This window comes from Tauraco erythrolophus, chromosome 17, assembly GCF_009769465.1.
Source record: "Tauraco erythrolophus isolate bTauEry1 chromosome 17, bTauEry1.pri, whole genome shotgun sequence".
Taxonomy (NCBI): Eukaryota; Metazoa; Chordata; class Aves; order Musophagiformes; family Musophagidae; genus Tauraco; species Tauraco erythrolophus.
The window spans coordinates 10,324,925-10,381,851 of NC_141481.1; the positions used below are offsets into that span (position 1 = coordinate 10,324,925).

Sequence of the window (56,927 nt, forward strand, 5' to 3'; positions counted from 1 at the left end):
TCATGCTGATTATTACAGCTCAGTAAAGTAAAAGAATGGGATCTTCATTATATTTGCTCTTCAGGTATTTCCTGCAGGATAACAGCTAGGTAGCTATTGCATATCAGTCTTGCTCCTGACACACTATATACTCTCCCCTTAATGTGCCAGAGTGCTCAGCTCTAGTTCCTCTCTCTGGAGGTATCCATGACATCCAAGCCACACTCACAGACTGGAAATATTATACATAAGCAACTCAGTATAGCTCTGCTTCTGTTTAGCACAAGGACTCTTTTATTCTTTTATTTTATATAGTGGGGTTTTTTTTCTCCTTTCTGCAGATGACAGTCATGTGACCAAATAACCAGCAGGAAAAAATTTACCCATTGGGAGCGCAAATGACATTCTTCAGACTGCTTCGAGTATGGAGAGCTCCCAAAACTGCCTTTGGAAATAGCACAGGCAGCATTTCCACTGATGGGATTAAATGAAATCAGCTGCATTGTGCTGCAGCCATCCAGTTTCCTCTTTGGCTGCAAGAACTGGCATGAACCATGATAAGCCTCAGATAGTGCTTCATTGAAATCAAAGAACTGAGACAGCTCTGACTTATTAGTATTCTCCAAAACAGTGGTGACTGATTTTTAATTTAAAAAAAGAAGAGGGAAAAGGCGATAAAAATCTTATATTTAAAAGTGTGCTTTCTGTTGACAGGAGGCTTTATTACTCCTTGATGACAAAGAAACCATTAGGGTCTTCACAAAAACTTCTCTGTGTGCTTGTAAAATGAAATTCTCCTTCCACTAAACATCACATAATTTATCTAGTTCACCTTAAAAAAAAAAAAAAAACAACACACACATTTTAATCCTTATGAAGGATGTTGGCATAATAGTAGAAACTGTAAGGTACCTCCTTCCAGTCAAGAAGTACAGTCCACATAAAAGACCTGGAAAGACCCCTCTGACCATATTCTTGACAACCCGTTATGTCTTCGGCCCTTCCGTGGTCAACAATATTGTCAAACAGTGTTATTTCTGGATGCAGTCTTCATTTCCAGTATAATCCAGCCTACCAGTTCTGGTCCTAAACCAAACTGCCTGGGTTAGGTTTTGCATATTATGCTCATCCTAATCCATACCCTACAGCAGAGTAGGTGGTGCCCGTGCTTCCCAGCAATCAGCCTTGTAGCTTCACCTGATGACAGAAGACGGCTGTATGTTGTGTTCCCTCTCCCAGCCTGTGACCAGGCTTACTGGGCGCTCACGGGATGTACGTGTGCACTTGCCAATGCAGTACTGAAGAGAGATCAACAACAGCAAAGCAACGTTAGACTTCAAACCCCGTAGCGCTCGGAGTATGAGCAACCTAGTCAGGTGAAAAGTTTCAGACAGTCAAGTGATGTAAGCTAAAACAGGACATAAAGCACCACATCTCCTACGTCAAATGTTTTCACATATTAGAGATGATCCTGCATAATCCACTCATGTTTGTGATACATAAGCAGGAAAAGCAGTCACAAGGGTACGCTTCAGAGAATGCTCCCGCTATTATGCACCTTCTCTGACAAATACCAAAAATTGGTTATGTGATTGGACATTTCAAATACAAAACAGTATTATAGCTATCCTAGCAAGCACACTTGAAGAAAGCAATAAATAAGAAAATCCTGCTGATACAGTAGGCCTAGAATAGCCCTATGGCAAAGAAATGGCTTTCTAAAAGCCTTTACAAGGTCTGCATAGACTGTAAATGCTCAGTATAAAAATAAACAAAAGAGATTATTAAAATATGACACAGTAAAATTTTTAAATAGAGAGGACATGGTAACAAATACAAGCTGTTCCCCTTCATGTACACAGGCTGAAAATTGGAAGCATGTCATTAACCACTTCCCGATTAATGAATTATTTTAGTAGACCTGAAACAAAATTTAGTTTGACGTGAAATAGCTGAAGGCTTTATTGCTTTCATTTCTATTTGGCAATTGAATTTATAATCCTCATTGTGAAACAAAACATTCAAGTGTTTTGGTTTTAGTTTTTAAATGAAACCTCTGTGTACCAGGAGGGTAAGTTTAACCATCGATTAGTGCCTTTTAGACATAAAGTCTGCAGAGACGACAGATAAAACAGTTACTCGTTTATGGCTGAAATAATGATAACTGTCATTAAACAGGGGCTGATACTCCCCTTTTTTTCATCTTGAATGTGACTTATCTTGGTACAAATAGTTTTGTTTGTGAATTGAATAACTAAAGATCACCAGAGCCTGTGGCAAAACTTAAAAGTGGGTGTAGTTTTTCTTCATCTGCAACAATGGGGAGACAATAACAACATCATCTGAATCATCCGAGTGAGCTTCATCCACGGAGAGAGGGGGAGTCGGCTGCAACTGCTTCTCAGAGGACCTGGCTGAAATAATTACAAAGGAAACAAGGTCATCAATAAACAACATTGACAAAAACAAGCCCTCGTGGGAAGTGTAATATTCTCCGAGCCATTAAGTTCCCAGTATTACCTACAGTTATGAATAACTCTGATCTATCTTTTTCTGGATATAACTATTCCCGTTTCTCTTTAATGAAACAGCAGGTATGGCAAGTTGACATACTGACCATGTATGATTTGTCTTACTGTTTTTAAATCTTTGCAAGTGGTTACACACACCGCAAAGTAAAACAATCCAATACTGAAGCCATCTCAGGTCATAAAAATAAATATTTATTAGATGGACAGAAAAGGAAAAATTGACACAAGCACGCTTAGGCTAAGCAGAAAGGTCAGAATGAGAACTTCAGTTGGATATAGACAGAGCAAAGGGAAACAGATGGGAAAAAAAATGGAACCTCTCAGTGACTGTCTTTCATCCTTGTATCTGTAAGATACCAAAAACATTACTCGCATGCTGGACTACATTAATGACAACAAAAAAGGTGACAACACCACAGTTTTTTGTTTGGTTTGGGTTTATTTCTCTTTTGCTTCTTTACTATTTTTCTGGATGTGTGGTTCTATGCACCTCATCAATTTCAATGTTTGAAGAAATGTTCATGAACAGATAGACCCCTAACGATTCCAGTAAATACTGAAAAATCAGAGGGATAAAATGGATACCTAGGAGGCCCCTAACATCTGATGAGCAGAATATATATCTTATATCTCCTTATATCTCCTTCTCCTTATATCTCCTCTGCAAGAGATCTATGAACTAAATGATGACAGCTATTAATACCTTCTAGCACAATATCCTCTCCTCAGCTATTAATACCTCCTAGCACAATATTCTCCCCTCAGCTCCACTTATTTTTCAGTTTCAAGTATAAATTCTCTGAAAAGACTATCTCCCAGGGAAGAAAACAAATCAAGATGACCTGCAGTAGAAAGAGGAAGCAGATGAGTAAGAAGCCATATGCTGAGATTTTGACACTGAAACAGAAGAGAAAACAGAGGGCATACAAAGACTGTTATTTGGGGAGAAGAATAGACACACCATGGGTCTCATAGTGAAATAGGAGGTTCCTGACAGAAAAAAAAAAACTCCTGGTATGGAAGAGGAGTCTTACACAGCAACTGGAACGTGAAATAAAGAAAGGAGATCGAGATCCAACCAGCCCAGAAATAGAAAAAGAGTGACAGACAGAAAGCCTGTGAATGGAAAGGAGGAATGCAAGGAGGCCATTACATTGACCTCCACCTACAGAAGCAAACACATGACTGTCTCATTAAGTGAAATTCTTCTCCGCATCAGTCAACAAATAATGCAAGAGTTTTTCAGGAAGATTTATAAGCCAGTAGTACTGGTGATAAAGATGAGCAAAGAGAATTTCCAAAAACAGGCATGATAGCTAGAAGATTAAACTTCAACAATAAACAGGTATTACACATGAAATAGCTTAATATTGTCCAAATCACTCTTGGTTATATCCTGCTCTTGATGTCTGAGAGTTTCCTGTCCTCATCTTCAGCTTAATATACTTCAGAGTGACAACGTTATCTTCGTGCTTGCGAAGGGGTAGGCACTGATTAGAGTTAAGGGTTGTATGTAAATTCATTATGATTTCAAAAAAGCCTCAAATTAGGTTAAAGTCGTATCCAGCGTGGCTAGTGATATGCAGAGAGAAACGCTGCCCTTATTCAAGATTGCTGTGCGTGTACAGAACATATTCTTCCTTCCTGTCCCTCCTCTGACAGAAAGAAACAAAACGCTAAGTTGCACAAACTGGATTATTGTCATCCGTTCCATTTCACGGGAAGCAGCAGAAGTGGCTTTACAAATCTCCAAGTACTGTCCACATTCTGAAGACAAGCGAAGCAGCATTGAATGCCACACCACTTTTGCTATTTATATATTTTTTTTCCACCATCTAACCTTATGCAAACAATGAATTAAAAATCTGCAATGCCAGACCAGGATTATATACATTTATTCTAGCAGTTACCTAAGGTTCTTTAAAAAGTTTTAATCCTTTCCATTCCTCTCAAAATAATGCTGAAAGGCTAGTGGAATTAAATGACTTACTGCAATATATACTTTTACTGAAAGTTTAAGATCGTTGCAAGATCTAGAGGTCACAAAATGCAAGTTTGGACTTGGGACAAACGAAGCAAGAGCTTTTTCAACAGCTGCATGATTTAAAACTAAAGGAATTTGATTGCTTTAAATCACTCAGCTGTTAAACAAGCTCCTGTCTCATGTACTTTCCAAGCTGCAGGATGACCAGTGAAATACATTCCACTAGCAACATTGGTTTTTGATGTATTTTTACATCAGTCACGCAATAGAAATGACAGATGTTGGACTTTTAGTTAACTGTAACCTGTTTCAGCTACATGAATTCGAACAGTGAAGAGCCTGCTGTAACCAAACAGATTGCCAAGGGGTCACAATTCTTCACAGAGATAGCACTTAGGCCAGAATGCTCTTTCCTTTAGTAGGTTTTTCCTCAGTTTGTCTTTTGGGAGAGTTTGGTTAAACCCTCCAATGCACCAAGAGCTAATACTTCACAGAGCTACAGTCTTTTGGGCAGTTGTGCAGTTACAGAAGCACATATCCAGTATGCCTCCTCACAAACTACCTAGATACATTCTATCCTCGCCCCAGATTTTGAAAACGTCTCCTGTATTTGTAAGATCAGCAGAAAACGTACCCTGTTTTGCTCCCAATCTCTCCTTTTTGATATTCACCAGAAAAGGACTGCAAGGAAGAAAGTTTGAATACTTGTGGTCTACTCTCTATGCCTTCCAGTATAAATTCTTCCAGAACTTCTTCATTCATCACTTTGTCATCATCATCTGCAATAAAATTAGCTTTGGAGACTTCATAGCTAGACAGTGACCGTGCTCTATTAATATTCATACTATTGCATTTACCAGACTAGCTTAATCTTACACCCTTTGGGTCTTAGAAGCCCTTCTTCAGAAGCACAAAGCATTTTTTTTTTTTAAGTGATTCTTTCTCTTTGGGTGGAATTTCACAACTGATTTACTCTGGGTTTAGAGTTAGCATACCAATAATTACTACTGCAGTAGAGCCCTGACAAAACAGGATGCTGCAGCATTTTTTCTTCTGGATACTGTCACTAGATGTAACTAAAAATCACTCAAACATCTTCAGAAGCAAGCAGTACCTACTCCTTCCCAAAGTAGAATACACTCCTGAATATGGAATGCAGTGAAGTTTCTTAAACACATTTTCCTTCACTGAAGCGTAACCTCTGTATTCACAACCCCTGCAAATCTGGCTTATTTCCCATCCCGTGTCTTAAGAGAAATGGCCTCAGCTGCTTACAGCATGCTCTGTTTCTGAGCAAGTCTGCAGGGACTGTCAGCTTTTCATTGACAAAAAACAAGTCAATGTTTCTCAGGTCACCCTCAAAGTTGCTCTTTTTTCTCCAACTGGTCCATAAAAGCCTAAAATATCCCACTCCGGATAGAACCAATCTTCTTCAATTTGTTTTTAACTCCTTTGAAGCTGCATATCTAAAGCTGTTTTATCTGCATCATTGTTTTGCCTTTCCTACTCAGTACTTCTAACATCCTCTTAAAAGCCTCTTTGGCTTTAACTCCATCTTCCCACAAACAGCAATGAAGAATTCCAAAAGGAAACCAAATGGCATATGAGCCATATAGACAGACGTTTTCCCAGTTTGTATTATAGTAGCACTAGTTGGCAAGGTTAACCAGGACTTCACTTTTCTCCTTACGGCAGCAACTGAAGACTGCTGACAAAAACGTGACTAAATACACATGGCTGACTTGGATGGTTCCTTTCACCAGATGTCTGTCCCCTTCAGAAGCTAAGTGTGGCTGGTGCAAACGTTCTCAGGCTATGGGCCCAAAATGCAGTGGAAAGTACCACACTCCAGCTATAGGGCTGGGGAGACAGAAAAGGAAGCAAAGAGGCAATAAGAGGAACACAATGTTCCTTGAATAATTACCACTCACACCACAGAGAGACCTTGCAAACCACTGCTGTGACAAAAAGGCAAAGCACTGTCAGGAAGCTGGTACTGATACTGTCAAAGCTTTTTATTCTTTATCTAAGTGACTGCACTTGCCAGTGTAAGCAACACATCATCAAACTGAAAGACGACACACACCGAGTACAAGCATGCATTTGCACATGTGTGCATGTGCAGATGTTCTCTAAAAAAATCGTGTGTGCACCCACTCAAAACACACATACTTTTGAACCCAGAGGGGAATGAGGTTACCAGGAGGAGATGGCATGAAGACTGAAGGAGGTCTCTGGAGTGTTGCTGAGAGCGGTTTCTTCTCTGTAATGTGAACTGCACAATCTCCTTTCTCACTTGGTGCACTGGACACAGAGGGTCTGCAAAAAGACATATTGCACAGTGCAAGGCACAGAACAGTAACTGCAGTCTGCCTTCAGAGAGCTTGCTGAAAAGTTTCTCGTGTTGCTAGCCTCCGAGAGACAAAAGCTTATCACCTGCAGAAGTGAACTCAGACACTAAAGTGAGGTGACAGCTATGTAACTCTCCTTGTAACCATGGCAGCCAACATTAAAAACTTTCAGAGCAGTAAACCCTGGAAAGAAAGGAAGTATTTTTCAAGACAGAGCCCCAGTAAACGTAAGCAGTAAGCAAATCACTGTGTTCTTCCTGAGCTAAGTCACTACATGTATGCAAGATGGCATTCCAGCTCTTCCCTGCTCTCCCTCCACATAACCCTTAACATTTACATGTCAAGGCTTCAGATTCACTTACATTAAGCGAGTGTACTAGCAACCAGTTTGATAGCAACTGTAATTTTAACATTTTTTTTGTTTTTATTTTCCAAAGAATAATTATTTTACTTCACTTTTCCTCGTTGCTATGGAAGAGAACATGCAACAGGATATGGGAAGACTACTGCTGCAACAAGAAGCCCTTTTAGTTGCATACCCTTTGAATTTTCTCACGAGCAAGCCCTCCCTTGTCTCTTTTGGAACCATGGCCTTGTTCTCCTTCTCTGCCAAGGAATCTACACTAAAATTCTATAAAAAAGTGACTCCTCTCCTGTAAGGAAAACGATTTTGCTACCGCATGTTGCGGAAATATTTATTCCTCACTTACCTCTCCTCAAGCAGTACTGTACGTGCCAAGTGAGCCCTGAAAATGGACTGGATGAATGTCACAATCTCATCTTTCTCCTTGCAATCAGAAGACAAGCTCAAGGAGTTCGTCATGGAAGATGTGCAGGACTTCTGCAAAGCAATCAGATTAAAGAAAACTGGCCTTTTACAGATTGCACAGAAGCTTTCACAATCTTACTCCTGATTGTGAAAGTGGTAGTAGAGCAAATATTCCCGTCTTTTAGTCTGCAGTCTTTCAGATTCTATAAGACTAAATCAGCAGGAAATGCAAATCTGATCATCATACAAGCTTTGAAGCATCTGGATTCAATTAGTGAAAAAGTAGACACCTGCAAGGAAAGTTCATTTATTCTTCAGGAAGGAAACCTTTTGAAGTCCAATGAGGTAAGGCAACCTTCATGATGGATATATCTTCTGCTTGTATCAAGCAGAACTATTCAGTCCTACTACGTTGGGCCAGTTTATTGAAATAAAAGTGCATGTAAAATGCAACCAGATGGACAACCTGGGTGGAGAATTACAAATTAACTTTAGCCTGCTAAAGGTCCAAACGATGTTCATGTAAGCTGGCAAACGATTTACAGAAACTAAACGTTTAATTGGTAAGGAGATTTCTTCGCATTCAGAACTGAGCAATCTGGAGTGAGTCTGACGTGACAGAGGACAATACAAGTCTTTGGTTGAGCAAGACTCCTTTACTTTTCAATCCCATCAAAGATGCTTTCCAAATTCTTATTTCTGAACTTCAGTGACAAAGGTTTATCTATCACTACGATGATTCAGTATTGAACACCTGAAAGCAAGTACAGTTTTCCATAGCACTCCGAATTAAAGAGTTAAAGGGTACATTATTAGCTGATGGGAGAACGAGAAAAAAGACCTAGTTACAGTCCATAATGCAGGAAATTTGTAGCTTTATTTCTAAGAACTGTAAACTAAAGAAGATGGAAAGGGAGGCTAGGGAATGAGCTCGATATCTTTCCGGAATGACAGTGGTGCTGCCAACCAGTGCATTAAAACAACATCAGCGAGTGATTCAGAGAATTAAGTCTAGAAGTACTGTGCTTTACACTGTAAACTAAACACAATGAGACGCCTGGATACCCATTTGCCCCCGCAGTTACCTTGTTGTGAGGTTTTGCATCACGCATCCTGTGATTCAGTAACAGTTTCTGTCGAGCTAAATGTCCTCTGAAAGCTGCCTGAAGCGTAACAACTGCCTAGCATGGAAAGAAATGAGTAGATGTTAGCTCCTTGGAAAGGCAGCAGTTAGAAATTAAAACAAGAGTCCAGAGGGAAGAGTATCATGGGGAAAATAACTTTTCCCTGTGCAGTGGAAACTTTTATGTCTTCACATTTTCTTACGTTTAAGGGACACACACACATCCCCAGCACTTCACAGATACTCTGCTGCAATCCAGAGAATCCTCAGCCTGTGACAACACACAGACACGCACCTCCATGGTTTAAATTCAGGCTGGGAGGTGTTCATGATCGATCCTACCTAACGCAGGTCAGTTCTAGCTGCCCACACTAGCCTGTATTTCACAAACAGAGGAACATGCCCCCATTCCCGTGTTAGATTCTGGGTACCCAGCAGGTTCTGTGATGCTCTGGTACAATCAGAAACCAACCCAAGTCTGGCAGACCATTGTGGTGATTATGTTGAACACAAGTTTTTCCTCTCTACTGAGACATTTTACTGGATCCTAATCAATAAAAAGTGTCTAGATGTAAACCAGCATGTTTGCATCACATGGTTTGAATTTGTTCTAATTTCTGAAAGTACAATTTTTAATATTCTGGAAGAAAAAAAATGTAGGATGCTATGTTGTGCTATTTGAAACAACAGTTTAATCAAAACCTTTGTACAAAATATTTATCAAAAAGTGACTTGGTTTGATAAACTTGTCAATTTCTTCATAACTACTCAGAGACATTTCTCCTTAGCAAAGGCTTCAAATTCCTACTTTAAATCTTTCTGGAGATTCATCACAGTGAAAATGAAAGCATTATTAAAATCATCTAATTTAGAAAAACTTTCCCATCTGTTGGTATCATATTTTGTTTAAAATTTTCAGAAGTGTTGATCTTGCAGAAGGTATCAAGTCGGAAAATTTGTGACAAAAAGGAGTACACTTTGACAAGATATATCAAACAAAATCAGGATGTCAGAAGGAAGATCATGAGCCACTCTGAAGAATAAACATGATCTTGGTACAACAGTTCGTATTACAGTAAAACTTCCTTCAAAATAAAAAAGCTATTTGTTTGTGCAAATTAAACCTGTTTTACTGTTTTGTTGGGAATCATAAACACTCTCACCTCATCCAGAGCAATTTCTTCTTTCTGAAATGAAGAATGTAAATGTTAATGCAATAAATATATACAAGTTTTATCTAATAAAGATTCTCCAAATTTTCCCTAACAATTAAAACACACAGGAAATACCTGTCCCACCTCCCCCTGAAAACTCAAAAAACAAACTTAAGGAAAAAAAAACCCTTTTCATCTTTGAAAGATGCGTCGATTGTTCTTTTGTCTTTAGTTTCCCAAGAAGCAATTACAAGACCCACCTCACATCATATGTCCTATATGTGGAAAAAGCAGCATTATGTTGTTGCCCAAAGAACAAAATTTAAGGTTAATGCATTTTCTCTTGGTCGTTTTGTCTTAGTTGAGTGTAACTCAATACATGAAATTTCCTGTATTGTTTGGAGGATTTCTGCAAGGGGAATTTAACTTCTCAGTCATATCTCCAGGGAGGCAACAGCAGCAATGCTGCTACAAGCTCTGCGATCCTTCCTTCATTTTTCTGCTCACCCAGACTCCCCTGTTCAGAAACTGGCTATCTTGCAAAAGAAACACAGGGTTCTAGGGAGGAAAGGCAAAAGAAGCAGCAGGGAGGAGTTGAAAAAAGCATTGGAAGAGAACATAGTGGTAAGGAATCATACTAGGAAGCACTGCTGCAGTTCCTGGAGGCCAGCAGCAGCTTACTGTCGATGCTAAAACAAGAGTAAGATTCAGAGGGGGATGTCCTCATTGTTCCCCGATAGGGGAATCTCACCTTGTTTTGGTGCATCTTCCAGTGTCTCTGGATGATTTTGGCTGCTTGTTCCTTCCTGTGATCTTCTTTGCCTTGAACCATGCAGACTGGTGACGACTGTGAAGGAGAATTCTTAAGTTAGTATAGGAAAGACAGAAGCTGGTATTCTATGAGGGAAACGGGTTACAAATGACTCAGAAATCAGCACCTGAGTTAAGTGTTCATCCTGCCTGCAGGGCGGAAGGAAGTTAAAGAGGAAACTCTTAGTTCTGAATACTGCACATGTTCAAACTCATCACCTAGATGACTTTTACAGTGAAACACATTCTTGTTCCCATTTTAGCTGTTAGCAGAGCATGGGAATGGAAAGGTTTTCCTTTACACATACTCTTATTTTTCCATGCATTGCTAAAGCCATAAGAACTCCAACAGTGGAACTCACTGCTTTGTTGATCAGAAACAGTTTGTATGTTATCGACAGACTGAGAACAAATGTCATGACACCTAATTTTGCAATTTTTCTCCAGGAAAGACTAGTAACCATGGAACTATCTAATGTCTCATCCTGGCAGCTGTGGACCCATAATCATCTGTTTAAGCTTACTGATGAGTTGGCCATCATATGACACAGACAGGACGGAGAGCTTGTGTAAATTGGCATAACTACTCTTCTATCTTGAAGAAATTAATTAGAAGAAAAAGAAAGGAACCAAGAACAAAACAAGATTTTGTTCCAGTTATTTCCTCTGAGGTGTTGTTGCGTATTCCACCTCTCACCATCTGATCTTTTTGATCCCTAATTAACCCATACTAATTGTCATACTTCACTTGCCAAACAAAAGTTGACTGCAATTTTAAAAGACTAATTTAATTTGTTGTAAAATTTTAAGTAGAGGAACAAGAGATTTTATAGACTCTGAAAAAACCCTCTCGATTCTGTGAAAAGGATTTATTTATAACCTAAAAATGCTGAGTTACAGGCTTAAGTTTAGCAAATGGATCGTGTTATATTAAAAATGACAACCTACTATTAAAATGAAAAATTGGTAGGAACTTAGCGATAATTACAAATAATGGGAACATTTCAATAAATGGATGGTAACTGGCCAAGAATATATATAGTCTGCAGAGCAAAAAAGGAGCTGTTTATTGGCTGTTTTTAAAGACTCAAGTTATTTGGTATTCAAAAGATCATCTAGCATCCATCAGCCTATAACACACAGAAAAGAATCCAAGGAATTGCACAGTATATCAAAAACCAGCACCCTCTTAAGCTAGTGGACATTTTTATTCATATTTTTTACTGCCTGTATTTCAGGGTCTATTTATTTTTAATTACAAATGATCAAAATCCCCAGCAATGATTTTCAACTAGTTTTTAGTGAAATGAGACCAAAATGACCACACTGCATCTGAAAAAGCATGTCTGTCGGTGCCCATTCATCTCTACTGGCCAGTTACAACATTTGGCAGAAGGAAGGAAGATTGCAAAGATACCAAATTCAGCTGTATTTCACAAAAAACTCCTAACTGATTACAGAGTCCCATTTAAGACTGTCCAGGATTAACAGACGCACAAATATATTTATTTGTGCACCAGAAAATCGAGAAAGACGAGGTTATGAATACCTCAACTCTAGAAAAACTTCAGTTCCAAGGGGACAAGGGTTTATTTTATTGCATTGACATCTTCCCTAATTCTTTACTCAAATACAGTGGAATTAAAAACCTCTCAATTGTCACAATGACGAGTGCTCTACGTCCTGTAAACCCTCCTATGAAAGGGTACCCCACTTCCATCCAAACAGAAAGGCTAAGGAATGTTTTCTGACTGGACAGCACATGTGCTCTGATAACCTGACCAGCATAAAAATCATTGAAAAGGTTTTTTGTGTTTTGCCAGTCTGCCAGCGAACACATTTACCTATGTCTCTATCTTTTAACTGTCAAATCCTACAAGACCTCCCTCCCTCTACAAAACTGGACTGCAATTAGCTAATGGATCGAGATGTTATAAGAAGATATAAGCAAAGCCACAAATGTCTGTCTTATTTTTAAAAAAAGGAAAAAATCCCAAACACTTAAAAGGGTAAGCTTTTTGCAACATTCCACTGAATAAGAAAAAAGCAATGGTGAGGCAGATAATCACTAAAGTAACAGCTCCAAAAAAACCCCAAGATGCAGTGGTAATTATTGAAACAACTTATCAACAAACGCTGAGAATTAATCATCATTCGGAATCTCTCTGAACAGACACAACTAGCAGCTATTTAGACTTTCAGCTCAATTTGCAATATATTAGTTAGACACAAGTGGGGGAAAAAAATAATCAAACAAAAACATGTGCCTGTACCTTATTAAGATTTTCCATTGTATCTTCTGCCATTTGTCTCTTCCCTTCCTCCAATTTTGACTCCAATTTCCTTGCTTTCTGTGTCAGGTCCTGGATTTCCTCACTATAGTTGGGAAAGCAAAGATAGCTAGAAATTTTCTGTTGTTCCAGCTTTGAAAATACCAAACTCATTTCATAAAGTTTGGTTGCTTTATTTTTTTTAAGGCCGAAGTGGGAAGCTGCTCAGGATAACACAATACATATTCTCACAGTAACAGACATGTAACATCAATTTTCCAATTGTGATAGCATAGTCTTACGTTAAAATTAACAAGCACCAAGGTTACAATGGCACCCCCTTAATACTATTAATAATGCATCTAGATCTGCCACGGTTTCATACCTGTCAAAGTCCTTTCTTACAAAGCAATAATGAAATCAATTTTTCTTGACACCCTTGCACAGGATTATCATCAACAGTTACACAGAAAACACGAAGTAAGCGTAATGACATCTTGGCAATGGTCAAAAAGCACAAACTAAGGTGAGGTAAAGATACAACAGTTTTTTCTTAGAGAAAAACATGTCTCTGAGCCCAACATGGCAGCTTTCTTTTTCCATTTATCTTATTAATTTTTATTATAATTTAATTCTTATTTTTACTACACTTCTTAGACTTCCACTTCCTCTAAAACCACTCTGTAAAATTCTTCTCCTAGTAACTTACTCCATTGCTCCAAAACAGTTCTACTTAAATGAATTCCCAGCTTCCCACAGTTCAGATGAAATCCTATTCTTCTGAGCCACTTCGAAAGAGAATTACACTTTAACAGATTTTTTTTTTGGTTCTGAAAGGACCTACTAATACAAAATGTGATACCTTAAAGTCTGCTCTTCTGTACTCTTTTCTTCCATCTTACTCTGCCACTTCTGCAGCTTCAGCTCCACTTCAGCCTTAGCCTGCATTAACTGCTTGATATCTAATCTACAAAGGTATAAGGAAACGTAAGTAATACTTAAGACATTCATACTTCAACAAAGTAATTATTTTTTGTTTAAGCTTCTAAATAAAATAGGGTTTCTCAGATTTGTAAAGTAACTAAATGTTGAATTTTTCCTTTTAAACAAAACAAAATACAAGCATACGTAGCTCAGAAGCAAAAAGCCTCTTCCCGTGCCCTCACTACACGTTTTTCATCAGAGGTGAGCTGGCAGAGGAGGCAGAGCATCTGACCAACACCACCCACCTGTGGGCACATCTCTGCGCACGATCAGATTAACCTGCCTACCCTTATGCACTGACAGCAAACGAGCCCAGGCAAGACAATCTGCAATTCAATTGCTTACTGGGAGAAAAGGAGTCACAGTGCATCTTATGGCAGAAGGCAGGCTTGTATTATGGAGAAAGCAGCAGATCAGCACAAAACATGTTGAACAAACACGACTAATTTTTACAGCTAAATACTTACAAGAAGTGCTGCCTAAAGTGACATATTCACAGGCTTTTAGGTGTGGTTGGAAAAAAAAATGTCTTGAAAAATGTGATAGAAACAAGTAGAAATTCTCATTTTCCATCCTCTCACTGACTTTTTTTTTCTGCAATGTAATTTTACCACACCAGTAGGACTAGAAGATGCTTTTGAAATCAAAGTTGAAGGGACCCTCAAAATCTGTTTTCTTGCTGAAAACGTGAAGGAGTTATTACATCGTTTCATAACATGACAGGAGATAACTAAATAATTCACACCTAAAAAAGAACATAATCTCAGACAAGACTTGTGCTTACTCTTTGCTGAGTAGGAGATTTTGAAGTGCCTTCCTATCACTCTTCAGTTTCTTCACCAGCCCTTGGAGGCGACGACACTCCTCAACATGGTCTACCTGTTGAGAGCCTGGATGATCCAGGTCTATAGAATGTGAAGATGACACAGCGAGTAACTGTGATGACTCACTATCTGCTGATGACACCCTGGTGTTCTCCATGGCATATACTTTCTAAAGAGGATAAATTTATAAAAAAAACACAAAAGAAAAGAAGAAAATTAAATTTAGCATAAAATTATTCTATTTAGGCTATGAGAAAAGATCAAATGGAAGTTAATTCTAAAACGTGCATCTATATGTAACAAGCATGAGAAAAGAAAAAAGGGAGGAAGGGCACATGGTACAGGCACCAGTTTACATGTATGAGTCAGAACACACAAGGCTGATAACTGAAGGACTACATGCCATGAGCACAAGCCAGCAGTTTTGCATTTTCTGCTCAAAGAGAGGTAAGATGGACACATGATTACGATCACTTACTTTTTCGAGTTCCGAAATCCGCCTCACCAGCCTCTGTCTGCTCCACTCACTATAATCTAAATACAGTAACAAAGCTTTAAACATGAAACTATATCAGTGAGTCAACAGTTTTCTTGCTTTTTGAAACTTCTGTCCATACAGAAAGACCATCTAGAGACCTCTGAACCCCAACTTCAAATATGCAGTAATGAAAAAATGAGAACGGTCTTAGAATATCTGACTTCTACACAATTAGCTCAGAAATCAATCTAAACCATTCACATTCATCAGTTTTCAACAACTCAAAAAACAGTTTTCCAGTAAAATGTTACATCTTTAAGTGATTCCAGTCCAGAATTCTCAGGGATAATAATAAAGGAAACCCAGGTCTGACTGTAGCAGCATATCCAGAAGTCAGAAAGAAATTCTTGTAAGAAACTTCTCATTTCAAATTTTGCCCCTCCTGAATCATCTTTGTAGTAACTCCCTTATTTCTACCACTGCAGGCTCCTGCTCTCAAACATATCTTTCAAATGTACCTAGATCCCTTTCCCCATGTTCCCCTACTCCTTAGCACATACTTTTTGTTTTACTGGAAGGAGGAGAACTGCTCAGTACATGATCTAGGTCTTCTTTTAGTCTCCGATTCTCATTCTGCAATTCCTTGATGTTCCTCGATAATCTCAGGACAGCAGCATTCAGTGTCTTTAGTCGGTTTTGGGTATCTCTGCCCTCTGTACTTGGAAACAGGGTCAAAACCAGAAAGTTAACTTAAAAGCAGAGAACAAAGCAGCAGCATTGAAAAGAGCTGAACAGCCTCGCTATTTGAGTCAGCTGGCTAAGTTAACTGTCTCCGCTGCCCCCCGATAGCATCTCTCAACATTTTCACTTGAGGAGTTACCTATTCTTTTAGGAAAAAACACGCAAAGACCATCTTGCTCAACGCTTTCACAACTGTTTTAATTTGTGTCAAAGAGAGAAGATACTTTGAAGATTCATTTATTACTTTTACTTCCTCCTCTACTCTGTTTCATTAACGCATAACAAAGGTGCATGTATGAGCTTTACTTACTTGGTTTTCTATTTGTTTTGTTAAACAGCCTTATAATGCTTTCCCAGTGCTCTATTGAGGACTGATTTATAAACACTTATCTTCAGCCAACTGGAAAACTCCTTCAAAACAACTGCTGAGCACAGAAAGCTAACCTGCGTGCTCTGAACTGCTTGCTTTCACTTAAAACACGCATTGAGATTGTGAGAGAGGGCTATACATGGATGGAATAACTTCCAAATAAATCCAACACACAAGTGTATTTTCAGATAACTGTGAGTGCTGCTCTGATGTAAAATAAACTATTTCTGCAAAAGCAAACCCCAGGGAAATTCCTTTCTTCATTTAAGATACATTTCAATCAATGAGAGATTTGAAACAGATTTGAAGAACACAGCTAACATGGATGAGATGGGAATAACAGACACCAGAAAAGGGAAAGCCTGCTATGTGGTAAAACTGGTTTAAATATATTACAGTGATTTTGCCTTTTTAATTTTTCCAATAAAAAGGGAAGAAATCTCAGCTTCTAGATGCCCGAAGTTGTAAAGTTTGTCCATGAAACGGATTTCTAGTGAGGTGAAACACTTGTTCTTTATTGTTATGAGAAAATTCTTAAACACTTAGTCCAGACCTTTGTTTCCAGAAGTAACTGATGGACCTACTTTTGGACAAATACCACTGCCATCGACAGTCACTTAACAGTTTGTGAAGGAACCTTAGATCCCATTGACTGGAATAATTACAAGGTAAAAGGAGAGACAGTCTGCAATTAGCATATCAGAGTGAAAAGCTGAATCTAATTTACCTCTTGAAAATTAAAAGGAAATGAAGCCATGAAAACAGACAAACAAGGCTGTACAGATGTCATGGATGACTATTCATAAAGCTGTCCCAGGCAGAAGGAAAACACACCCAAACCAATGAAAAACAACGCACCACCAAATCTGGGAAGTGACAGAAATTACAGAAATCATAACTGTATCCCTGAGTGCCATTATTTTAGGCTCATCAAAACCTAAATGAAAGAATTGCAGACCATTTTGAGGACTTGAAAGGTTGCCTGGTTTCTAGCTACAATTGGATACTACAGCTTCACATATAATCACATTTCAGCATTAACACTGAAAAAGAGGAGCTAAATCCCATTCACTTCAGACAAAAATTATATAGACAAGCATCACGAAAGAAACACTCTCCTACAACTCTATGTGCCAGAGTCCTGACCTTCAACATCATTTATTATTCTAGCACTCAGCCTCTCAAGTAGAGACTGACAGTCACATAATGGTGAGAGACTGCCCTGACCACTGCTTTTCCAAGCTATGAATCAATGAGGACAAGGGAGAGACCTGATGACTCATTTTCACCTGTAAATAAATTAGGTGTGATGGCTTACAGCCTCGAGAGGCTACTCACTGCACGCCTGAGCCATAAGAGATGAATTTTTTTTTTTTTAAACAGTGACAAAACAAATTGCAGTTTTCAATCCACAAGAGACAGTAAATTAGGGAAACACAAGTAGCACACATAACGATCCATAAAAAGTTTATATGTTTCTATCAGCCTAAATAATTACACCCAAAATTAAGATAGTTGCCTGTACTTAACACTAGGAGGGCAAACATATTTTGAAGTGGTGTGGTAAGAAATCTTCCTATCCCACAAGACTCTATTACCCTCTTCTCAACTGACACTCACTTACACAGATGCTTTTACTTTGCTCTCTTAGTGGAGCTTTGTCACTTGCCTTTGTGCTTTGATTTTTATTTCCTCTATAGGCTGTTTATCCTCACCACCATCTACGCACCTGCACACAAGTGACAAGCACTAGTGCACACTTCTCTGACAGTGTCTTACTAGTGCCGCTCATAGATGTCTCACAAAAGCTACCCTAACCTGTGGATCTGTCTCTCTGTACCACAGGAAAATAATGTTTACTCCAAAATTCCTTCTTTGCAGCAAACACCCTACAGCAAGATGCAGAATTGACTCAAGAGTAAAATACCAAACATCTAATGAGTTTGTTTCAACCACCAGTGATGTCAGAATAGCTGTGATAACAGGGAAAGATGGACTTTATTTAACAGAGATAAATTTTCAGAGCTTTCATGTACTTCTGAAATAGCTCTAGTATTTTTTCCACATCCATAAGATGATCTATCTACAAGAAATGTGACATATGCCAAAAAAGAAAAAAAAAAAAGACACATGCCAAGGCTGTAAAGTCAACCAAAGCAGTGCCAAAAAGCAAATCCAGCAATTTAAATGACAAAATGAACTGTTCCCAGGTAGTTGGTTTCCATCAGTTAAAGTAGCAGTATATGAGTGATACATCAAACACATATATGCAAATATTTGCCTCAAAAGAATTAAACATACTTTTTCCTCATAGTCTCAGATTTTGCCAGGAGGAGCTGGAGACGATGAACCTGTGAAATATGAAATACAGATTCCATTAAGGAGCCAGCTGTGGAAGCTGACATTGCTAATGCAACACACTGGTCCATTAGGTGGAACTCAGAACAAGACTCTCTGGGTACTAGCAGGGGCAATGATGCCATCACTGAAAATCAGGCTACTGTTACATTTGCTTTCATCTGGACACCACGCTTATAGATGCACATTAGTTTCTTTATTCCCGCTTTTTGGTTAACACACAACTTATTGAAGGAAAAAAGGTTCTTCAGTACATGTATTTGGAGCTATGATAACATTCATGAAAATCTGGTTCCAGTGACAAGCTCAGCTCAGCCGTAAGAAACCCAACTAAAACATTCCATTTATACTTTGACTCAACAACTGAACACCTTCCTCTCCTGTACACACATGGAAGGACCTGTCAGACATACCTCTTCATAGTAGGTTTCCATAGCTATCCTCATTTCTTCCAAAGTTGTGGTCTTTGTGTCTGCCTGGAATTTGCTGAAAATAGAGTAATACAAAAAAAAATAACTCAGACCAGCAAAGATGCTGCAAAACCTGTTGGTTTACAGTTTCTGGGTGGGTGGTTTATAATTGCTAATGTGTTCTCAGAGTTCATTAAGACATGTTGAAGAACAGAAGAACACAGATGAAAAGTAACATGGATTTCAAATTTCCTTTATTATCTCATCCAGTACAAGCTTCTGCCCTGCCAAAGTCATACTTAATAGTGTTGTCTTTCTCCTTGCACTGTTGTTCTAGCTCGAGAATCTTCTGCTTTAATCCACTAACCACCTGCAGAAAGAACAAAGAACTTGTGAACCCTAGAATAATCCATCTCTTCACAAAAGTTCCATTTCTCCATAATCTTGCCCTGTCTTTATAAATCGTACCTAACCAGAAATACTTACTCCATGTCTGCTCCCCCATGACAAAGAGAACACTAAATGAAATCAGATCCCTAACTTCTATCTGTGGTAACATAACCAACTTAATAATATTTATACACTATCATTAAATAAAAACAACTCTGCCCATTACCCTGCTAAATTCAAAGCTACAAATAATAGAGAGAATACTCCCTAAACAGGCTCAAGACAGTAACAAAGGTGGCTCCCTAAAATAATGTTAATCCCAGATCTTTGTTACTGGTTTCTTATTGGACTAGAGAAATAACTGTTACATGATTCCCTCATTTCTTTTTCTTACGTTACTGTATTTTTTTTTAATCAGCAGCGTTTCAGCTTGGCAAGAGAAAAAGAGAAAAACGAAAGCAAAAGGTAATGAAGAAACTATTACCCATCCATTATCAGTCTTCTTTTCTGACAAAGCTCGGGCCAGCTCTGAGCCCTGCAAGCAAAGACAGACAAAGCAAGTGACCAAGCTTGCTACTTTATCTACTGCCAGCTCTTTCCACAGCATTTTCTAATCTACTCATTTCCGCAGTCATTTCACAGTTCAATAGCTTAAATTCTGAAGTCCCTACGCTGATTGTTTTGTGTTAGCACACTTCTCCAAAAACGTAAATCTGCACGTAGAAAACAACAGCCACAGGAATTCAGTGAAATTCAGGTCTTCTAACTGAGCAACAAGGCTCATCTTTTGCTTCCTGGCTCAGGTTCTCAGGACTGCATGCATCAGTCACCATGCAAGAGGTTAACTGCCTTCTACTCTCAGGCAAAATATTCAGAAAGCAGGCTGCTAAATAAACAGCATTTTAATTTTACCTTTAGAAATTAAAAGTATCTTTGCTAAGTAAACTGCACAGCACGGCATGATCCTCCTTTCAACTGAGCTGGAATGGTGAGCTGAGGTACACAAACCAGAAATCCCTTCACACCAACCAACCACCTCTCATACTCAAGCTCATCACTCCTAGGAGCCAACACACTACAGACTCCCGAAATCTAGAGAGAAGGTGGTCACTCTGCACAGCACTCTTTTGCCCTACTTTTATCCCCCACAAGACATAGTCACCCTGGAAGGATCCAACAGTTGTTCTATCTGTTTATTCTTTCTATTGTTCTCTTCTTCTAGTCGACGTAGCTTAGTTTTCATTCGATCTCCCTCATTTTTCTGAGCTTGTATCGTCTAAAAGAGGGGAGAAAAATCATAGGCACATTTCAGAAATAGAAACACACTGAGTTTCACATGGAAGCATGTTTTGATGTCAATAACAATCCAATTACGATGGTCAGGATGAAGCAAAAGAAAAAAAAACAACAGAGACCATCACACTGGACCAGAGCTGACAGTTAGGGAGGTGACAGGGCAAAGATAAATGGAAAAGGTTTAACAGAAAGACAATCTTACACAAATGATCTACAACAGCCACGATACTTGTCTATAGGTATCCCTAGTGTTCAACATGCCCAGTCCTCATCTTTCATACACTGCAATGAACTCAACTGACAAATTGTTAAAACGTGGAGGGGGAGGAGAAAAGAAAAAAAAAAAAAAAAAAAGAAGTGGAGGGACAAAGAAACCAAATGCAATGAACCTTTTCAGTGTCCAGCTAGGGCCATGGCTGGGATTCAGGACTGGGTATACTTCAAGGCTTCCACATCCAGTACTCAGAAGTATCTATCACACCATAAGAACAATGAAATTGCCTTAAACAGACACAAGTTTAGTTTAGCCTTACATTACAAATGCAAAAAAATTTGGTGGATGTCCCAGTTGTAGCAAGCAAAGTATTCTGAACCAACAAGGCCTGGACATCTACAGGTGCATGGAGTGACCCTACGACTTTCTGTGTAAGTATGAGAGAGACTGTACCTTTTTCAATTCTATGATTTCATCATACATATCTTCTTTTTCTTTGTAGTCAGGAGTTCCAGGAATGTAGCCTACAGAAAAAAGAACGTGAAATAAGCAGATCAGAAAGGTATTTTTAACTAACCAGAAATCTTACAGTTAAAGGAAAATACCTAGAACTAGGCTTGTTTTTTTTAAGAACAAAAATCAGTGAGGAAATTAATTTTAGAAATGGAGGTGAAATGAAGATGTTACTATATGAAACTTCTGCCAGCTTTTACAGCAAATTTCGCCTAATTACTTCTCTCTGGTGCTAGATTAAAACATTCATCTCAAGAAAGATATACACTTCAAAGATGACTGCGGTCTTCTCATCCCAACAAATCACTTATTTACAAAAGATTTCTAAAAGATGTCCAGAATAGATTTTTCTATTTATCCCTAGCATGTAAAAGTCCATCCTCTTTCAGTTGCCAGAAACCGCGTTATCAGTAACAGTATAGGTGTCATTTTAAATGGAAGTGGGATTTTTAACTTTACAGTTCTCCTTTAAGAAGAGCAGGGTAAAAGTTTTACATTTTGCTCTTCTCATAAAACTCAGTTGATTTTAATGTCACAACCACACAATGAAACACTTTCCAGACAAGACGTAAAAGGAGTCAATTACATCGAATTTCAGGCAAGCAGATGGTTTCTATCAATGGTTCCTAAACCATGTTTTGCAAAGTCACAATAAATTGTCTGCAGCTGGCTCACTGAACCATATTATATCTGCAAGGTTTTCAGCTGCAAACGCATGGCAATTTGCAAAAAGTTCTGAAAGCTACTAGTGATTCACTGCTCAAAAGAATTTGGAAAGCCCTGTTTTATCCAATCTAGAAATCTGAAAAAGTATCCCAGGGAGGACATTTCGACACATATATTTTAAGACAGGTTAAACTGAAACCACTCTGGCTTTATTAAAACCAAGATCTCGAGCAATGCATGTTTTTACATGGAAAAAAGATCATAAACTTTTATCTACCACACAGTTACACAGTTTACCATTACTAGAAGAACGAGAATGTTTTGGCTTCTTCATTCCTAGAGCTTCCTTCAAATACTCGGGAGTGCTACTAGAAACATTAGTTCTCATATGCCCTACGTCAACATTTGATTTCAGAGGATGGCTCATTCCTGCCAACAGAAATGGAACAAAAATGCAAAAATCAGGGATAATTGTGAATTCAACGCGTGGATTTATTCTGAGCAAATGCAACATAGAAAGCTCCAGATGCTGCTAATTATTCCCTCTATAAATTCCAATGCTGTTAATTATTCCCTCTATAAATTCCAATGCTCAAGATCAGATAGGTCCAACCACTCAGATAATAGTGAAAGGACTGCCTATGTAGCCTGTAATCAAACACAAATCTATTTTTTAAGAGTTCATATGTTAAGCTGTCCACAACACTGAGTTTTATCCACTTAAGCAGATGAAGTTTCTGTACTAATACCTTGTTTCAGCGATCCCAGCCACATCTGCCTCGGGGTTTTTACAGCCCCACTCTCGAGACGTGCACTGCCTGTTCCCTGCAGAGACTGCCAAGCTGCAGCTTTTTTAGGATACAGTTGTGTGCTAGAGCTGTATGGAGACTCTAAAACAAAGAAAATACCTCAGTGTTGCTTTAAAAAGCTCAAAGTCACAAAAACTCTTGTGTCTTGTGCTTCAAGGTTCCCAGACACAGTCCTATTACTTATAAAACCAGAATTTAACAGCATACTACATACTGGTTTACATGGAGCAATAGGACATTCACCCAAAAAAATATTCATGATAAAGAAAAAATCCAATTCCAAAAAAATGAAGAGGCTTAGAAAGAGGCATAGTGACGGTAATGTGACTCAAGGCATGTAGAAATATTTACATGTACAGTATGGACAGGTGTTCTTCAGATACCTGGACGTCTAAATTCATACATTAAACTGACCTTTCAGTAAACGTACACACAATTGTCCTACCAATGAGAAAAATACGTATGGCTCACCAGAAGTAACTCTATAGCTACTAATTCACTGGCAATTGCCTTGCAGTAATCAAACAGAACTGGTCTGATGCAACTGCTGGTAGCCCCTCCCATTACTGCTTCAGGTAGGGCAGTCAGGTTCAAATCCTGCCACTAATTCCACCTCAAATTACTAGTATGGATGTGCACTGTATGGGCTAACGCGTTCAAATTACCAAGTACACACTTGCAAGAAGCAACGTCACAAACATTTAATTTGAGGTAAAGTATTCTTTGAAACCTTCATTGGAAGTATAAAAAGGAAGGTAAATGGAAAAGTAGAGTAAGAAATATGAACCCCAGAAAAAAGGACAAAAACCTACATTAAAACTGCAGATCTAACAACATCGTACTTCTAAGGTCACATGAGAAAAAAACCCAACACAACAACAAATGAAACAGAATGTTTTAATCTACAATCCTAGGTATCTATGGATGGTAGGTTGACACAGCAAGTATCAGCATTTCTCCAAAAAGATAAAAAGGAATTCAGAATGCTTGCCATTAGAAGGGATAACATGAGAAGAAAGCAGTTTATGTGAAATTACATATACAGAATTACAAATAACCCACAAACTTCAATGTTTACCCTATAAAAGTCTAACTTCACAGGTTACAGAACAAATCTCAAATAAGTGTGCTCGGCACACACCAATGAACAACTCTAAAGAGAATAGTGAGATGTTCTTTCAAGTAAATCTTCTAGTTCCTGTGTCTTGCAAACCAATCTTGTTCTGCAATAACAGAAGAAGAAGAAAAAATTTTGGAACACTTACTTGGTGACTTTGGAGGTTTGTGAAAAATTTTCTTCTTTAACTTCTGGAAGAGAAAAATGTTTTTTTATGTATTTAAAATATTCCACTCTTCAAAGATCTCAGCATATAATCTCAAAATTGGCTTCAATCTTCACTTTGCACGAAGAGCACTTGTTCTTACAACACAAAACCTTCTGCGTAGAAGAACAGTACCATTAAGTACAAGCAGATTTGGCCACAGCAATGGCCACCAGAACTAAGGTGGTGCCTACTGAACTTTCATGCTACGGATAAAAAGTAGTCTCTTCATGCTCAGAACACTAAGACCTTCCCCATTGGTATAAAATATGAGTAGCAGCAAATTCAAGATGATCACAGAGTAGAGGCTGATCTGTAGGACCATTTAACTAAAGGAAAAGTTATTCAATTCCATTAAAATTCTCTAAAAGAATTACTTGATAGAATAGTGAAATGGAGCCAAATGTTATTTGCAGTCCACGGTGCTGAGAATTGAGAAGACAGAATTACACCTGGAATTAGAGGAGGTGTTTGAATCAAACCATGTTGCAGTAACACTGTTACTCTCCTCTCTGGAGGCTGTCAGGAGGCACCACGGGATGTTCCGTGTGCAAGAACCCACTGTGAGGCGGTCCAAGGCACTCACCAGTCAACCCAACTCACCATTTCCGTGTCTGATCCACAGGTTATCCCAGACACACTGTCATCTCCCTGAGAAAAAGAGACATTTGCTACTAAGTCAGTGGTTATGACACAAGTCCTGAAAACTTTCTATCCCATTACTATCACAACAAACTTTGAGTGCAGAAAATTCAAACAGTAAACGTGTCATCACTGTTGGGAAGAACACCATTTGCTCCAGCACAAACACTCTGTGTGATACAAGTCACTTCGGACTCGAGCCACAGAGATTTATGCAATCCCTGCACAGCACTGCCACAGCTGGACCTTCAGGTGCCCCGTCCTCCAAGGTGCTGGTTCTGCATGAGCTTCTCCACCAGTAAGAGTTAAGCATCAACTCATCCATCCGTCTCCTTCCTCACTCACGTGTTCCTACCCTTGCTATGCTATGGAAACATCCAGTGAACTCAACTGGAGGAGTCACAGAACCACAGAATCGTTTAGGTTGGAAGAGACCTTGAAGATCAACGAGTCCAACCATTAACCTAACACTACCAAGTCCACCACTAAACCATGTCCCTAAGCGTCACACCTACGTCTTTTAAATACCTCCAAGGATGGTGACTCAACCACTTCCCCAGGCAGCCTGTTCCAATGCCCAAGAACCCTTTCAGCGAAAAAAATGTTTCCTAACATCCAATCTAAATCTTCCCTGGAGCAACTTGAGGCCATTTCCTCTCGTTCTATCACTTGGTACTTGGGAGAAGAGACTGACCCCCACCTGGCTACAACCTCCTTGCAGGTAGTTGTAAAGAGTGATAAAGTCTCCCCTGAGACTCTCCCCTTTTCTCCAGGCTAACCCACCCCAGTTCCCTCAGCCACTCCTCATAACACTTGTGCTCTAGACCCTTCAGACTGAGTGGTCAGGCTGAGGAAAAAAGCCCAAACTAAGAAATCAAAAGTGGGTAATTTTTCCTCAGATTGAGTTGGCTGGTTTCCCTGCATCTCCAGTGTAAGCAAATCCACAGCAGAAGGAAAATTTCCACTTTACTTTCAAACTATCCGAGTGTATGCTGCCCTCCCAGAAAGAACATTTTCACTTGCTGCTGACTCCACGGTGCTCCCAGCTGCAGCACCATTCTTTGGACAGATGCTGACCGACTTCTGTAAGAGGCAAAGGTGGGTGAAGTGTTGCTGAAAACCCTGCCTGACCGAGCAGGAGCTGGGACTGACAACAACAGAGCAGGTAAAACAGCTTTTTGTGCTGGCTGAGGCAAGCAGGCATACATCTCACACACCATGCCATATAGCTTTTAATTTCCTGAGGCAATGTTCCTTGCAGCACACTGATTATTTTTGTTATTTTAAGGTCGTTTTATCACTCTGGGAGATCTCTCTACCTAACTGCAGCTATCACATTAGGAATCAGAGAATGCAGAAGGCACCCAGCCTTGACAGGAGATAGCAAACAACAGAACATTCACCAGGATATAAACGTGCAATAACGAGAAGACCCCAGTCCTTGGAAAGCTTCGCAGTCCCTTTGCTCTTGCAGAACAGGCCGAACGAGCACAAGAGAGCATGGTGGCCCCCAGCAAAAGACCTCAAGACCTCCACTTGGCTGCCGAGCGGGGGAGAAGCGAACACTAACACCCAACCCCCGCCGTGCTACCGGCCAGCCAAGGAGATACAGGCAGAACGCAGCACCCCGCGGGCTGGGGAGGGACCGAGGCCGCCCTCCTCCCCCTCCCAGACACTGCCTCGGCGGCCCGGCGAGCCTAAGGGAGCTCCGGGCAGGAGCGTTTCCCAGGCTCGGCCTGGGCTGAGGCGGGCCCGGGGCCTCCTCCTCCTCCCCGCCGCCTGCTCCTTACCAGCTCCCCCTCCGCGGCCGCCTCACCGGCCCCCTGGGCCATGGCGGAAGGTGGTGGAGAGGCCTCAGAGGGTGGCGGGGCAGCCGGGGCCGCCTCAAGCCATGGCGCCCGGCTCGGGCAAGGGGCGGCCCCAGAGGCCTTCCCTGAGCGCCGGCCTCCTCCCCACGGCACTTCCGGGTTGTGGAAACCATAGCAACCAGCGGCGGGGCGGAGCGGCAGCGCATGCGCAGAGCGGCCACGGGGCGGGTCCTCCGGCGCTCCCGGGCACAGTCGGTGGCGGAGCGCGAGCGCCGCCAAGCGGGAAGCGCCGGGGGGCCCGGAGCAACCGCTGCGCGGGCCGGCTGCGCTCCGCCCCGCCGTCCGCCGTCCGCCCCGGGGCCGCGGGGCTGGCCGCGGGCGGAGCAGCCCCCCTGCACCGCAACCGCAGATCCGCCACCCGCACCGTCACCCTCCCGCCGCGCCGCCTCCGCACCACGCCCCGCCTTTGCGACACGCGCTTTGCGGCAGGCGGCGGTAACGGCGGTTGCCGTGCTGGTTGCGGGGCGGCGCGGGGTCCCGCCGCCATGGCCCTCCCCGAGTCGTGGTTCACCGCCCGGGCCCGCCGCCGCTTCGCCATGACCCACGAGTGCTCCCTGCTGCTGCCGCGCGTCTGCGCCGCCCTGGCCGACCCCCGGCAGCCCGGCTCCGACGACACCTGCCTGGAGAAGCTGCTCGACTGGTTCCGGGAGCTGACGCGGTTCGGTGGGTGCCCGCCGAGGGGGAGGGCGGCCTGCGGGCCGGGGCTCCGGGGGAGGCGTCCCTCAGCGGTGCTGGTCCCTCGGCGACGCCCGAACACGCCGTTCAGTGCTCGAGGCCCGTGCCTGGGCTGCCGGTGAAGCCACGTTCGCGCCTGAGCGTTGTGAGGGGTCACAGGCGGATCGGGCGAGTGCCTTGGAGTTGGGAGAGAGGACACAAGTCCCGGCAGTGACCCTCTGCTTTCTGGCTTCTTCCCGGTCGCCAGATCCCAGCGTGGAGCTGCTGCAGGACAACCCCTGTCTGACGGAGTTCATCACCTCCGTGCTGGCACTGCCAGAGCCCAGTCCCAGCATCCTGTCCTTTACTCTGCGTTTAGCCGGGATACTCGCTGCTTCCGAAAGCCGCTTCCAACACTTGCAGGTGAGTCGGCTACCCAGGTACCTGCTGCCACATGTCTGTTTCCTCCTTCTGTACGGAGAACGCTTAAAAACGTACGGATTCGGCTTGTAAAATTTCTGGCACGCATCAAACAACTCAGTAGACAGTGAGGTGATAATGAAGACCTACAACCAAACCGTTCCTTCTCAGTTCTTAGTAAAGCTGCTGCCTCCTTACTTCTGCCTTGCAACAGGAGTACTATGACTGATGACTGCTAATACGTAGTGCTGCTCATTTTCACTTCAGAACAGTATTATGGGATAACACTGTCCTACCCCAGTCATTGCAAAACATTGCATACCTGGGCAGATCCTGTGGATTTAAACTGCACTAACAGATGTAGTTTTCCCTCCATGGTAGGTTGGCAGGAAATCTCTCATTCCCTGCAAAAATGAGGGAGCTTTTTAAAGCCCTGCTTTCTACAATAATGTATTTATACTACAAAGCCTGAAGGCTTTGAGGGGAGAGATGCATACAACCGCTTAAAGCCGTCTAATGGAATCGATAGATATCTAAGTTGTCCCTAGCATCTTAAAACCAACCAAGACATTTTTGTTTGAACACCTCTATTGCTTAGTCCACGAAAGAGACATATGTTGAATTTAAGCACGGGATCCTGAAAATTTTCTATTTTAGTGATACTTCTAGCAAGAGGAGGTTCTGTTAGTGCCTTTATTAGGTTCTATTAGTGCTTTTGACTTGGATGACAGGGCAGCCCCTCCTCTTGAGCCCATTTGCTTACCATTTACTCTGTTTTCTCCTCTGGCCTCAGCAGGAGGAGCTGTTGGTGAGGCTCTTTGGCAAGGACGGGCCTCTGGGCAGCACAGCCTGGGAAGATGCATCTGTGCGGAGTGGCTGGGTGGGGGGTGTGCACACCATGACACGTCACCAGCCTGCCCTCCACTTCCTCTGCAATGGTGGTGAGTACTTTTAGGACTGGTGAGTCCCCAAATCTTCTGTGTCTCTTCCATTCCAGTGTGTTGCTCAGATGTGAAGTGTGAGAGACAGGTTTTCATTTATTTAAGACAAAAATAAGCTGTTTGTCAAAAACACTGAAGTCATTGAAAGATGGTGGGGTTCTGTTAAATTAGTTATGCATTTAATTTTTTTTTTTTCCCAAACACTGAAGATGATGTGCCTCTTTCCCCTCTAAAAAGGGCATCTTATGAAACACATGTTAAAAATAGCTTATTAAAAGCTCTCTGTATTCTTATTTGTAGCTCTTACTAAAAGACACATTTCAGTATGATTTTAGTGCAGTAAATCTAGCTAGGGGCTCGTTTATCTCTTAATACTTGCACACATGTGGAGTCCTTGTTGTCAGGCAGGTATATAAATTCTGCAGTTAACAGCAGCTTTAGGTGCCATGTACAGAGAGGCCTAAAACACTGTGTCAGTATTAACAGGCAGCATGTGCTGCTGTCTCTGTGATGGAAAAGTAGTACTGTTGCTGTCGTTCATGTTTGTCCTACCACTTGTGTCTAGAGAGGAGATGGTACAGGCTCCTTCTCTAAACACACAGTGAGTGTGCTGTCAACTCCCTGAATGTTAATAAGGTTGTATTGAAGTCCTCTTCTGTTCCTGAGTTACTAAAACACTTGAGGATCTGAAAGCAGTTTTACTTTCTTCTTTTATTTGCTTTTTGTTTGTCTGTCATTAAGGACTGGCTGACTTTATACTTAATTTTGTAATGTTCATGGCATTTCAAAAAACCCCACCAGTACCATTTAAAGCTGTGTGGTACTTGAATTAGGATAATATATGGTTGGAGTGCAGCAAGGCTCCACCTCGCAATAGGAAGGCTGTTGTTTTCCTCTAGTGACTTGTTCTATTTTCACACAGGAGGCATGGATGTGATCTTCACTCTGCAAGGAGATCCCAGCCTGTTTGTGGCTTCAGCTGCCACTCAGCTTCTGGTGCACGTGCTCACCCTCTCTGTGGAGTCTGAACCAACAAAACCTCCCAGTACAACAGACTATGACTGGCCAGTGTGTGCCCAAATGATTATAAAGCATATAGAAGATTCCCTTCAGTCCGGCTCTGCCTCTCACATCGAGCAGTCTTTGAAACTGTTAACTAGTTTGTTTGGCAGTTGTCATGCTCCGTGGACTGAAGTGCTTTGGGTAGGCATAGCAAAACAAGTAGAATCCTTTTTGACGGAAGAGACTGTTCAAGTACAGCACCTGCTGGCAAATCTTTTGCGTAAGATGGCATGGTAAGAATCTTCTGAGACCTTGGATCCAGTGATATGTGTTTTCCACCGTCTGATAGGACATATTACTTACACTTCTTTGTTCTCAGGTCCCCTGTGTTTTGTGACTCTGAAGGCAGTTTTTGGGCATTAGTGACTTCTGCTCTGGAACACTTAACCCCAGTACAAGTGGGTCCCTTGGTAGTGGGAATTCTGAGACTCTGCAAATGGTAAGACTTACTTCAATGAAATTTTTGCACTCTGCAAACGTTTCTGTACTAATATCTCTGGTGTCTTTCCAAGAACTGTTGTTTTTCCTCACTGTTTTTTTCCACTACATTCCATAACACGTAAGACTGGCAAGAACCATGCCAGTAGCTAACAAGCTTCCACACTGGTAGTAAGAATAATACAGTTTCAAAGAGAGAAATGAAAGGAGCCAGTATCATGTTTATGTGTATACACTTGCATCTTACCTACAGCCAGCTAATTTCGGGAAGAAATAGCAAACTCCTTTACCTTTATACTGCCAGGTTGATGAAGATGGGCACAGTTTGACTACCTGTCAGATCCAGTGGTCTGTGTTCAGTTTTCTCTCACAAAAGCACTGATTAGTGCAAGAGCTTTCAGTGCTGTCTAGGGAAGCGTGCACCTGGAGACTCTGCAGCAGTTGTAGAATAACGTAGGTTAGAAGGAACCCGTATAAGTGATCTAATTCAGCCTGTTGCTCAGTGCAGAGCTAACATCAGAGATAGATCAGGTTGCTCAGGGCCTTCACCATTCAAGTTTCAAATATCCCCAAGGGTGAGGATTCCACAGCTTCTCTGGGAAACCTTTTCCAGTGCTTAACTACTTTCATTTCACAATTAAAAGTATTTTCTGTATGTCCAGTTGGAATGTACCCTGTTGGAATTTAAGATTCTTGTCTGGTTGTTCACCTCTGAGACGTCTGCCTGCATCTTCTCTATAACTCCCCTTTAGGTAGTGAAAAAGCATCAAGAAATCATCAGATGAATACAGCACATACGGATACTGATTTACAGGCTAAGCAACACCTGTGTCTTAGGATACAAGGACACCATTTTGTTGATAAGAAACCCCCTTCTTACACAGAATCCCACTATTTGCATAGCTTGATAAGGCTGCTTATAAATTCCAGAGCCATTTCTCCTCTGCTTTCAGGTAGCCAGGGAAGCTTGGAAAAAGGCTTGGATTGTGATAATACTGTCATTGCTGGCTTGTTTAGAAGCCTGCATGAAAAACATGATTCTGCTCAGCATTTGGGGGCAGATGTTTGAGAAGGAATTGAAGTGTTCTTGTTTTGGTAACTGCTGTTTTCTCCTTGAAGCCCACAAGATGTGAGGATTCAGGCACTGACTGTTCTACTGCAGCCAATGGACTGTATTTTGAGAGCAGCCTCCCAGCCTCTGGAATATGCAGGTACAGTTGTGACAAAACAGTTGGAGCCTAGTCTGCTTGCTAGTGTTTTAAGTGTCTGGTGCAGGCTAAACTGAAGGAGGAAGAGTAGAAGGTCAAGGACAGCAGCAGTGTTTGTGGTGAAGTGCAGCATTGTACTGATGGTTGTATTTGAAGAGATATTCATACTGCATCACTGGAAAATCTTGATTAACTTTAAAAATCAGAGTCCTTTGTACTCACTAACAACCTGAGCTCTTCCCTTGTTTGGTCCTCTAGGTTTGCTGGATGAGTCTGTTAGTGATCCTGCCGCTGTTGAAAGTCTTCTGTCCTCCAAGTCATCTTGTGTTAGTCTTCTGTGTCAGACCCTCGCTCATCTGAAGGAGCTGCTGTCTCAGGTAACATTCAGAGAAGGAGAAAAGCCTGGGGATCAAATTGGTCCTTGAAAGACAGCGTTAAGATTGGTTGCAAACTTTTGCAGTAGAGCTTAACAGAACGCGGAGAGGAGTTGACAGTGTGGCTTTCAATATGTTAAAGAAATCTAGCACAGGAGACTCCAAGCAGGATAATGAAGGAATACTGAGGCTTGTAAAGAGGGACTACACTTAGTTTTAAATCCATCTTCGCAGGCTTTGTTACCATACCTGACTTCTGCTGCAATTATTCATCCAGCAAAAAAACATAAATTGAACTGCTTTCCCAGGCAGTGAGAAGAATCTCCTCCCATCTGAGCAATAGTTCTTGGGAGAGAAGAAGATAATTTGTTTGTAGTTATTTGCGGTGTGGTACCTTAAGAACACACTAGAAATTGCAATTTTTTGATGCCTCCTGACCAAAACCTCCTGCTCTGTATGCATGCTTGAGACTTCTGTTGAAGACTTTTTTCTTTCTCCCCTCCCGTAGCTTCATATGCGAGTGGATTTACCCTATACATCTTTGCTGCGCTCTCTCGTGACGACATTACAATTCTGTAATGGCTTCCTGAGTCCAGCTTCTGCTCTGGGAAGCACGATAAGCCGAATCTTGATCAATTGCTTCAGAGTACAGAGGTCAGCTCTTGATGTCCTGGCAGCACTCTCAGGGCGAATAGGTGAGTTAATCTTTGCACTTTATTTTTTTTTTTTTTTTTAAGTTTTGGAAGTACTTGACTATTCTGTAGTTGCAGAATTTTTCATTCCCTTTCACAGAGCTTTCTGACTACCACTTCCATTTCTGAAGCTTGTTCATTTTTTCCAGTTCTTCCTGCTGTCTTGGCTAACCTTGCTTTCTATTGATGAGCTAGGGCAGACAATGCTGTAATTAAAAGGCTTTAGTAGTTGTGAGAAGTCAGATGTGTCTCCTTTACTCTGAGGATTCTACTTGCTTTCTTCTCCAAAACAGTTTCATAATCCTGTGTCTTTCTGTATTCCAGCAGTTAAGTTACGATTCAACTGCTCCTTCTCTCACCATTGGTCCTTCTGTGTTTCAGGCTGTGACGCACCCATTGGAAATCTGTTTGATGTCCTTCTGACATACCTGGAGAGTCCAAACACCAGCCCTACTGTGAGTATAGAACTAAGGAGAGATCCAAGTCTATTAGCTTGCCCCAGTGGGGTATATTTCTGAGAAAATGACAATAGTTGCTTCATAGCATGGTTTATATTAGAATATGTAGGAGACTTCTCTTGGTTCTGGGTGGCTGGCAAGAAATAGCTAAAATTTTAATGAGCAAGTAATTGACCAATACATTGAGTGTTCCTGAAAAGACAGAAGCCATCACATCTAAGAGTAGCACCAACATACTTAAATTGGCATGGCCCTTAAGTATTGAATTCTTTGCATTAAGGGGTTTTGTTTCTTACTTTGTTTTGTTTGAATGACTCTGATGACAACTCAAAAGCTGGAGGTACTAGAACTTCATAATGCTAAGCTGAGAACAGGCATTTTCTACATGTTTGTTAGAAATGTTACGTAAGCACCATTTATTTGTGGCTTACTTCTTAGTAAGGAAGCATATATACTTGTTTACTCTGAGAATTTCTCTGTAAGTTGGAGGCTAAACCAAATTTTATCTAGCCTAAAGGCAACAATGCCTCCTCCTGTAGTAACGTGAATCTGCTTTATTTTGCTTCAGGTTCTAAAGAAGGCATTTCAAGCTACATCCAAGTGGTTGGTGCACTTGCAGGAATTGTCCTGTTCCAACAGTCAGTGGCAGCAAAAGATTTTGGAAGGTAATGAAGCTATTCAAGTTGGGACAAACAGCAGCTAGTGGCATATATGAAACCTGCTCTTGCCTACCTTTCCTCCTCAGAGCACTTAGGATTCATTTGTTCACAATTATGTTGAATTTAAGTTTAACTGCCCCAAATTGTGCTTTGAAGAACTCTGGGAGAAGCACACAGCAGCAGCAAAAAAGATTGCATCAGATAAAATGATATAGAGGTTGTAGAGTGATTGCTTCTGTAAGGCTTGTTACCTTTCGTGTCCATTCAAGCATGTCACTTGGCTTTTACAGATGTGTTTCTGGTGCTGCAGAAGCGTTTGTGCAGTCCTTGCTGGGAAATAAGAGATTCTTCTCTGGAGTTCCTCACTGTCCTGATTGAATGCTTGAGAGGTAGGTACAGAGATTTAACAGTTCAGATTGGAGGAGTATTTCTTTTAACGTTATGAAAGTCAGTCAGGCTTGTGAAGCATCCTCTGACCTGTAACTGGAGGGCTAAGAAAAGAAAGAAGCGTCAAGATTTTTACTCTTAGGTCATAATCAAAATCTGACAGAAAGATTAATAAACTTATTTTACTTTTCTGTTGAACTGAGATTGCTGTGCCCTCCTTAACAACAGTTTTGGTGAGTTAAACTGGGGAGTGTTGAGACAGTCATGTATGTTGAGACACGTATATCAAGGCAGACAACAATGATAAATGGCAGATAATACTTTCCCTTTTTTCAGTTTACTCTGCAGTGGAGTCTGTTCGGTTTCACTCAGCCGGCTAGGGGCTAGGATTTAGGAGGCTAAAAGCCTAGATCTGCTTTGCATACTTTGGATTAGTTACTGATTTTCCACTTTACTGGTAGCTCAGGCTCTGCAGCAGGTAGCACTAGGGCAATGTTAATTCTCCTGCAGTAGCTCTGATGTTGGAAGAGAGGGGGATGTTGTCGACTACTGTTGTCCCCAGGTCACAAAGGAAGTATCTGGCACGCTCAGCTGCAGTAGTAGTTTCCCCTGCAGCCCCTCTCAGTGCTGCAGTTGCACTCTTTGCTGTGTTCCTTGACAACAAGAAAGGAAGACTATTTTTTTTTCTCCTTTAAGCAAAGGCGTAAGTTTGATGGGGCTGAAACCATGTCCCCACTTGCCCAGATAAAGTTTTTTCTTGCTGCTAGAACAACTGTAAATGGATTTTTCCAAGTTCCAGTGTCTAGCAGGGCTTGACTGAAAGTCACCAAGCCGCTGGAAAATGGGGAGCCTGACACAGAGTGTGCTCTTGTGAGCAGCTGCCAGTCTCTGCAGTGGTTCAGCTCACTGGCAGCTGTCCCTGCAGTCAGTGGGCATCCTTCTATGATGCAAAGAACTGTTTGCGTTGGAACCAGCTTCATGCTCTGAGAGGATAAAGCCTTGCTTCTTTGGATTGCTGTCTTGTTTACAGACCAGAACGAGTTCAGGCAGTCTCTCCTGTCTTCGGAGGTGCCGAGGCTTACAGAAAATCTTCTTGAGGATCCAGAAAGCTACGTGCGAGCGAGTGCTGTGACTGCTGTGGGACACTTGGCTTTCATTACTGACTTTGCTTCAGAGTCACCTGTCATGGGGAATCAGTATAATAAAGAGGTATGATGACTTCGTGTAGCCCACTGCAGAATCAAGCAGAACAGTTCTGCTGTACTACTTTGCACTTTCTTTGGAAGTTACTTGCAGTCTCATGCAGGCAGATTTCACAACCAGTAATGAAGAGACTGGATTTTTTACTTCTGTTGTTCTTGTTTCTTTGTATGTTCTTCCCCTCATTGTGCTTTCTCTTTGTCTTTTTACATTTAGAACACCATAGCAAAGCTTCAAGAAATCTTGTCAACGGACCCAGAGGGCTTTCCCAGGAGAGCTGTGATAAACATCTTCACCAAGTGGCTGAGAGAAGGCTGCACAGGTCACCTGGAAGATACAGAGCAGTTTGTCTCTAGACTGATCCAAACTGTGGAGCATGACTTAGACTGGGAAGTCAGGCTTGGTGGTTTGGAGATGGTTCAAGTTTTTTGCCATCAGACAATTTGCCAGCTTGGCCTTCCTGAATGCCCAGATGGTCCCGTCTCATCTGAAGTCACTAGTTCCATTCATCAGGATGAGTCGCTGCAGATATTTTGCCGAGTAAAACTGTTGAGCTTTTTATTTCGGTCTTTGTGTGACTGTGACAAACCAGTAGGTCAGAGAGCCTGCGATATACTGCTTCACTTGGAAAGTCATTTTAATCCAATTAGTACCCTGCAGGATTCACAAGGGACTGGAGATTTACCTGCAGGACACGGCATTGCCTGGTTACAAAGGACACTAAGGGAGGGTGTTCTGGCCAAGATCTTCCCCACAGATGATGGTAATGGGGTGGATTTTGAAGATCCAGAGAGCATGATGCTAGCTTTTCGTACGATAGACTTAATAGAGCTACATGATGAGCTAAATAAAACCAGTGACTATGTGGAGAAAAGCCCTCAGTCGCTCTTACAGGACATCCTTGCTACTGTAGGGACCATAGAGGAGAATGAAGCAGACTGTTACTGAAGACAGCGTTTTCCCTGAGGGAGCAGTGCTTAAGCAGTTTTCTTATAGAGGAGAATTTTTGCTACCCGTAATGAAGTCTTTCTTGAGAGAGGATAAAAAGAAGTGTTAATGCTGAATGGAGAGAAGGATTGTTTTGTTAAATGGGTTAGAAAATCTTTACTTTAATACTGATGAATTTTTTGTTTAAAAGTGCAGTTTCCAATAAACCATGACTTGTTTTTCAAAGTAAACACATTAAAGAAATGCATTTGTTCTTTTCTTAAGTCCTGCATCTTTTAAGAAAGCACCAGACCATGCCTACGTAAGGAAACATTTTTAAAAAACAAAACAGTGACTGAAAACAAGTTGTTGCCTGCTCCTTTTAGAGCCAGAAGAGCTAAAACTGATGAAGACTGGTTTTAAGGGGCATTTGTTTTGACCTCATCTGTATCTCCATTCTAAAACCAGAGTTCTCAAACTCCCTGTTGCATTTTCAGGTCTAGAGCACAAGATGGCATTTAAGGAGTCAAAAGCTGATCATTCTTAACGTTACAAACTTTCTTCTAGAGATAACATACTTGTTTGATCTCAGCAGTGACACTAAAAAGCTGACTTTGTTTTTAATTGAAGCCAGAAGCAGGTCCATTTTGCTGAATATTTCAAGTGTTCCTGTTCTCTGTTCCTAAAGAACTAGGATAGCTTCTAACTAGGAAGAGAAACTGACACCTGCAGCTTTTTCATTATAAAAATAGATCTCTGCCTAGCTTTGGTAAACAATTAGAAAACAGCAGCTATAGTGCTAATGGCAACACTTTTCTGAGAAAAAATTGCCATTTTTTTTAATAACTGAAGGAAAACTAGTTTGCAAGTCTTGCCATGTGCTAATAAGCTTTTTGGAAAGAAAAAAAAACAGTACTTTTACCAGTAGGTCAAACCATGCTGTATTCTTTTCCGGTACTCAGGTGTTACTTGGGATCCTTTATCCTCCTGCAGCCTATGGAGAGGCAGGAACACAACGCTCACTTTGGGCTAATGGAGCCTATAGCATCTAATGCAGGGGAAGGACTTCTACGATCTCCTTCCATGTTATCCCTGCAGCAGTACAAGGGGGTGAGATGTCATTTGAATTTCTTGCTGCTGAGGTTGAAGATTTACTCTGTGCCTTTTAATGAGTCAGCACACTTACCTGTCACTCTGTGCACAGCTCTCTGTGTGACAGAGCCCTTGAGTGTTGTACCAGCAGCTGTTATCGGGAGAAGGCAGCTCTGCTGCTGATACACAATTCTACTTAAGCAGGGTCTACACCTGGCAAAAGACAGAAGATACTAAAAATCAGGTCTTCTGCCACTGCAATTTTCTCAGAAATTGGAAGGGGCTAGTGAGAGAGAAGGGATTTGCTTTTAAAGAACTGTGGATTGTTTGTGGAGTTTTATCAGTCCTGTCTGGTGAAGGAATTACAGTTCTAAAACCAGCATTATGTTGGCAATGGGTCAGATATGCTCCAGGGAAGGAGACAGCAGGTTGCTGGGAAAACATCTTCAGTACTAGAATTCTCATGATTTCAGGGTTGTGCAGTTCAGGAGACTCCAAGGAATTATTCAAGTATCAGCAAATTGAAAAACTGACTTGTTACAGAAGGGAAACTCCACTGCTTATTACTGAGGTCTCTCGACTCCCAGACCTATTAATTTTTAATGGAACTTTTTTGCTTTTTATATCAGCTGGGGTGATGGTGACACTGCTAAATTTATATCGTTTGCTTAATTGTAGTCCAAAGTCTTGTTATACCCAGGATGCTTGTACACTAAAAACCCAATGTACAACAAACTGGGAGGGCTCTTTATCTTTAGAATGGCAATTAAGGACTCCTTTCATCTTTCATTAAAAACAGGTCTTCACCTCCAGCAATTAGGTGACTCAGTGCTGATTTTTGTACTTCTCTTTCTTCTGAGCTCACTACATTGCCTTCCTTTGTTTTCTCTGCTGCTCTAGTTACAGTAGAGTCTTATTAACACTCAGATTCTCGTCCCGCGCCTGATAATTGGGAGAATGATGAAGAGTCATGAACATCGGAGCAGCATGAGGAACACATGTCAGGGAATAGAGTGAGCACAGGAGACGAAAGCAAAAGAAAAAACCCATGTTTCTTTCCATAGAAGGTGATGGCAGTGGGTCTTACAAGATGCCCCACTTGCACTGCTAACTCATTTTCAACCCACGTCTTACCTACCAAAGCTTTTTTTGCACCTCAAGATCCTTATCCCAGCCACACAGCTTTCTGCTGGATTAAGAATTTACACCATGTGGTGTGTCTTGCCAAGGAGCTGTGGTCATGGTGCAGCTAGAGGGAGGGTTTAACTCTCAAGGAGACAGTCCTGAGAAGCAGAACTTCCAACCCCAGCATGCATACTGAGCGTTCACTGCAACAAGGGCTATTGCTACTTACCACTTCACAACATGACAACAGTGGTCCCTCCGTGAGCTCACTCCTGTCGCACACTGACGACTCCAACGATGTAGAGAAGGAGGTGGGCTGCTTGGCTTTCCTTTATGGACACAGGAGAAAGCTCAAAGCTGCCTTTTTGGGATGGATTTCTGTGGGAACTGCTGCTTTCACACCATCAGCGCTGTAGCTGTGTACAGTGCCTGCAGGAGGCAGGCGCCACCGAGAGAGTTTTTCCAACGCACATTGCAGCTGATTTCAGCAGAGGCTGTGGCCAGACGTGAGCCTCATTTAATGCAAGAAGCACCGAGGCTCAGGACTGTAATTTGCTTTTTTTTTGTGGGCTGTGGATAGCAGGCAGTAGGGATACAAGTGACATCAACATAGAACTTCACAGACTAGAAAAATTTATGTCTCCAATGGCTGGTGCTGTGAAAGAAGAAGGTTACAATGCTCATTTCAGCTCTTTCTCTGCACAGGGGTAGTGTAAATTCTGTTGCCTCATCTGTACACAGGTATGAGATTCCTAAAGTTGCTTTCAACACATTCCAGCAAAGCTCTGAAGAAAGGATTTATCCTTTAGCTGCTCAAACAGACGCAGGAGAGAATAAGCATCTTTGGCTCAGCCCTACACCAGTGACGGCTTCATAAAAGCTGCCAAAAGAATGGCTGTTAATTTTCTGTTTTAATACACTGGACATTTAAAATTCAAAGTATATGCTTTGCCTAATTACACTAATTGCACAACTTAGTCAAAAATGGGCTGTAAATGTCTAAGGCTGTTGCTTTACCTTGGATGTATGTGACCTGTGATTACAGATCAACTCACGCGTATCTTTGCAATTTCTTTTGTCCATCTCTAATAAAGTTTGCTCCACCTTTCAGTACGTATTCATCAAGGCTTCTAAAAACCACCGTGTGCTAAAGAGGAAACTCATCAACCAGCTTCACTGCAGAAGTTCTCAACAATTTACAATGGAAAAATATATCAGCAGCACCTCTGTAGTCAGTGTCATTTCCCTTTGGAGCAGTGGTTTTTGTCCTCTGCTGATGAATAAAGCACCACTCAACATGACCAGCCCTCAGCCTGCGTCAGACACGCTGCTCCACAGGCACGACACATCTTGCCTCTAACCTTGCAAGCCATCCCCCAGAGAAACGGGAGGATTTTCAAAAAAGTGGTGTGTCTGTCTGATTGAGGTGGAAAAAAACTGGTGATGTACGGCTGTAACGAAAGCACTGGGGGCTCTGCAAGCACACGTAACGGGTACACTTAGAACTCATCCCTAGGTGGAAGGGGAAACGAGCAGTCCACATCTAGAGTCCCTGCAATACTACAAGAGCAATTACACAAGGGTTTCAGTTAAAGCAAAATGAAACTAAGGAAAACTGGTTTTATCTGTAACACCAAACCAAGTCTCTGCTCAGAGCATAGCAGCTTCACGCGTTAAAGGACTGTATTTACTGTAAACCCAGAGCAGGGCTGCAAAGATGCCTTTCATGTGGCTGCCTCCAAAACAAACCCATCCAAACCAAGTTACTCCTCAGCTCACTTTGCAATTGCCCAGTCGTTAAACTCCGTGCAAGGGCAGGAACATGCTGTCTGGGACAGAGGGTGCACCTGCTCCTTTGAGGGACATTGTCCAGTTATACCTGATCTGGTCTAAAGTAAACCCACAACTTTAAACAAGTTCTATAGAGCGTTAGGGCTTGAGCCCTGGTAGGCCTGCCCCTTTCACTGCTTTTCAGTGCAAGATAGGTGAGAATTACCCTCAAGAGATAGATACACATTCAGATCTTCTGTTCTCCCATTTCTTTCTCTCTTCATCCTCCTATGTCTAGTCCCTATTCACCCCACATTCCCTGAGCTTTCAGGCTGGGTCAGTGGAAGGGAACAAGGGCTTGTCCTGCTGCGCATAGGGACATCAAGGGCTTGTCCTGCTGTGCACAGGGACATCGAGGCCTTGGCTGGTCCCTCACCACCACCACCCTGCTCAGGGATGTGATGTTTCAGCCACGCACAGAGCTTTGGACTCAAACCATCTTCTGGGCTGAACTGTGCCCAGCACGAAAGAGCTACACAGGCCAGTCTGGCAGATGGTGAATCTAGGCTGTAGATCTTGAAACATGACTTGGCCCAGTCAAGCCATCTCCAAAATAAACCCTTATTAAGCTATGTTAGCCATCACATGTGCAATTCTCCTGATTTAGCCCTTATATAGGCTGGGCAGGGGCACAGGTGAGCCCTGGAGCCCATCGCTCTCAAAACCAAACACCCTTGATGGAACTGATCTCATGATTACAACTCTCATGATGTGCCAACAACAAAAAGCTGCAGTTAAAACACAAATTGCAATGGTTGCTAAGTGACAGCATCCGCACAGGCTTGTCACAGCCGCAAGACGAACAGCTGGGGCTGCACAGCAATCCCATCTTGTCTATGTAATTGAGGATAAAAATGCTGTTTTCATTACCGTCTAGTAACCTTAACTTTGACCTGTCAGAATATTTTGTGCTTTAGGTTTTGACGAAGAGCCCTGAGAAAACAAGGCTAAAGCCTCGACTGAAACCAGTGAGAGCGAGTTTGAGTCAAAGCACCTTGAATATTGCATGCTCTTTCAACATATTTTCTTCCCAGTGAACTAGTGCACAAGACAGCAACACGGCTTTCTCAGCTAAATGGTCCATTTCTGAGAAACGGAGTTACGTGACAGTATTTTTAGTGAGGGTCATTTGAAAAAACAACAACAAAATCCACAAAAATTACACCTGTTGGCTTCTAAAGCAAACCTGTGAGCTATGTTCAACACTGAAGATTTCTGCAATATTTGGAAGAGATGATAACCTTTTCAGAGCTGTGAACAACAAATATCCTTATAAATGAAGGATTTAAGCTGGAACTTTAACATTACACAAAGTGATGGTCAAGTTGTTAAGGATTTTAAGATCCAGCCGGGTACAAAGAGGTCACTTGCTCCAGTGAAAGCAGTGGTGGCACGAAGCCTTAATAGGTATAAGCACCATTTTGCCTGGGTGGAGTATTGCAAACCCCTAAAGTAGAGGGACCCTAATTAGCACAACTGGCAGCTCAATGCATCCAAATTTTTTTTAAAAAAGAAGGAAAAAATGTATTGCAGCAGGCTGCATATGGTAGCTTGCTCACCCTACGTACTCTTACTCGCTGCAGAAAAAACTGTTTGAGGCCATGCTGGTAGTGGAGACAAAGGGACGGATCTGTCAACGTCCTGTGAACAGATCGGAAGCGACCAGGAAAAGCCACCGCCCGGCTGCCAAACGGAGCGAGAGAAGCACAAACAGGCGTGCACAGCTCCGTACACACGCGCCGACCGCCACGCAACCCTGAGAGCTGCACGGGCATATCCAGGCGCTCGGACACTAGGGATCACCTTCGGCCGCCGCTGCGGTGCACCTCGGCACGAAACTCCTTCCAGAGTCCGTGTGACCACATTTATTCCAAGCCACAGTTCTCAGTGACTACTGAAGCTAATGATGCCCTTTCCTGATGAATTCTCTTTCGACTCCGTCCACAGACGCGCCATTTTCCAGTGCCAGGAGTAACAGCCCTGATCCTGCCGACAGCTCTAACAACACACGAGTCGCCAGCGCAGTCAAAGCTCATCCGCGTGGATAAAGCCAACTCGACTGTTGCCTTTGGTCACTATTTCCATGTCAGCATATTAAACACTTCTGGTTTGCACACTGTACCAGAGTAAAATGTCATTTTTTTTCCCCCTTCCTCTATATTTATGCATAAATGCAGCACTTTCACTGTTCTCATTCCTCAGATTGCTTCGCCACAGTCAAGACAAGTGTGCCTCATACTGGTATTAAAACCCCATGTCCCCGCTCTCTAAATCCCACAGCACGGGGTGAATATTGCTGTGCAGACAAAGGTCTGACTTTTCAGCAGCATTAAATTAGCCAGCTCAAAGGTGTTGCACGCCGTCTGGCTGGCTGGCTGGAAGGCACGTCCACCGCAGCGCTGGTGGGCAGACAGCTCGACCTCGCTGTTACTACAGACATGGCATCACGGAGGGAAAAAGAGAGAGAGGCCTCCAGTGTCCCTAATTCCTGTTGAGAACTTCTGCCCTGTAGAGATCAGCCTTCCTTCCTCCCTCATTTGGGAGCATCTTCTCCGCCCTTGATTTATTACGACGAGATCAAAGATCCATCTCCATGGAAACGTCTGAGCTCTAAGAGTTTCTGCACTACGGCTTTTCATCCTGCACGTAGGTTTTGGCACCGTTTTTTGAAACAGAAGCTTTGAGGTGATCAGTATTCAGGCCTCTTCAGAAATGGTTTGATTAGTAACAATTGATAACCTGAGCAGCATGCATATGCGCGTAAGTAACGTGCACGCGGCAGAGTGGAACTGCTGTCGCATTACGGCTTCGGCAGTCCATGAGGAGCGCAACCATTCAGCTGCACATAGAATCATAGAATGGTTTGGGTTGGAAGGGACCTCAAAGATCATCTAGTTCCAGCCCCCCTGCCATGGGCAGGGAAACCCTCCACTACACCAGGTTGCCCAAAGCCTCATCCAACCTGGCCTTGAACACTTCCAGGGATGGGGCATCTACAACTTCTCTGGGCAACCTGTTCCAGTGCCTCACCATGCTCAGAAGTGAAGCATTTTTTTCCTTAGATCCAACCTAAATCTCCCCTCTTCCAGTTTAAACCCATTGCTCCTTGTCCTATCATTACACGCCCTTGTCAAAAGCCCCTCTCCAAATTTCTTGTCGGCTCCTTTAGGCACTGGAACGCTGCTAGAAGGTGTCCCCAGAACCTTCTCTTCTCCAGGCTGAGTAACCCGAACTTTCTCAGCCCATCTGCACAGGAGAGGTGCTCCAGGCCTTGGATCATTTTCATGGCCCTCCTCTGGACCTGTTCAACAGGTTCGTGTCCTTCTTGTGTTGGGGGCCCCAGAGCTGAACGCAGTACTGCAGGTATGGTCTCATGCATCCCATGCCCTGAATCCTACAGCTTCCAGGCTGTTTCCCTCCTGTCCAGAGTAGATGTAATATGTGTTCTGTGATACACAGCCACCAGGCGCTTTGTTCCCACATCTGAAGCTTGGGCAGGACTCTCAGCAGACCTAGAGACCATAGCCATGTGGGCAAAACTGCTGGAGCCCTTTACTGCTCGCTCCATGCTGCATCTCAAGCTTTGGAGAAGGCAGCTGCAGAGCTGCTTGGACTTACCCAAAAGACAGAGCAAGTAGCCCAACACCCAGCAAAGACTTCATGAATCCTACATACAAACTGTTACCTCTGGACCAGGAGTGGCCAGGACACTGGTGCTGGGTCATTCCAGTGACTTCCCTCCCGCTAGTGCTGAGCTCCAGTTCCTGCAGTACAGTCACTCCTACAACTAATTCCCAGAAGAGGGAAAATTAGAAAAAATAAATAAACCAGACACAGCTTATGATATTTTTGTTCCCTGAGGGCTGGAGTGACCAGCTGGGAGGAAAACTGTTCCAACAGCCATTGCGGCTGCTGCCGACAGAAAGTGGACGTCGAGCTGCAGCCTCGCAGGAAATTCTGGATTCAGCTTAAACCTCAAGTGAAGAAAAGTAAAGACCAAAAGAGGTGAAACAGAACTCGCTTGTGAGACTCACATTTTCACAGACGTGTCCTGAGAAGGGCGAGCAGGGAGCAGAGGGAACGTGGGGTGCCTTAGCACCGAAGCAGAGCTCATAGCAGCAACCTGGAGAGCACCAGCCAGCGCCTGGGGCCGGAGGAAGCCCCATCCCACAGCACTGCCGGGGGCAGATCCTGCTCCCAGGGAAGTCAGACCACATCTCACTACTGCTTGCGGCACTGGCAAGCCCTGAGTCGCCCATATGCACATGGGATGTGATTCTTATAATCATATTAAAAAATCCAGCTGCCAGCACTTAGCCTTATCCTAGGGCACAGGCAGAATACGCCAGGCGTGAATTAATACCACATAAGCTGCACCATGCTGAGTTTCATGGCTTAATTATAAAAGAGAAAGCAATAATCAAGGGATCTGTAAGGCTAATAAGTGTTCTGAGAACACCGAATGTGACACAAGAGCCGCAGCCAGTGCGACAGGACATGAATGCATTTGAAAAGCACATTAATCACACACCGTGTGTTAATTCACAGCTGGTTTCCAACGACAGCACTTGGCCTTAAGCCGCCTTCATAGCATCACTGGGCACAAGGGGACCATCACCTGGCTCGGAGCAAAGCGGGCTGCAGTCTGCCCGTGAGCAAAAAATCACAGCCGTGTGCCAGCCCAACAAGACACAGGTACCAGCTCTGGCTCAAAGCTCTGCAGCCCCACGACTCTCCGCTGCCTTAAGCCTCAGCTCGGTTTAGCGCTCGCGCCTCCATCAGCGTTTGGAGGTTTCTGGGTCAGTGATGATGTCCACCAGGCTGCACAGCGCGATTCACCTGGCCAAGGACAGCGCAAGGAGAGAAGTCAGGCCCCTGGCAAATTCTCCAATCATCTCTGCAGCAAAATACTTGAAAGCACTTCTGTTTCTCAGCGCTTCCAACTATCTCTCCTCTCCATCTCGTATTTCATCTCACTGCAGCGTTTTAATTAGGCAGATGACTCGTTGCAGGGCTTTGCCTCTCATTCACAGACGCCCATTCTTCTTTACAGAGTAGATGTTTCTATAGAGGGTTCTGCCTCCAGTTAGATTATTGCCCATGTGAAACTTGACGTCTCTATGTCTCGGTCTTAGGGAAAACTCTGATAAAAATCATAATGGAAATGCTGTCAAAAAGAACCCCCTACATGGGCCATCACACAGTGATCCCCAAATTCCTCTAGCCTTAGGACTTGCCCCAGCCCTTTACCAGCTGCTGACGTCAGCGAGATGCTCCTTGGGCTGAAACACTGCAGGACCGGGTGCCAGTCAGGGCTGCACATACAGAAACTTGACACACTCCCAAACATCCATCTCTGACCAATAATTTATTGCGTCAGAGACAGTTTCCTTACTGCAAACGTCTCATCCTCTAACCCTCTACAAAGGGCAGCTCTTCGCAGTTCTCTGCCCAAAGATCTACTACCAAACCAAAGGAATTCAAAGGAAATAGCTACCCTTCTCTTGCTAATAATCCCAAATTTAACTATGTCCTACTTAACACCTCCTCTGAAACCAGGAAGCAAGATGCTATTTCTGCCAGCCTCAATAAGTGGACTCTGCTGAACCTCAGGGAACACAGAGGCCAGGTACTAGGCTGGGTTTAAAGCCTGGGATGGATTGCTCAGACAGCAGCCTCCTTCCTCGTTGTTCCTAAATCCTAATCAGAAGCCAAGAGGAAGCAATCATGAAAATTTAAAAAAAAATAATAAAAATTGAGAATCACTCTGTACAATCCCCAGATTTTCTATGCCAGGCCAAATTTGTACACTGAAGTCGCATTCTCCTTGCTGTAAAAATATATATCTGTCCCCTCCTCTGCGACCATATGGGGACCTGAAATCACGCTTCCTCATGGGAATGAATCATGGAGCATCCACACTGGCTTTGCACAGAGAGACTTCAAACATCAGTGCTAAAAAGGGAAGACAACCCTGTGTATGAGCACAGCTTGGGATAGATTGGCACAAAGGCAGATTTGGACCAGCAGTTGCCTACACCTGGGGGTTGGCAGCCCCTTGCCAAGGGTCAATAATACCAGTAAAAACTCTTAAATCTGAATAAACCTACAGTATTAGAAGCTGCCCAGGATGCACGTGGAAGCATGAGCTAGCAACTTGTTTGCAAATAACTGGCTCCCCTCCATTCCCCTGCAGATCTTCTGCCCAGTGTTTTCATCTTCACTCCATAGCTGTTCTCTTTTTCTCTCTCTCACCTTTTCCTCCAGCATCAGCTTGTGACAGCAGATCGCACCCACCGACCAAAGAAAGGCCAGGCTCTTTTTGTTGGTTTCTTCAAGTCTGTGGCACTACAGCAACACCAGCCAAACACTTGTTCTCATTAATGTTCCTCCCCAAGCCTGCCAATAGAGCCTGGACCGTGCCAGGATACAGCAGAGAGGGACAATCTTGCTGGTCCGGCATGTTTCCAGATGGAGCACAAGCATTGCCTTAGGGACACTAATGCCTCCACTCCATCACCTCCCAGAAGGTGCCTGCTGCTCTCTGCTCTTCCCTACTGAGGGAAGGAAGTTGACCTTCACTGCTGCCGATCTGAGCTGCTTCTCTTGGATTTCTCAAGAGAACCGCAGAAAGACTCAAGTACTGCACTCACATTGCTATTCACCCATGCCTCCATGATGTTCATCCACAGGGCTCTTCAGGGAAGGGTGAGGGATAGGGCACAAGGCAGCATCCCGGGGCACGTCCTGGCACACTAACAGGGACAGCTTGGGTAGCGTCCAGGGCAGCAGCTGGGCAAAGGAGGAGCCTTTCCACAGTCCCAGCACAAAACACTGCTTTTTTAGGGTATCAAATGGAAGAGACAAGGTATATTTCATCTCCCTTTCATGCCCTCTGATGTGCACAGAGAGCCAAACCAACTGATTTCAGTGAGGAAACACAAAGCTCCTGTAGTCTTGTTGCACACAGTCCCTCAGACTCTCTGTTCAAGCTGAAATCCTGCTTTAAAAATTCCTCATCTCCTGCTTCAGACTCTCTGTTTACCAGTAACACACCGTCAGATCTCCAGCCTGCAAAGGAAGCGAAGTTGTCCCCGGAAGGGCAGTCCCTGCTACAGCCTCCCAGTAACTCCCAGGATGGTAACTCTCAATCTCCACCACAAACCAGCCAGTCCTGTTTCTCCTCTTCTTTTCCATCGCCATTAACATGCAGCAGATCTCACCCTTTGGCTTTTGTGCCTATCCCTCCTAGCAAATTTTGCAGCCACCTCTTTTTCATAGAAGCAGCAACAAGAGACTAGACTCTTATTTTTCTCCTGTGCATTCCCTAATTCTCCTCCTTGTCCACAGGACAGGCCAAAGGTGAGACAGCTCCTTGTACACCTGTGGCTGCAATTGCGTGGCAAAGTAGCTGCGAGTAATTCCGCGGTGCTGCCCAAATGTAAGTCAGTGATTTATGGTTGACCAGCAGAGAGAGAACAAGAGCTGAACCTACGTTGCTTTCTCCTGACTGATATTAATAGCCAAACTTTAAGAAAGTTTGCTCGTGTGCTTTTACACTTTGTGACGGCGGCACAAACCAGAATTAAGAGGCATGCTGGCCCCTTCAGAACTGCCTCAAGATTATAAGGACGCAGAAATAACACCCTGACTTTTCAAGAGCCAGAACTCCAGTTACAGGAGAATATTTCACCCCTGCAGCGAGCAATTTGCTTTCTGAAAAATAACTGTGCAGATACTCAGAGTGAAATCCCACCGGGAGAGAGCCCCTGCAGAAGCCCTGGGTCAAACTCAAAGAGCAAGCAAGGCTGTAAAAGAAACTGGGAGTCAGGAAGGAAATTACATGCCCCAGTCATGCTGCAGGTCAGTAGTAGAATCAAAAAGGCTCTGACCATCACCACAGAGCTCCTTCTTCATCAGCTCAGGGCAGCTGACCGATGCTGCCCGGGTGTCACCTACCTCCAGCCAGGCGTCTGGCAGCCTTGTGTCATGCTAGGGGGATAAATGCAGAGAGACCTCACAGAGGTTTGCACCACCAGCCTCGCACACCCCAGCTGGGCTGGCAGGACAGGGCACAAACACCCCGCATGCAGGCTGGGTCTGAGTGGTCCTTTGTCCATCCTTGGCCAGCTGCTTTTTGGAAGTGGACAACCCAGTGCAGCATCACCACAGCTATCCAGGAGGGATTTAGAAATACATACCAAGAGCAGAGGCTTCAATTCATTCCTAAAGGCCAGGTGGGACCAGGAGGTCACCTCTTCACATGGAGCAGAAAGCACTAATCTTCACCCCATCCTCACTCTGCTGAAGCCAGGAACAGGTGCTTAGCTGAAGCTCATCCTGTGGAAAGGCATCTTATCTTGATTGGAAAACACGACCATATGGAAAGACTTTCACTTTCCCCAGTAATTTGTTCCAGCAGCTCATCAACTTCATTTGTAAAAAATTAACGCCTATTTTCTCATTTCACTTTGTCTGGCTTCAGCTTGCAGCTGTGGGTTTGGGCCACGGCTCTTCTCTCCGGCTTAAGCAGCTCTTGGGTACCTGCCTTTTCTCCTCGTGGAGCTGTTTAAGTGTCGCCATATGATTTTCTTCAGCTAAACAACTACAGTTGCTGAAGTTCCAGTCATAGACGTTGGTTTGGGGATTTTTTCACTCCGCTTCCCACCGAGGATGTGCTGCTCCATAAAGTTTCCTGCACTCACCCACCCAAGGCACGCGCCTCTGTATTCTACATCCTTCTGTGGGAAGGCAATGGATCGTGGCCTCTCTGGGAAACACAACTCGGCATAAACAATTGAGTTTAGAAGCAGAATAACGATTGCTGCTGCTCGCCGCAGATAAAGGCCACTTGTGGTGAGCATCACGTCTCCGCTGTGACCAGCTTTAATCACAGCTGAGCTAAGGCTGAGCGCAGCCATCCCAGCGCTCTTCCACTTCCCTCCCCAGCCTTAAATCTCCGTGCCTCCGATTCACTGCACGTCTGCCCTCTCTAACTCCTGGCTGTCTTCTCATCTGATTTTTGCCCACCTCCTCCTCCCTTTTCCCCTTCCCATCGTACTGATCTTCTCTTAATAAAGCCACTCGCCTCCTAAAGAGTCAGAGAGTGAACGTGTGGCTGTTTCCTCATTGCTCGCTCTGTTCCTGCTCTCCGTCTCCCTCTCGATAAGCTCTCTGGGACATGGACTACCCACCTCCTCCAGTGTCTGCCCAGGATAAACGCATCATAATGAACATCCAACAGCACCATCAGTCCTATTGACCTGTGCTGATCAGTCAGCGATCTGGCAGCTAAGCCAAGTATTAATTATTATATTTAAATGCAATAGGTTTCTTAGCAAAAAAAAAAAAAAGAAAAGGCATTTTTGGAGCACGCTGTATCACAACAGTGGTTTTGTCTGGTTTAGCTCATGGCTTCCTCGGAGCAGGAGCTGACTCTCTGAGGCCTGTACTGTTCTGAACATGTTGATGGAGTATTATGAGCAACTCGCAAATAGATGATTTAGGTTAATTAATACAAATAAACTCTAATTACAAGCAGCAACCAATTAAAACAGCACAGAGGGCATCTCCTGTGCTTGGGGTAGCAGCTGGAGTGGAAGATGATGCTATTGCAAGGCCTTAGGACTCCCTCCTGCCCTCCCCACACGCTGTATTTCAGGAAGGTTTCCCACAAAGAGGCTTCGTGAGCAGCTGCTGCTGCCAGGAGAAGCTGCTACTTCGCCTCTCGGCCTGATTGTGATGGCAGCAAATTAGGGCGATTTCTCACCCGTGATGCTGTCGGTGCCTTCAGAGCAACGCAGGTCCCGGGGACGGCAGGCTGCAGCACGCAGCGATGGGCTTATCCTGGCGCTTGCTAAGGCTGCGGCATGGCACATGGTCATTTGTCCACCTCTATGGCCACCTTGGCTCTGACGGGGCATTTCTGCTGGCCCTTGCAAGGCTCTGGGATGTGCTGAGTGTGCAGGCAGCATTTGGGCTGCCAGGACCACTAGAGTTATAGAATATATTTTTTGCCTAATTTCATTTTATGTCACTTAGGGACATGCTCGGGTCCCCACCAGGGTATTCCTTTTACCTTCCATCTAGGACTGGCAGAAATGAGGGATCAAAGCACTGAAGGGATCAAAACATGAAAGCCAGAATAAATGAAGCCATGAAGAAATGGGAACGGAGATCCACGCCTCTAAAACAATTAACCTTTCCAAGAACAGATAATATTCCCAAATTAAAGGACGTCCTGGGATGCAGAAATGCACCCAGGTCATGTGGGAGAGATGTGCTGAGTGAAGCATCAAGGCAAATGCAAACACCGCTCCCACGGAGGAGCTCCCATCAGTCGCCAGCATAACCACACAACCAGTGCTCTGGTCTCCAGACACCCACTCCTTCATCCATCTCCTATTAAGAGATGATTAAAGGGCTCCCAGTCCTCGCAGCGCCGTCATGCCGCTCAGCCCCGGGCTCTTTCGGGAACGCGCTTCCCAAAATGAGCTCTCACTTTGTCCCCGCTCCTCTCTCCCGGGCTCCAGCGAGCCGGGAGGGACCCGCCGCTGCCACCAGCCTGGACACCCCGCGGGCACCTCCTCCCCGGGCCCGTCCCGGCTTTCCCCTTCAGCCGCCGCCCGGGGCGGCCACAGCCCGGCCTCCCCCCGCGCACCCCAGCGCCTTCCCCCCTCCCCAGTTTGCGGGGGGAGCCCGGCCAAGCGCGGTGCCGCCACCCCCCAGCCCCCGCGCCGCGAACCGGCGCCCCCGGAGCCGCCCCCGGAGCCGCCCCCCGGGCAGCCCCGCCCCGCGGGCGCCCCCGGCGGTTGCCCCGCGCACCGGCGGGCGGCGGCTCGGCGAATCCCGCGGGCTCCCGGCGGAGGGGCCGAGCCCCCGCTCTGCTCCCCCTTTTTCTTCCTCCTCCTCCTGCTCCTCCTGCCGCCGCCGCCGGGCTCCGCTCCGCCTCGCCAGCCCCGAGCCCGGTGCCCCGGCCCTGCCGCACCTCCCCGGCCTCCGCAGCCCCGGCCCGGCGGGCGGTGAGTCCTGCCCGCTCCCCGGGCAGCTCGGGGTGGGCACGGGGTGGGGGGCGCGGGGTCGCCCTCATCGCGGGGAGGGCGCAGCCCCCAGCAGGGAAGGGGAATCCGGCGGGCGGCGGTGGGGGCCTCCCTGGCGCGGGGAGGGCGGGCTCGGGGCATCTCGCCGGGTGCGGGGCATCGCTCCGCGGGTGCTGGTGGCCGTGCTCGGGGCATCCTGCCCCGGTGATGGAGGGTACTGCTTAGGGCATCCCCTCCGCCGGGGTGTAGGGGTAGCGCGTGGGGCAGCCCTCCTTCCCCGCCGCGGTGATGGGGGTCGTGCTTGGGGCATCCCCCGCCCCACGCCGAGAGCTGGGGGCTGTGCTCGGGGCATCATCCCCACGGGGCACCGGGGGTCCTGCCCGGGGCACTCTTCTGGAGTGCTGGGGCTGTCCTTGGTGCACCCTCCCGGGGGCTTGGGGTGCCGGGGTGCATCGTCTCAGGGTGCTGGGGGCCGTGTTCCTTCCCCACACCCCCACCCGTGCCATCCCCCCCCCGGGGATCAGCGTCAACTGACCCATTTCCAAATCTGCAGGGCCGGGGGGGAGTGTCCCAGGAGCAAGACCTGCTTCTGCAGCGTTTCCAGAAGATGCCTCTGACCCAGCAAAGCTCCGGGCTGGCAGAGCTGTCTGACGGTTAGGGTACAGCTGGCCGCTAAGAAATCTTGGGTTTGGGGGTCTGTCGTTGTCCCCCCTCAAGCCACGCTGGCTTTGTGGCTCCTCGGTCACAGTACCACCTTGGAGCCCCCTCCTTCTCCTTGGCTGTAAAAACCACATAAATATCCCCTACCTGGCGGCACCACTTAAAAATCACTTGATTTCTCCGGAGGTGGCACAGCATTACAGTGCATTTATACTGCACGATGAACCACTTTTATAATGCCTGCGCTCCAGGGAATCTCTAACCGTAGCCATACCTGTTTGGGCATTCATCTGTATGGAAAATGCAGCCTCTTTCCTGGCTAACGCTGGGGTTGTCTTGCAGAAACCATTTAGTCTGTCTAGACAAGTGTGATGAAGAGCGAAGTGTCTGGGGCTGTGAACGATTAGAGCTCGGGTATCTCCGCAGCGTTAGGTCTGCTCTACAGTGCCGATAGGTGCTGCGCTCTGCTTCTGGGTGCTTTTGGTTAGTAAACGCACAGGAACCAGCCAGTAGGTTGTAGAGGTTTGTTTCATGTTAGAGAAAGGGAAGAAGAATGCAGCCAGCCCTTCATCACACACGTGCACGGGAGAAGCATCCCAGAGAGTTTAACCAGGCTAAAATGAATGGAGAAAGCACTGTAAGCGATGAGTAAATGGGTGATGAGGGGGAGCAGGGGGAAAGGCACATACTGTCAGCTCACTTTCTAGAGGGCAGCTCAGAGAAGTTCATGAATGGCACTTAGAGAGCTTCAAACAGAAGGCACTAAAAAAAAAAAAGTAGCGTTATGTATGAGCATAAAATAAATAAAATCCTTAGGACAAAAGACTGAAACTAGGGATAATGTATGTCCTTAATACATATTCATATGAAGAAAAGTGTATTGAAGAGAGCAGGCTTTAACGTAAAACAAAATCAAGGGGAAAGTGGATGTGTAGGTGTTCTTAAATACTTAAGAACACAAATAAGAATACTTTAATAAGGACAGACGGAAGCATCTGTCTCCATCTTAGGTGTTTAATGACCTTTACAAATCTAGTCTTTAATCCTGCAAACCCTTCTGCATATGAGCTGTCCATCTGACTTGTCCAATAGTCTAAGTAAATTAATTAAAGATTTACATGAGGACAAACTTCCAGGACTGAACCTTGCGGCAGTAACGTATCAATCACAGTTCCAATATGACAGGTAGATTCTCCTCCCAGTAAACACATGAGTGAATCCCTGAAGGTTTCCACAGCACCAGGAATGACTCATTTTCAGAGAGACCACACAAAGCATCTGTTTCTGTGTCACAAACATATTCTAGAGACGTTACACATAAATAGTATTGGGATCTGGCAGTAGGCCAGAAGGTTTTATCTAACTTTATGATCCGGAACACACAGAGGTCTGACTCAGTGTTTTGTGGCCATTTTGTGCAAAGTGAATGGAAGATCTACAGTTCCTTGTGGGTACACATATGGGGATGATCAGGTCCAGAGTGTATTTTATCCATGAGCAGAGGAGATCGATTCTAAGAAGTGCTGAGCATCTTGAAATTCCCCTCTAGCCCCTGGGAGTTGCCCAGTTTCAGGTCTGAACCCGGCAAAACAGACTTGATCTGACCCCGACCGGAAAATCCCGACCGGCAAATCCCCCCCGTGCAAGGGGTCGTGTTGAGGTCCTTGAGGAAGGAGCTGGACTAGTGAGAATTTTATTTGGACCAGAGTTAAATGCTCTCACACCTTGGTGTCCTCTCTCTTGTTTCACCATGCTAGACTTTTTTCACCCATTGAGAGTTCAGTTTCTCGATCAAGAAAAATCTCTTTCTAATACATGTCAACAAATAAATTGAGAAAATTGCTCTCAGGCTGTCATCTGTGTGATGCTGGGAAGGAGAGACTGATCCTAGAGTAGCAGCAGCAGACACCAACTGCAAATCTCAGGAAAAGATCTATTAAGCAACTAGGGCATGTGTTGATAATTAGTTAATGCTTGTTATGTTTGCTTTGGGCTTTTCATTTCTGTTGACTGACTATGAATTTTCTGCACCATCACTGCTTGTTTACAGTACAGCACCTAACTTAAGCAATTAATCATTTTTAAGAGACTCTGCTAATGTCCCTCTGACATCCAAAGAGCCCCATTAAGTGAGGCTCCCTCTAAATACTTCGCAAGAGCTGAGAGGGGAAGGAAACAGAATGAATCTCCTTCTGTGCCTCTGCAGCCTGCACTGTGTATGAGAGAGTCAGAGTTAGAAATTACTTACAAGTTGACTTATAAAATCAACAACTTTAGAATGACCAGCTTAAAATAAAAATATATGTGTGTGTATATATATATATATAAAATAGAATCCGTACAACGTTAGGGCCAAATTCCATAAAATACCAGATAAATCCATTATGTAGTGAGTGCCCTTCTCAGGACCTGTACACACAGATTTTCTGCACACAAGACCATTTCTATCATGTCAGAACATCCCGAATGAACTCGTGCTGTGTGATATTGCTTTGGCTTCTGAGAATTACACTGTTACTGTCAGCCCCAGGCATATCTATCCAAGAAAGCAATGTCAATATAATAGAGAATAAATGACATATCTGGGAATTACAGAAAGAATAATTCATAGATAATTTTCAATTACAGAGAATAATTTATAGGTGCATGATTTGCAAAGAGAATAATTTATGAGTAACCTGAATTGCATATAAAGCACGTTTACAGGTTACTGTAAGAAAGGGAGACTGCTCAGCTGTCACGTGTTGAGGCTGGATTTTGAGGGCATTTCTTGTTAAAGCATCCACTATGAAAAAAATCCGTCAAAGATTTGTGTAATATGCCAAATCTGATCTGAAACTACTGGCAGATGTATGGCCCATGTTGCCCTTGGAGCTCCTGCCTCTCCGCATGTACCAGAAGCAGAAAGGCCACAAGCAGGTTCCTACAACATAATCAATCCTTGGAAAAGGCTGTCCCAAACAGCGGATATGGAGCCAAGTGCCAAAACCTTTGGGTTATGTGTGTCCCCACTGCACTGCATGGATGTGAGGACAAATAATATGAAAGATATGAATAACAGAAAAGAGAGGGAGGTCTCCACAAACTGGATTAGGCTTCTTGGGACAGGCTGGTTCCATCCCTGCCCTGTTAGGGACCCTGCGGGTGCCAGGAGGGCACAGGCTCCTGTTTCATGCTGCACAGACGGGCATCGCTCCTTCGTACGATCCGATAGGGGTGCTCCTTGGTTTGGAAAATTTACGACGTTAGCAAACAGCTGCAAGATGGAATGACACAATGCAGAGTGGGAATAGGATGTTTTTTTTCTAATGGTAAAAGTAGAGAATGGCACACGAGTGGATGGGGTGAGTGGCTCCACTTGCAGCAGATCTCCGTATTATTATTTTGCTTAAAGCATTTTCTCAAGTGCAACTACAAGTTACTGGCCTTTTAAATAAAGAGAGTTACTTGCTCCTCCTCAGGACTTGCTAGTCAAGTGCTACGGCTTGTCGTTGATCAAGGGGCCAAATTAGCTGCTTTGTACTTTAAAGACATGATGTCTTGTTCCTGTACACCTGAAGGGCGTTAGGTGTACAGGCATCTTAAAAACTGAGGAGAAGAAAATATCCAAGCTAAAGTGCCATTCCCTGCTGAAGCACAGCACCAGGGAGTTATACAAGACACCCTTGACACAAGAGCTAAAAATTACAAAGCCTTTTGCACTACTTCAGTTAATGAAACACTATATTCATATATTAAAATAAGCACAAATAACATCTACTGTAGTTAATGTTGTAAAACGGCTTCTTTTTTAAACTGCTAAAGTTGTCCATAACAATTTTCTGAAGCATTCATTTTGTCCAACAAAGTATTTTAGAAAAACTTGTTAAAGAGGAGTAATTGTGTTGGATTTGGGGAGTGTAATGGGTGGCTGCTGTTCTGTTGGAAGCAAAACCAGTCCCCAGGAGAAGGCGGCATGTGTCACTCCAGTCTGTGCGTTGCCAGTGAATTCCTGTGCTTGAGCTTTCAATCATGGACATCCTTCGGCATGGTGGACATCAAAAAATATCCATGCTCATAGCTGGGAACGTCTGGAGCTGGGTGAATGTCCCCTTTTAGGAAGCTTTGGGAAACAATGTATATCCCACAGCTTTGGGTGCACAGTATATTCCATGAGAGAGCCCGGGGGAACGCACGCTAAAAGACTGTGCGCTCATTGTATCTGCTGTTGCACACATCCACTCTTTGCTGCTTCCCCTTTACAAGAGAAAAATCCATTCATTTTCTAACCAGCTCCTTCTCCCCCAGACCCACACTCCATTTATTGCCAGGAAGCACTGATGAAAGTGGCTCCTGCTCCTCAGAAACCTTCTTTGACAGCATCACTCTCAACCTGGATCAAGAGCGAAGTCTCTCCTTGATTTCCCTAGGAGCAACAGGCAGCCAGTAGCTCACAGGATCACATCCTCAACGATTTTAATATTGCTAATAGTCTCCCAGTGTAAGTTCTGTATACAACCAGAAAAAAGATGCTTGTATTTAAAGTTTGTGCAGAACAAGTGAAATCTTGGCCCCAGGAGAAGGCAAATCTTCACCTTAGCCCAAGGCAAAACTCCCACTTCATCCTCCCAAATCTGGAAGCAAGTCAGAGGCGTAGAGGTTTGGGTGACAAAACACAGAACAACCTCACATGAACTCTTGTTGCTCCGTGTAAAAACCACAGAAGGGATTTGGACGTTTTTTAGGCAATGAGAAGAGGTGGCTGAGAAAGCATCACAGATTTTATTTCTAAACTTCCATTGGAGGAAGGCCCTTGTACCACTTCAGATCCCACTGTGCCGTCTGCCGTCAGCCTTTAATGCTAGCGAAATACAAAGCCTGCAAAAATAAAAGAAAACTGCTTACCTGCTCCCTCCCCTAGGCTAC

The 56,927-nt window shown here is 43.8% G+C and overlaps 2 protein-coding genes across 4 annotated transcripts; one reads left to right on the forward strand and one right to left on the reverse strand.

The window, feature by feature from the left end:
* Window positions 1–239: 239 nt before the first annotated feature.
* IQCE (IQ motif containing E) lies at window positions 240–26,898 on the reverse strand. 2 transcript variants are annotated; one of them, XM_086622569.1, is made up of 22 exons: window positions 26,779–26,898; window positions 24,950–24,997; window positions 24,290–24,332; window positions 22,965–23,105; window positions 22,513–22,644; window positions 21,490–21,560; window positions 20,689–20,802; window positions 20,011–20,061; window positions 19,436–19,506; window positions 19,140–19,212; window positions 18,670–18,719; window positions 15,818–15,975; window positions 15,258–15,313; window positions 14,740–14,948; window positions 13,834–13,938; window positions 12,975–13,077; window positions 10,643–10,738; window positions 9,901–9,924; window positions 8,700–8,795; window positions 7,556–7,686; window positions 6,695–6,813; window positions 240–2,393 (listed from the first exon to the last, which is right to left on the reverse strand). In XM_086622569.1, exons 1-22 carry the CDS (start codon window positions 26,818–26,820, stop codon window positions 2,263–2,265), a joined length of 2,064 nt encoding a protein of 687 aa, XP_086478695.1. In that variant the 5' UTR covers window positions 26,821–26,898; the 3' UTR covers window positions 240–2,262. The 2 variants fall into 2 exon arrangements, with proteins under 2 accessions (XP_086478695.1, XP_086478694.1); XM_086622568.1 differs by having other exon boundaries at window positions 2,340–2,393; window positions 6,667–6,813; window positions 26,779–26,854.
* Window positions 26,899–27,341: 443 nt separating this feature from the next.
* On the forward strand, window positions 27,342–36,502 carry BRAT1 (BRCA1 associated ATM activator 1). 2 transcript variants are annotated; one of them, XM_086622292.1, is made up of 13 exons: window positions 27,342–27,519; window positions 27,779–27,933; window positions 28,724–28,871; window positions 29,794–30,166; window positions 30,253–30,372; window positions 31,491–31,582; window positions 31,838–31,956; window positions 32,462–32,648; window positions 33,027–33,100; window positions 33,672–33,768; window positions 34,053–34,151; window positions 35,180–35,358; window positions 35,566–36,502. In XM_086622292.1, the coding sequence occupies exons 1-13, from the start codon at window positions 27,342–27,344 to the stop codon at window positions 36,295–36,297; spliced, it is 2,553 nt and encodes an 850-aa protein (XP_086478418.1). In that variant the 3' UTR covers window positions 36,298–36,502. The 2 variants fall into 2 exon arrangements, with proteins under 2 accessions (XP_086478418.1, XP_086478419.1); XM_086622293.1 differs by having other exon boundaries at window positions 27,393–27,519; window positions 28,727–28,871.
* Window positions 36,503–56,927: the final 20,425 nt, after the last annotated feature.

Bases quoted from the DNA above. Each gene is read 5' to 3' on its own strand.
- BRAT1 (XM_086622292.1), top strand. From the start codon at position 27,342: ATGGCCCTCCCCGAGTCGTGGTTCACCGCCCGGGCCCGCCGCCGCTTC. The intron at 30,167-30,252 runs GTAAGAATCTTC...CTTTGTTCTCAG, and splicing joins CTTTTGCGTAAGATGGCATG to GTCCCCTGTGTTTTGTGACT. The intron at 32,649-33,026 runs GTGAGTTAATCT...TCTGTGTTTCAG, and splicing joins AGCACTCTCAGGGCGAATAG to GCTGTGACGCACCCATTGGA.
- IQCE (XM_086622569.1), bottom strand. From the start codon at position 26,820: ATGGCCCAGGGGGCCGGTGAGGCGGCCGCGGAGGGGGAGCTG. The intron at 24,333-24,949 runs GTGAGTTGGGTT...TTTCTCTTCCAG, and splicing joins GTGGATCAGACACGGAAATG to AAGTTAAAGAAGAAAATTTT. The intron at 7,687-8,699 runs GTAACTGCGGGG...ATTGCTTTGCAG, and splicing joins ATGCAAAACCTCACAACAAG to AAGTCCTGCACATCTTCCAT.